At 34.0% G+C, this 70,983-nt stretch overlaps 4 protein-coding genes across 4 annotated transcripts in view; all 4 read right to left on the bottom strand.

Moving 5' to 3' along the window:
- LOC114189743 (uncharacterized) overlaps nt 1–263 on the bottom strand; it is a gene marked incomplete at its 5' end in the record, with an annotated part of 1,671 nt that extends 1,408 nt beyond the window's left edge. Inside the window, one exon of the mRNA XM_028078417.2 lies at nt 1–263. This exon is cut by the window's left edge and continues 5 nt beyond it. Within this exon, the coding sequence (XP_027934218.1) occupies nt 1–263 (263 nt within the window).
- An 11,627-nt stretch (nt 264–11,890) lies between these two features.
- Nucleotides 11,891–13,198, bottom strand: LOC114189736 (uncharacterized). Its single transcript, XM_028078406.1, has 2 exons — nt 13,078–13,198; nt 11,891–12,978 (listed from the first exon to the last, which is right to left on the bottom strand). Exons 1-2 carry the CDS (start codon nt 13,196–13,198, stop codon nt 11,891–11,893), a joined length of 1,209 nt encoding a protein of 402 aa, XP_027934207.1.
- A 12,217-nt stretch (nt 13,199–25,415) lies between these two features.
- On the bottom strand, nt 25,416–26,818 carry LOC114195949 (plant viral-response family protein (DUF716)). Its single transcript, XM_028086405.2, has one exon. The coding sequence runs from the start codon at nt 26,672–26,674 to the stop codon at nt 25,706–25,708; it is 969 nt and encodes a 322-aa protein (XP_027942206.1). The 5' UTR covers nt 26,675–26,818; the 3' UTR covers nt 25,416–25,705.
- A 10,740-nt stretch (nt 26,819–37,558) lies between these two features.
- Nucleotides 37,559–38,599, bottom strand: LOC146888825 (uncharacterized). The gene has a single exon (XM_085666408.1). It carries the CDS (start codon nt 38,597–38,599, stop codon nt 37,559–37,561), a length of 1,041 nt encoding a protein of 346 aa, XP_085522534.1.
- Nucleotides 38,600–70,983: the final 32,384 nt, after the last annotated feature.

Genomic DNA, 70,983 nt, shown 5'->3' with positions numbered 1-70,983 from the left:
TTTAAAGGGTGCTGAGATGGGTCCTGTGTCTCAATCAAGGTAGAAGTGGGTATTTGGCCATATGTAGAAGGGGTGCTATCATCTGCAGTATTGATTGGATGTTGAACAAAGGGGAATGAAGAAGGTTCTTCCTCCCCTTGTTGGCTAGGGAAGTTGAAACCTTCCCTATTCTCCCTTGATGCATGATCAGAAGGGAGAGGCCTCTTTCCATGCCTTCGATCCACCTTGTTCAATTCTATGAAAGGTTCTTCTGTAGAAGTCTTTTACCTATCAACACACTGAATTGATTAACCTCTTTTCTTGCTCTTGGTGAGAACCTTGCTGCTATATATGCCTTCTTATAAAGCAGATCTAGAATTTCTTATAGAGAAGAGTGATGGAATATGAATGAAACCAATATCAAAAGAAGGATACTCTTGCCCCCATCATCTTTTAAATAAGAAAGACGAGTTAAAAAAAAAAACGAATATTTACTAGAAGGGAAAAAGCAAAAGATAACCTTGCTTGTTTGTTACTTTGAGATAGGGTTCAATTCTCCATGGGAAATGAGAGAGAGAAAAAGAGCTAGTGAGTTTTGTTAGTCCATAGAAGGAAGAGCAATTAGGTTCCTTTGTTTTTTTTTTCTAACCTAGTCCAGGGAAATTTGTTTATGTCGGTTAAAAAAGATTTTCTATATCGATTCCAGATTCAGTATAAATATAGGCGATAAAGAATGTTCATTTTCTATACCAGTTTTGAAATTAGTATAAAAAATCCATTAGGAAAAGAAAAATTATGTAATAAAAGTGACTTTTTATATCACTTTAGGTCATAATCGGTATATAAAAGTGTCTTTTTTTATATCGGTTAAGGCCATAATCAATATAGAAAATGTCCATTGTGGCCTTAACTGATATAAAAAAAGGCACTTTTTATACTGGTTGAGGCCTTAACACTACAAATAGAATACAAAAATGTCACTATTATTATCATTTTAGACAATTTACTAGACCATCCTAAATTATGTTAATTTATAAAGGTTTTTTATAAGCTTATGCTAATTTGTGGGGTTTTTTATAACCTCCGCAAAATAACAACCACTAGATATCATTTTTTTTAGTGTAACCAATATAAAAAGTGACTTTTTTTAAAATAACAAATTCGTTTGTGCTCCTTACCATATACATAACCTGCATATAATTATCCCGAACAACTACAAATGTATATTTTCTTTCAAAGTTGTAATGTAATCCTAACCTAATATTTACATGAAATTCAATCTAATATTTACATCAAATATATAATCCTAACCTAATGATTATACATATAATATTTACATTAAAACTAACAAAATACCTAACATCGTCTTCCTTTAAGACTTTTACGCGTTATTGAAAATTTACACAATAAACAGTTTGAGTCAACAATCTTTGAATACTAAATACTTAATACTTAATCTTTGAGTCAACAATGTTTGCAAATATAATTCTATGCATGTGCCTGACCACATAATATTCACACTCATAGCTTCCCGGTTGACCTGAATACTACAAGTTAAATTCATAGAACATCATAAATTTGATAATTGTATTTCAATAGTATAAAGATCAACTATTTACAATTGGCACATAGAACTACAACTTCTTTTTATAAGCGATTTTTTATCCTACAACCTCGAATATTTACAATTTCAATTTAATCCATATTTACAATTAGATATTTGTGTTAAGTTGAAGTTAATTTATAACTAAAAATGCAATTATATATATATATATATATATATATATATATTAAATTTTACTCATTCGTTCTTATGTTTTCTATTTTTTTAAGAAAATATAATAAAAGTTTTTAATTAAAAAGAAAATAACCAAAGAAGAGAAATCACTTACAAGAATGTTGAAGAATAGCATCGAAAAAAAGCGGATGCAAAAAGCAATAAGTGGACACCAGTTGAAGCCTAGTGTTGATTTAGAGTTTTAGGGGAGACTAAATCCATGGCCTTCTAAAGTTAGGGAACCAAACATAATCAAATTTTCAAGCAGGGACCAATTCTAATTTTATGTTATAGTTTAGGGAGACAGTTATCATGTATGAATTAAATATAGTTCTTGGGAAAAACAAGCCATTTTTACTTTAAATCACAAAATGAGAAGTAGAGAAGTAAGAAAATTGAAAACTGATGTGTTTGTGATATTTTTGCGGATATTTTCAAAGGTATTAAGGCATATAACGCCGAGCCCCAAAGCTGATGTTGAACACTGAAAGCGGTTGAGTAAAGATTCAAATGTGAGCCTTGCGGCTGAGCAACAATGTTAACACTAAGCCTCAATGAAGAAACCTTCATTGTAAAGAAATCTCAAGCACTAGAAATGGTAGTTAAGCTTCATAGGAAAGCCTCCAAGGAAGGAAAGCTCCATTGTTGACCATAAGACCTGAGGCTCAAGCTTGGAGAAAACCCACCTATGGAGGAAACATCAAGATTTGACCAACACTTTTGGAGCTAGAGTTATGTGTTAATTTCTATAAAAACAATATTTCTCTGTTATTTTTATGTTGTTTTTCTAGTTCAATTTTGGATAGTTTAAACACTTTTGTACTAGAGTTTAGGAGAACCATGGGAGGAGGACAACAACTCTATATGTTTGTGATGAAGGATTATCTTGTTCCTTTTTAAGATTGTTGAATATGGTCTGAGTTGATTAAGAAAGCTAAGTGAAATCCCCACTGGACATTAAGATAGCATGCTATCTAGATGTGAAGGTTCCTTTCACAAAGCTCAAGAGAAGAAGATGATGGATGATTCAAAACAAAAAGGAAATGGAAGGCACATAAACCATAGAAAACCAAAAACAATTAAAGGAAGAAGAAAACATAAAATGGATAGGAAAGAAATGGTAAAAATGTGAGAAGCACGCCACTAAAAGGCTAGGCTAGAAGTCATGGCAACCTTGAAGATGAGTGAATGTGTGCTGCCACTTGCTATGCAAGATAAGGCTTAAAAGTATTCACTCCCAAGAGAGGAAACTCTCACAAATGGTTGAGACACAAAAGTGTTTTTACTTCAAAATGTTCAACCCTTTTACATGTCTAGGAGCCCCCTTATATAGAAGAGTTTAAGGGCCTCTAAGCAAATAAAAGATGCCTAAGGATGTCTATACAAAAACATAACCCTAGCTTCTAGAAACTAGGTCAAATAAGGTTACAAAAATGAGAGACAAAAGAGCTAACTATGGTGTATGCAAGGCTAATTTCGTTCTAGCACAAAAGGAGACCAAGAATGTGTCTCATATGTCTCCAAAAAGTGGCCAAAGTGTGCTAAAAACAAAGGAGACCAAAGGTACATAGGTACACTTGCTTTATGCATTTTTCTTTATGCTTTATGCCTTTGCTTTACTCTCTCCTCCACATCATTTATGCTCCCCAATCACCATGCGCCACCTAGCATTGCTTTCTTACTCCTAATTAACCTACAAAGCAAATAAACATAGATTAACATGTTGGCTTAAGTAAAGTCAACTATAGTCAACAAGTCAAACCTAGTCAAAGGTCAACAAGTCAACTAAAGTTGATTCAACTAAGTCAACTTAGGGAATAAAAAATAACAAACACAAATGAAAGGGATGAAGGATTAATGAACTTTCTTTCTAAACATGCTTAGTCTTCTTAAGCATGTGCCTCTATCCTTCGTATAACCAAATTTGTATGCACCCACAAGATAAAGAAAAAACAACATTCATCACAAAGGACTCCAATTATTACTACAAGGTAATGTCATTTGGTCTCAAGAATGCTAGGGTGACATATCAAAGGCTAGTGTATAAAATTTTTCACAACCTTATTGGTTGAAACATAGAGATTTATCTTAACGACATGGTAGTCAAATCTAATTCATGTCGACAAGATGCATTAGATTTGAAAAAGGACATTTTAGTACTTTGAGCTTACAATACGAGGTTAAACCCAGAGAAATGTATTTTCAATGTTGATGGAGGAAAGTTCTTAGGATTTGTGCTCAAACACAAGAGAACAAAGGTGAACTTAGATAAATTTCAGGCCATAATCGACATATGAAGCACAAAAAGTTTAAAAGAGCTTAACAATTGGTGGGCATATTAACATTTTTATCTTGATTCATGCCCAAATTACCCGAACAGACTAAACTAATTATTTGATTGATGAAGAAGTTGACAAATTTCAGTTGGAAGCCTACTTATTAAAGTGTATTCTCAAAACTAGAACAATTCCTTGTATTACCTTTGGTTTTATAGAAACTAGGGGCAGACAAGCCATTGGTGCTATATCTAGTTTTGTTTGAAGATATTGTCAATATTACATTAGAGCAAGAATTTGAAAAGAAATGCAAGTCTATATATTTCGTTAGTAGAATTCTCCAAGAACCGAAACTAGATATCGAACTATAGAAAAAGTGACCATAGCACTTGTAACAATCATAAGAAGGCTATGATCGTACTTATGGAGTCATGAAATCTTGGTTCGAACAAACCATCTTATTCACAAGATACTTAAGATGCTTGAACTGGTAGTGAGAATGAAAAGATGGTCAATAAAGATATTTGATTTCCATATGATGTGTGAACCAATAGGCCTATCAAAGCTCAATGCTTAGTATACTTCACTAATGAATTGCAAACCATGACCAAAGCGGATGACGATCAAATGTGAACCCTTTACGTGGATGGATCATTTAACATCAATGGATGTAGAGTGAGAGTAGTTCTCGAGGGATCAGGGAAACTTGATAGAATAATCTTTACAGATTAATTTTAAGGTGTTAAATATTCAGAACGAGTATGTGGCATTGATAGCTAGACTGATGTTAAGATGAGATATAGGGGCAATCAGAATCATATGTTGAACTAACACATAACTAGTAACCCTGGTAACAAATTTTGAAGAAGCATAGTTAGAGCATATTAGATGGTCTAATAATGTTAAGGTTGACACATTTTCTAAACATGAAAGGTTGTAACGAATTGTTATTATAATGAGTTTTGCTAAACCTAACCATAAACATGCACGAGTGTATGGCCTTTGATGTCTTGTAAAATACTTGGATGGCACCACTCCTTCGATTTAGAAAAATTGGCGAGGCACCGGAAAAAGACAAAAAAAAAAACAAGAGAAAATAGGCTTTGAGATCCATGGTCATTTGGAACTAAATTGTTCAAAAGAAGGTACTCAACAACATTGTTGAAATGCATTGGGTCACATCAAATAAATATGTGTTTGAAGAGTTACACAAGGTAATATGTGAGCTTCAATCAATGGTAGTAGAAATGCCAAGAGAATGATACTATTGGCCCCCCTTAAAAGTACATTGCGTTGATTACGTAAGAAAAAATTGTGTTTGCATTGTCAACAACATGGCAAATTAGTTCACTTTAAGCTGGAAGAACTTCACAACATTATATCTCCTTCACCTTTTGGTGTGTGGGGAACAAACATTGTTAGACCCTTCACACTTTGAAAGGTACAACTCTAATTCCTTTCATAGCAATTGATTATTTCACTAAGTAGATTAAGACCAATAATTTATGGAAAAAATTATTAACTGATGTGGGATACCCACACAATGATAACAAACAATGAAAGAAATTTATTGCCAAAGGGCTAGCTAAGTTCTACAAGGGTCTCAATATTCACCACATGACTAGTTTGATTGAGCATCCTCAAACAAATGGTTAAGAAGAGGTCGTTACAAGGTGATCCTCTTTGAATAAAAAAAAGAGGTTGGGAATAGTAAAAGGAAGGTGGACGTGATGATACCCATGAAAACCCACTATAACCTAGCTTTTTAGGGTAGACGTGATGATCCCAATACTAATCAGAGAACCATCCCTCCAGCGCTAGTTGTATGATCTTAAAATTAGTGAAGACTACATTATGAGCAACCTATATCTATTAGTGAATTGTGAGACAAAGAACACATTTGAGAAGAAGCATGTAAGAAAAGAGCAACCAAAAGGTATAACTCTAAGGATAAACTGCGGTCATTTCACTAAGGTTATCTCATTTGACGCTTGGTTAGTGAAGGCAAGAAGAATGAAGGAAAGTTTTCAGCTAATTGGCAATGCCCCTTTTGAATTAAGGAGGAGGTTAGCAAAGGAGCATATCTTTCAAGAAAATCAGTTCCTAATACATGGAACACGATGCACTTAATGTTTTATTTAAGTTAAATCATGTAAATGTTCATTTACTCTTTCCTACCACTATATATTTTTTTCAAATGAGGGTTTTAGCTTAGAAAGTGTTCTTGCGGAGAACAAATAAGATATGTCAAACACAAGCATTACCTTACCTCAATCCGCAATCTCCTAAGTAGGCTTCATCCCGGCTGCCATATGCCATCTGTGGGTATCTCGGTTTGGACCGGTTTAGACCCGATAGGGGTTACCTGCGGAAGAGACTCCGACGCTCAAGTCAGCAAAAAACTCTCAGAAAGTCAAATCTCGTAATTAAGGGAGTAATGAATGCGTACCTTTAATTGTTGGGGTCCATGCATATTTATAGATTATTAATTATGTTTGGCTATGTCATGGGCCAGGCCTCTGTTTGGGCCGTAGGTGGGCCTGGGCCTTAGTCCATGTCACTTAGTTCGATTATCGCGGACCTTAGGGGTTTTGCTGGTAATGCTAAGAATTTGCTAAGTTCTCGTTAGTTTCTTTGAGATACCGGCTTAGGCCGGTTACTTTTTTAGTGGCTTAGACCGGTTGCTCTTATAGCGGTTTAGGCTGATTGATTTCATTTGCTTGACATACGTATGGTGATTATTTGTGTCATTGGCAGCTATGTGGACGGGTCTTGTGGCTATAGTCGGGCTAGGCCGCCTAGGTGTAGTACACCAATCCCCCCAGCCTTTGTCGGTGTATCTATAGCGGCAAAGGATGAGATGAGAAGTGTTGGTGTGTTTTGTTGAACCGCCTAGGTGTATTTGTTGAGCCGCGATGTAGTACACCAGTCCCCCAACCTTTAAATGTGATAAACAGTGTTAAGGCTTAAAATGTGAAAAGGTTTGTGGCAAGTGAAAGGGTGACAAATGTCAGAGGTCTAATCCAAAGGGGTTTTGCACCGTCATTTTTAAGGTTTGTGACCTTTGGTGTGCATTGTGACGCTTCATATGGGTTGTGACTTTTGGCGGGAAGGAGTTGTGTCGTTTGGAATCATCGTTTCTAAATGAAGGTTGCGTGGAGAGTTTGTTTTTGTTGGCTCATTTGTAAGAATTATGAAATCAGAGATCTGCGTGCGTTAGAGCTGTCCGATTAGTCCCTTGTACCTGGCAACATCTTTCTTTCTCGAAAGGTATGTGTAATACTAGTGATAGTGTGTCGTTGTCATCATCGAGTGAGGAGAATTCCTATGGAAACGATAACTGAAGTGAGGGAAGACCCTCCGGCGAAGGCCGATTATGATTGGGTTGCGATTGATGTTCGAAACCAGTCATCGTTGTTTCGATGGTCCAGGCTGCTGAACTCATGGCCGAATTGTACTCCTATCATAGCGAGGGATGTGAACCGTGATATAGTATCATTGGAGCAGGTGAGCACTGTTGAGCGTGTTTGCCATAGGCAAGAAGGAGTTGCCGACACGTTCTTCTACATGTACATGTGTCATTTTTTGCAACTGCATGTGAGGTTGCCGTTAGACGGCTTCGTTATGGGGGTGCTCCACCTATTAAATGTAGCGCCTACCCAATTGCATCCGAACAACTTGGCGTATTTGTAGGCCTTCCGTGTCCTTTGTCAGTCGTTGTATCTACAACCTTCTCCCCTTGCATTTTTATACTTCTATGACACAAGGCCACGACAACCGACAACATGGCTATCCTTGGTGAGCAGGCCGAGTTTAAGTAGGCTGGATGCGTTTACTCAACCGTTCAAACACTTCAAGGATGGGTTTTTCAAAGTGGTGGTGAAGGAGGGAGGGAGGTCGTATTTCTTCAACGCAGATGGGAGTACTAAATTTCCTTTTAGTTGGACGGGTAACCCCTGGCGATATAAGGACATGAATACTGATGAGTTGTCGATGGCGAATAGGGAGGTGGTGGAAGTGCTGATGAAGTTTACATATAGACTTTCCACTAAGGGCTTAGTTAGGGTTTATAATTCGATTCATCCGATTATTGATATTGAAGGTATCTGTTTGTGATTTCAAATGTTTCAATGTGTCTAAGTTAACTAATCAACATTTGGTGTGTACAATGCAGGTCATATGGCTCAAGTTGGGAAGAAAAAATTGACCCTTTTCCGAGCACTACAGAAGGAGAAGGCGGTTAAGGCGGAAGCTGTCGGGAACACTGAAGTTCCAAATTTACAAGAGTCATTGGTGGAGGTACATGTACATGGCAGCACAAAGAGGAAAGCCGAGTTGCCGGCTAGGCCTGGCAGAGACAAAGATGTTAAGAAAGTGAGGGTCGCTTTGCTAGGGTAGGGGACGTCTAGTGGTGTGAAAGGGCCGGAAGCTAGTTTGATTGAGTTACCAGAGACGATTGTTCGGAAGAATATTGAGATCACCATGCTAGAGACGCTAATCAATTCAATTGATAGCATGGAGCCGGACCATCTGGTGTGGACTATGGTGGAGTTTAGCAGCAAGGCGCTAATATTGGGGCGTCGAGTTGGGTCGTTGTACCGAAGAGAGCTGAAGGAAGGAAACCGTGACAAGTTGGAGGAACTGCAGGGTAAGGTTGATAAGTTTGCGAAAGAAAAGGCGGCGTGGGAGAAGGAAATGAAGGAGTGGAAGGAGGAGAAAAAGAGGTTGGGGACTTGGAAGGTTCGCTGCTTGGACTCAGAGGAGAAATTTAAAGGGAAGATTGTCGACCTTAAGGCGGATTATAATGAGCTGAAGGAAAAACATTAAGGGCTAGAAGTCGAGCTCGAGGACCTAAAAAGTCGCATCATCCAAGAGCATATCAATGGGTTTCAAAAAGGGGTGAGGCAAACGACCTTTTTATGTAAGGATGTGGATGTGACGAATCCGAGGTTTGATGTGAACAAAGATGTGCTAGACGACCAACTCATCAATGAAGCCGAGAGCAGCCTTGAGGAGGAGGTAGAGAAGACCACGGCGGATGAGGACATGAACGCAGGAGTGGCCGTGGGGGGTGATGACAAAAAAGCGGCTTAGGATGTAGTTTTTATGATGTTCTATTTATAATGAATCCTAAGTCTGTAATAACCCTTACAATATTTTTCATTGCTTTTAATGTGATATATATTGTGGATATATTTGTTTTATGGTTGTTGGCGATAACATACGTGATAAGAGCGCGCTTGTTGGATAATGTTGTTATGTATGCTATATTTTACGTTTTATGCCTATTTACCTGGATGAATATTATTGACGTTTGTTGGTTAATGAGAGTACTCGACACGGGCCGCTTACTTGTGGTAAGGGTGGGGAACTTAATCGATTTAAAATGAAGTTAAGGGTATTCGACCCAGGCCGCTTACTTGTGGTAAGGGTGGAGAACTTAATCGATTTAAAATGAAGTTAAGGGTGTTTGACCCAGACCGCTTACTTGTGGTAAGAGTGGGGAACTTAGTCGATTTAAAATGAAGTTAAGGGTGTTCGACCCAGGCCGCTTACTTGTGATAAGGGTTAGAAACTTAATCGATTTAAAATTAAGTTAAGGGTATTCGACCCAAACCGCTTACTTGTGGTAAGGGTGAGAAACCTAATTGATTTAAAATTGAAGTACAAGGAGTGGACTTGAGGTTAATAACCCTTTGTTTTATTCATGAACTTCGGGGTGCCTCGTTAAAAACTCCCTGGCCAAAACCCTCCTTAGGGAAAAAAGACCAGGTGAAGAAAAAGAGTACACCCAAGGTTACAAGTATTCGGTACAATAGATGTTTTAACTGAAATAAAACTTAAGGTGGGACACATTCCATATATTGGGTATCTCTTCACCTAATAAATTTTCAAGCTTATACGCTCCTCCTCCGGCATCTTCGCGTTATACTTTCTGGCTGCTCTTTGTTTTACTGCTAATTTGCGTATCTGGGCCTTTTCTCTTAATTTAGATAGGAGGTCGAGGTGGGTGCTCATATTTTGGTGATTTTGAACTGGGTCGTACAGTTCTCGGCGTAGGGATGGTTTGCCAATTTCGACTGGTATCATGGCGTCTGCTGTATACTAGGCTGAATGGGGATTCGTTTGTTGCTGATTGAGGGGTACACCTGTAGGCCCACAACACTTCCACTAATTCCTCTGGCCATCGGCCCTTAGTGTTATCCAGCCGTTGCGCAGTTCTACTAGTATGACTTTGTTTGCTGCTTCGGCTTGTCCATTGGTCTGTGGGTGTTCAACGAAGCTGGTTACATGTTTGATGCCTAGGCCGTATAGAATTTAACGAGTTCTTTGTCTATGAATTGTCGGCCATTGTTGGTGACGATCGTATGTGGGACGTCATATCGGCATACAATATCTTTTCAAACGAATTGTTGGACTTGTTGGGCTGTAATGGTGGCTAATGGTTTGACCTCTATCCACTTGGTGAAGTAGTCGATGGCTACTATAAGGAATTTTACTTAGCCTTTCCTTGGGGAAAAAGGGTCGAGAATGTCCATTCTCCACTTTGCGAATGGCCACGGGGATAATATAGAATGAAGTTGTTCTTGTTTTTAATGGATGAGGTTACCATGTTTCTGGCAGGGTATATATTTTTTGACAAAAGTGTGGCAATCGGCCTCCATGGTCGGCCAGAAGTAGCCGTCGCGGAGGATTCTAGTAGTCATGGTGCGTGCGCCGAAATGATAGCCGCATATTCCTTCGTGTAATTCTTTAATGATGTACTGGGCTTGTTCGGCCGTGACACATTTGAGAAGCGACTGGTCATATCCTCGCTTGTACAAGTCATCATCTATCATTGTGTACTTGGCGGCTTTAGCAAGCCAACTCTTGTTGGCGTCAGGCAGGGGATTACCGGTTCAGAGGTACTGGATGTAGGGGGTTGTCCAATTGTCGGCTTGGTGTTGGGTTAGGGTATGACAAGTGTTTGTTGTGGAAGGGGCGAATAGTGTTTGCTATAAGAGGGATCGATGTCGGGTTTTTAGCTTAGTGTTGACCAGTTTGGATAATATGTCGGCTTTGACGTTTTCAGATTGGGGGATGTGCTAGATAGAGACTCGTTCAAAAGCAGATTGTATAACATTTTAGACCAAGTGAAAGTATTGTAGGAGGGTAGGGTCTTTGATCTGGAATTCGTCATTTAAATGTCCCATTGTGAGTTTGGAATCGATTTTGCACGTCAGCATTTTGACGCCGACTTCGCGGGCGAGGGATAGACCGGCGATGATGGCTTCGTACTCAACTTGGTTGTTGGATGTTTTGAAGGCGAAGTGAAGAGATTTTTCGATGAGGATGTCGTTGGGGCCTTCTAAGACGATACTAGCACCTGCTCCTTTTGGGTTTGAGGAACCATCAATGTACAATGTCCATTGGTCCTCTTCAAGGGTTTATTACAGATCGTTGACGAAGTCTAGGAGACATTGAGCTTTGATGGGGTCGCGGGGTTCGTAATGGATGTTAAACTCGAATAATTCTACGACCCAAGACGACATGCGGCCGACAAGGTCTAGCTTTTGAAGTATCTTCTGGATGGGGTAATCAGTTTTGACGATTATGTTATGGTTTTGAAAATAGGGACGTAGGCATCGCGCTGTGTGTACTAGGGACAAGGCTAATTTCTCCACCATATGGTATCGGATTTCAGCTGACAAGGTACACAGGGTGTTGAATGCCATCGACTTCATGAACTAGTGCGGTGCTTACGGTGTAATCTGTGGCAGTGATGTAGACGAGTATGGGTTGATGAGTGTCCGACTTATGGAGGATGGGTGGTGAGATTAGGATGTTTTTGAGTTTTTGGAAAACGTGTTCACATTTGTCATTCCACGAGAACTTGACCGATTTCTTGAGCGGTTGAATAATGGGTTGGGTTTGTTCGGCCAATTTGGGGAGGAAGCGGGAGATGGCGGTTAGTCGGCCAATGAGGCGTTGCTCCTGCATTTGTGAGATCGAATGGCATAAATTTGTAGAAGTAGTTGGCATCGTCTGTAACAAAGGCGATTTTGGTCATGTCGGATGCGACCATTGGAATATGGTTGTAACCAGAGTATGCATCCAGAAAACTGATAACTTTGTTACCGGCTGCACCGTCAACTAGCCGGTCGATGTTGGGTAAGGGGTAGGCGTCCCTAGCACAGGCCTTATTGAGATCCGTGTAATCGACGCACATTCGCCATTTGCCGTTAGCTTTCTTGACCAATACTACGTTGGAAAGCCAGGTGGTGTAATGGGCTTCTTCGATGAACCCTACGTTGAGTAACTTGTCGGCTTCAGTCTTGGCTGCTAGTCGGCGTTCGTCACCAAGCTTTCGTTTCTTCTGGGAGACATACCTGGCATCCTTGTAAATTGAGAGTTTGTGGGATGCGACTTGAGGGTCAACGCCGGGCAAGTCAGCAGCGGACCAGGAAAAGAGGTCAGTGTTGCTGATGAGGGTAGGCGTAAGGATTTCGCGCTGCTCGGGTTGTAAGCCCGTGCCCAATTTGATGGTGCGTCCATTAGGGAGTTCCAGTGGTGTAGTTTCATCGACCGGCTCGAGGCGGGCATCCCGACCTACTTTGGGGTCCAAATCATCTCCAAATAGGGCTATGTCAAAGCCGGGTGGACGCTCAATATGATTGGTTTGAAGAATGGGAAGTTGTGGGCGTAAGTTGGCCATGTAGCATTCGCGCGCAAGCCATTGGTCATCGTGGATGGTGAGGATATCGCCAGATGGGGATGGACATTTCATGGCCAGATAAGGTGTAGATACCACTTCACCGAGAGTGTTGAGGGATGGTCGGTCAAGAAGGACATTATATGATGTAGGCGCGTCGACGATAAGGAAGCGGATGAGGATTGTCTTGGTTTGAGCGCTATCACGAAAGACAGTATGGAGGTCGATGTAGCCGTAGGTGGAGACTTTTTCCCCTGAGAAACCATATATGGGTTCATTGTATGGAACCATAGCGGTAGTGGGGAACTGTAGTTTCTAGTATGTTGCCCAATAGAGGATGTCAACTGACCTACCTTGGTCGATGAGGACCTTCTTGATGGCATAATTTTCCAACTCCACCGTGATGACCATGGGGTCATCCTGTTGGTGATCGAGGCCATGAAAATCGTCATATGTGAAGGTTATGGGGGGCATGCGGCGTCTGTGATGGGAGTGGGTGATATGGTTGATGAATTATAGATGGTGGAGATGTCTCTTTCTAGCTGATGTGGTGGATCCCCCACTAGCAAAGCCACTAGAGATAGTGTTAATGGTGTCGCGTAGTGGGGGGTCGGTCAGGACGATATCAGTGCGAGCAAGTTAGGGTCGCGGTTGGTGGGTTGCCTAGGAAATTTGTCGTGACGAGAATCGCAAGGAGGGCGTCGGTGGTCAGAACGTGGAGGGTGATCGGATCTTAAAGGGTGGTCGTCTCGGCGGATGAAGCGACGGAAGTGGCCAACACGAACCAATTCTTCAATCTTGTCTTGGAGTGCTTTGCATTCCTCTATGGTGTGGCCGTTGTTTCGGTGATAGCGACAATATTTAGTCATGTCTGCGTTTGGGGGAGTGGTCGTCTTGCGTGGCGGTAGGATGAGGTCGGCCTGTAGGGCTCCGTCAAGGAGACGGGATCGAGGAACATTTAGGGGTGCGTATTTGGTGAAGTGAGGTTGGCAAGGTTCTCTAGGTCTAGGGTCAGGCCGGGAAGGTTGTGTAGGGGGGTTGTTGCAGAGGGTGTATAGTTATTGCAGAATTTTATATGGAGAGTTTGCATCTCTTCCATGCAGATGTAGTATGCGACGCGGAGCTTCAATTCATGCATGGAGACGGGTGGGTGGAGGTAGACGTTGTTGGCGAAGGGGCCGAGTTTGAGAGTGAGTGCCATGCACTGAAGTATCATTTCCCGATTAAGGTGTGGTGTGCGAAGGGCAGCCTTACTGAAGCGGTCGATGAAAGCCCGAAGCGTCTCGTCTTGTTCCTGTCTGACGCCAAGAAGGGATATGGTTATAGTTTGATGTGGGCGGTTGCCGGCGAAGTGAGTTGTGAACATGTGGGAGAGGGTGTCAAAGCAGTCGATGGAGTATGGCGGAAGGGTGGTAAACCATTCGAGGGCGGGGCCTTTAAGAGTGGTAGGTAAGGCCTTGCAGAAAACGGCATCGTGAGAAGTGTAGAGGGCGACATGGGTGATATAGACCTTGAGGTGCTCGTCTGGATCGATCTCACTTGTATAGCGTTCTAGTGTGAAAGGTTCCCATTGGGCAGGGAGGGGGTGTTGGCGATGAAATCAGTAAAAGGATGACGGCGTCTGGGTTGTGTGGATGGGAGAGAGTGAGGGGGGATGGAATGGTGGACGAGGGTGGGAAAGGTTGATGTAAAGTTGTGAGGGGGATATGGATGGTAGGGAGGGTGGGAGGTATGTTGTAGGGTGGGATGTGGGTGGTGGGTAGGGTGGAAGGGATGTTGTAAGGTGGAATGTGGGTGGTGGGGAGGGTGACAATGGGGGTAGGAGCCGCAGTGTTCCCTGGAGGGTGGGATGGAAGTGTGTATGATGGGTTTAGAGGATGGAAGTTTGTTGAGTGATGGTGAAGGTGTGCGGGGTAGGATTGTACTCGTTTTCTTCTTCGGTAGGCTGGAAAGCTGGGGACCTTGCGGCATCAGATGTTTCCTTAGCCTTTCCCTTTTGAGTGGGATCGGCTTCGATCTTTCGCCTTAGCCGTGAGTTTCCCTGTCGTAGTGCCTCCATCTCATCAACACTGCGTTTCTTCAAATCAGCCAGTTCCTGTTACATCTTGGCTTGACCGTTTAGGATAGCGGTCAAGTCTGGGGTGGTAGTAGCAGGTGCTGCAGGACCTGCTTCAGCTTGCTTGTTAACTCCTGCTTTGTTGCGGGTAGAAACCATCTTCGAGAGAATGCGGGTTGGTCCGTAAAGTATTATCTCGTGCCCCACGGTGGGCGCCAATTGTTCCTGCGAAGAACAAATAAGATATGTCAGACATAAGCGTTACCTTACCTCAATCCGCAATCTCCTCAGTAGGCTTCCTCCCGGCTGCCATATGCCATATGTGGGTATCTCGGTTTGGACCGGTTTGGACCCTAGAGGGGTTACCTGCGGAAGAGACTCCGATGCTCAAGTCAGCAAAAAACTCTCAGAAAGTCAAATCTCATAATTAAGGGAGTAATGAATGCGTACCTTTAATTGCTGGGGTCCATGCATATTTATAGATTATTAATTATGTCTGGCCACATCATGGGTCAGGCCTCTGTTTGGGTCGTAGGTGGGCTTGGGCCTTAGTCCAAGTTACTTAGTTCGATTATCGCAGGCCTTAGGGGTTTTGCTTGTAATGCTAAGAATTTGCTAAGTTCTCGTTTAGTTTCTTTGAGATACCGGCTTAGACCGGTTACTTCTTTAGTGGCTTAGACCAGTTGCTCTTATAGCGGTTTAGGCTGGTTACTTTCATTTGCTTGGCATACGTATGGTGATTATTTGCGTACTTGGCAGCTATGTGGACGAGTCTTGTGGCTATAGTCGGGCTAGGCCGCCTAGGTGTAGTACAGAAAGTAATAAGGCACTAATACTACATGTAACACCTTGTCTAGGATTTCACTAACTCTTATGAAAAATACTTAAGCCAGACAAAATTTAACTTTGATACCACCATGTTTAAACGAAAACTTAAAATCCTTTATTTCTTTAAAAAAATCATTTTCGCAATATATAACCATCAAATAAACCCAATATGTATAAGTATGATCCATAAAACATTATTCGTCAATGCTTTTAATAAAATTCTCCTCACAAACTCTCCATTACATCTCCTCACAATTGTGCATCTTCGGTTGCATCTACAATAAATTTTGTTCCTATATGAAATATGATCATCATGAGCACACCCAATAACACAAGGGTGAGCTAACAAAAATAGCAAACATCATAATTGTAAGTATACATTAATAGTAACATATAACAACTCACTCAAACCTTACATAACCATAATGTCTCACAACACCATTCAACCTACCAATTGTCTTACAAAACCTATTGTCTTGCACAACAATTTAAAACATTTTATCATTGCAAATAATATAACCACCAATGGTCTCAGCGTCAGGAATCATGTTTCCACTGTAAATATCACACGTAACTTACCCAATGATTGCTCACCACTAGGCCAACCACCTTTCCTGCTTTGCACAAGTCTTACAGACAAGGTCCACTTCCCAATGCTCTCCAAGAGTCTTGTGAGTGAAGTTCATTCCCACTGCTCCTGTAGAGAATTTTTGCGGCAGAGTACATAGATGACACTTTCCACCACTCTTCCTAAGAGCTTTACCAATGAAGTTCACCTCCAGAACAGTTACTTGGAATTATCCTTCCCACTCTTCTTTTAGAGAAACTTACGGGTAAAGACCACTCCTCGTTGCTTTCTCAAAGAGTCTTATGGACGGAGTTAATACTCAAGCTCACCACTAGAAATTGACAGAGTGCACCACTTTTAATTGTGATGAGTCTATTATAGACCTAACTCTAGGCCCACATGCATTTCAAGGCCCAAGCCCACTCAAAGGTCCAATAAAAAGAGGCATGCTTAGAAAGATTCAAATGGGCTTTTCTCAAGAGGAGAAAAATCGTCATGGGCTTCATATGCTATTCTCATAAGCTAAAGAAGATATCAAAATCTGAGGCATGCATGTTGGAGAATTATAGTAGAATTATTTTGAGCCAAATGTTAGGCCATGCTTTGTAGAATAAAATGTTAAAGTACATTGTTGTTTAGCCTTCAAATTGGGCTAATTCAAGCCCAATTAGAAACTTGGTCGAGACTAGCTTGGAAGGCAAGGTTTGGAGCGCACATCTCATGCTTGTGCAAAGCTTGGAACGCACATTTTACTCATGGTGCAAGGCATGGAGAGTGTGAGTGACACATGGCTATTGATCCTTCACTTCATTGCATCACACGAGCACATATCAAGCTTCCTCTCCAAGCTACATTTCCATTTCATTTGATGTTGCATTTTGTAAGACCCGAGGAATTTAAATAATTAAAGAAATAATTATTCAATAAATGCAGGTAGTGGGATCTTTTATGACATTTAATGGTGCCTTTTATGATGTGGAATAGTACTGGCTCAAGTGGTTGAGAGTACTTAGTCGTATTGAAAGGACTTGGGTTCGAGTCCTAATGATGCCAATTATTTGTTAAATTAATTGTTTGTTTTGTGTATGTGCTTTGAGGGTAAGTACTATGAAGAAAAAGGCCTCAAGAGGGGAGATCAACTTTGAAGCAAAGAGGAATGTATGTCAGAAGACCAAAGTTTAGAATTATCCTCAACAGTTTGCGTAGCCATAAATACTCTTTTTTATTCATTTAGTTGACTTTGTATACCATTCCGCTGTAAATATAAGGATCTTATCCTATAGATCTATTGTGATCTGGAAACTTTAGAATTAAAATAATGGAAACAACAACTCTAATTGCCATCTCTATATCTGGTTTACTTGTAAGTTTTACTGGGTATGCCTTATATACTGCCTTTGGGCAACCCTAATGCCTACCTAAATTGATAAATGGAGTTTTGGGTTTTCTATTGATGCAAGAAAATTTTGAAAAAACCAGATTTTGTATGCACCGCCTAGTGGTGCATGAACTGCCACCAGGCGACACATCAAGTGTAGGCGGACACGTTGATTTTGTTTTGCGTTGGATTTCTAAGTGTGGTTATCTAGAAATTTTGTACACATTAGGGGTTAAAATTGAACAGAGAGTGTGTGGAAATGGAAAGTATGTATGAAAGATAATTAATAAAAAAAGTGTAATTATGAGTATGCGATATTTGGGATTGCAAGAGAGTCAAAGTGGTATGTTTACATTGACTGTTGTGGTATAATGTTTGTTTGAAGAACTGTCATGTTTTGCAAATTGAGATGATGGCTTTAAAATCAATGTGGTATGTGCAAGTGGTAAAAGAACAATTGCATGATAATTTTCATCATTATTTGGTAAATGTAGGACCTGAAATTGTGAAATAGTTGGTAAGTGAATGTGTTGAGTGTGGTTCAGTCATAAGATTATGACTGGCAATGAAGTTTGACTTATGTATTGTGTATTGCGTGCTTAGGGTTCCTTGGAACTAGTCCTAACATGTCAAAAAAAACCAATAGTAGTGACATTACTGGTGAGGCGCTTGGCGGCACGGGATGAGTCGTCAGGCAACAAGAGAAAAGATAGGGATGCACTAGGCTATAACGCCTGGCAGAAGAGGTTGTCCCGCCAGGCAGAAGAAAACTAGCAGAGGTCCTGAAAGGCGCGTAGCGCCTGGTGGTGTGAGGTGCCCGCCAAGCGGCCTAAAGCACAAGTTCGCCTAGTGACAGAGTAAGTGGCGCTAGACGATTCCAGGTGCAGAGTTGGACTACGTGGAGGGTTCTACACAGCTTTGGATGGAGGTTATGATGCGATGATTTGTTGGAGTCCCAATTACGAGTATAACTTCTATTGGGGTAACATGTGACCGCTCGAGGTTGTAGCCTGGTGGTTTTGGAAGTCTAGTGGAGTGTGCAAAATCGTGGCTGGTACGGAATGGCTTCGGAAGATTGCCCTACTCGGTGTTATACGATGACTTTGGTAGTCTTGGGACAAATATGGATTGTGGTTCGTATTGGGGAACTCCACTTGATGTTACAGATTGTGGCCATGACAAATTTATTCCCGCGTGTAGACTATTAGGTGGTGGCCTATAGTCGTACGGGCGAGTAGACACTCGTGGCAGCAAAGATCGATCAGTGTAATCATCAAAGGGTGTAGAATCAAAAGGCGTCTAGAGGAAGATGTGAATGTTGGGTTGACAGTTGGGTTTTACGTTAGAGTAATGGGTTTAAAATCAGTACTTTATTGTATATTGCATTCCTTTTTATTTGAGCTCACCCTATCTGTATGTGTTTGGCGGTGATCATGTAAATCGTTACAAGGGAGCAGATGTTGATGCAGGTGAGCCCGTGGATACTTAGAGTCGAAGAATGGCCAGCTTGGGAATTTTGCATGGATTTTATTTTCTACAATTATTTTTATGAAGTTGTAATCTGGATATTTCATTTGGTTTTAGATTTAGTTATGTATGCACGAATTAAATTGATGTTTTAAACATTTTGGCGCATATAATAAAGTTTATATTTCTCGTGTCTTGGGAAATGTGTTGAATAAATGTTATCTCTTTAATTAGTTATTATTAAATTATCTTAAATAAGTAATATTCGGTTAGGATGTTACACATTTCATTCCATTAAGGCCAACCATCCTCCTACAAAAGAGGCCTCCTTACACTTGTATTTGGTTACTTTCGAATGGTAATAGGCTTGATGTTGATATCACTCCACACTATTGCCTCAAGAGTCATTTGCTATACTAGTTTTCCACCAAAACTCTTCTAGCCCCTTCCCTAGGATAGACTTCTTTCCTAGACTTCATCTCCACCACATCTCCATAGCTACAAGAGTCTTCAAACTTCTCTCCACTCCTTCATTCTAGCTGCATTTCTGCTACATCCATGGATCCCCTCTTCTCCATTTTGATGCCTGGAGGTTCATCAAATTGAGGGACCACACATATCCACAATTCCAAACAAGCATGTATATATTCATTTCATCCCATTATAACAATTAACATAACTCAACATTTTCTACTCATAAGATAATTCCCTAAACAAAACAATGTTCAGGTGACACTCGATGCCCCTAAACCTACACTAAATACAACCACAACAACATGAATAACAAATAAAGAACACTAGTTAGGTTACACCCAACGCCACTCTATCGGCACAAAGCGCCCCAAAGATAAAGAGTATGTTGTCTAGTGATCAGCACCATGCGCCCAATGGTTCTAAAACAGTGACTACATTGTTTCAGTAGCGCTCAATGTTAGCCAACACAAAAGCTCATTATAACAGTGACATCCAGCGATTCACAAACGAGCCTAACACTAATACGATAAACAAAAACCCAAAATACCTACAATTTATATGAATACTCCAAATTAATCACTTATTCTTAAACTTCCCCAAAACAAAACAAAAATAACATAATTTTCAACATCACAAAACAAAACATAGTCAAATAAAAACAATACCTGTTTACCTCCCCTTAAACTAAACCATAAAGAATCAAAAGAAATCACATTAATTCCTCAATAAAATAATTTCCTTTTGACATGACAAACAACACATACTAAAAAAAAGAACATGACCTACTTAACTCCCATTTCTCCAAAATGAAAAATAATATAATTTTGAAAATCACAAAACAAAACATAGTCAAATAAAAACAACACCTAGTAACCTCCCTTATACTAAACCATAAAGAATCAAAAGCAATCACATTACTTCCTCAATAAAATAATTTTCTTTTGACATGACAAACAAAACATACTCAAAAAAGAACAAGACCTGTTTAACTCTCATTACCCCTTTTCAATGATCACCTTTTTCATTCTTCCTTTGATTCACTCTATTTCTTCCAAATTCAATGTTGGATATGCTATAGTCATTTTCGTTTTCTGGTTCTACCAAAAAGATAGGGTAATGCTTAAACTATAAACTCTAAAAAAAATCCAAACAATTAAATCAAAAGGTACTCATCATACCAATAATACGTCCAATGCTCGAGACTCTACACTAGCAATAAACCTCCACCTCTAAGTGTTTTTCTCTACTCACTCGAACCAAAAAAAAAAATTGTTGACCAGTTTCAAACATTTTCTCTAAAACACATAGCTGCCAAAAATGTGTGGACGTAATCTAATAAAGTTGCAATTTGAACCCTATTTTATGATGCTTTCTAGTGCGCCTATAATTATCCCTTAATTTAAAAATTAAAATCAGTATAAAAATAATTAAATTCTGACTCAATCTGATTAACATCTCTTAATCACATTACTAGAATTTTCCATATTTTATAGAGATTTTCTTGCATATTCTTTACAAAAATTTGCAGAAAAAAATGTTCACTATTATTTTTTTCTACAAATTTTGATCGTTGTGTGTAAGCCCTAAAAACTTATAAGTGTATGGGCCTGGCCTTTTCATAGGCCCTAGGCCAGCCCACTAAGGGACCCCAATACTTTGTCCAGTCCCTCACACTCTCACTTGTCTCATTTTCAGAAAACTATTCCTCTCTCTTCCCACTCTACTGTTGCAGAAGCTCTGCTAGGGCACAGAGAAATCCTCAAGTCTTCAAGCTAGATAAGTCCATCCCAACCCCAACTCACTACTCTAGTTCTTGGAGCTGTGGAGCGCTTTAGTTGCGGACTTGTTTCGTTTGCTAACGTCTAAAAAGGTAAAGGAAGCATATATTTTTAAGTTTTAAAGCTATTTTTGCATGTTTGCGGTTTGTTCTATGTTTTGGATGCTTGAATGGTATTTTTAATCGTGTGCAAATGTTTGGCTTGTATTCTGGATGCTACTATGTGTTGTTTTTCTGCCCTACATGCGTGAACAGTGGAGAGAACTGATATTCTCGCCCAAGCAAGCTCGTCTCGCCTAGAAGAGAATAACAGAAGCTCGCCCTGGTTCTGCTCGAGCATCTCGCTCATGCGACCAACTCTTGTTTTGAGCGACGCATCTTCTCGCTCAGATGAGAATGGCTCGCCCAAGCGAGCAATCGAGGAAAATCAATAGTGTTCTCTACTCGCGCCTGGTTCAGACGAGGGACTTTAATTTTGGGCGAGTGGTGATCTCGCCCATGCGAGATGGTATTGCCCAAGCGAGAGCTTGCATAATATCACTGTTACAAGTCTCGCTCAGGCGAGAATGCCTAGCTTAAGCGAGACAGTTATTGTCGCTTGGACGAAGGCTTTTAGCCTAAGCGAGAACTGTGTAGGATTTCATTTTATTTCCCTTTTTAAGTGGTGGCTGGTTGTTATCTTCAAAATGCATGAATTATTTGATTTATTCGATTTATATGAACTGAAATTGGCATGTTTGGTATGAAACTGATTATGGATTTGTTGGTTGGTGGTGGTTTGGCATGAGAATTGGATGTTTGAGATAAAAGCGGTGGTTATGGTATTGAGAAACATGAATTTGGTGTGAGATAGGCATAATTCCATAAGTCTCGTGGGGAGATCTCATGTTGGTGTGTAGTGTATATAATTAAGATAATGATTCAAGCAAGGATGGTATCTCGAAACTCTAAAGGATCAGTTAGTCTCATGTAAAGCAAACTAATCCAAGTGGTGAGAGTAGCGGGAGGCTCTAGTCTTTGGCAGGATAATGGCCTTAGATGCTTGAAGACTAACCTTGTGTGTGGTAGGGTGAAACCCATTGGCAATGGCTCTGTAGAACAGTAGAGACCACCACAAGTGCAAGCGTCTAGTGAATCCGATCTTATTATATGTATCTGGATAATTAAGTCATAGTGTCCTACTTGTTTGCTATAACATGAATTTGTGCCTACTTTGTTGCATGCTTGAGAACTGTTTTAAGTATCTGTGTGCTATAATATGTAAAAATTTATTTTACACTAGCTTACCCTTTCATTTTTGTGTATGTTCTTGCCTTGCTTTCTCTTTTGCGATGATCACCTTATTGGTGGGAGCAAATGAGGGAAATGTTGGAGGTAGACCTGATGGTGGCAGCGGTGCAGTTTAGATGGCCTATTGTATGTGGCCCTTAGGAGCAGTTTTAAGGCCCTGGTGCCTTTGTAATTCCTTGCTCTAGGAGCAACCTTTTGTAAACTGTTAAACCTCCTTGGGATTATGTTCTGCTCATGGCATCTTTGGTGTGCCTTAGCATTTGTTTTTTAGCACTTTTTTGGATAACTGTACTAGTGGATCCTCATGCATACTGCTCATTTGATTGCTCTTTTATTATTATAATTATGCGATGTTTTTATTTAATAGATTTAATCTATTTAAATGAGATGTCACATTGTGGATAATTAGTTATCGTAGAATTTAAAGTTCATATGAAATTTCTTATATAAAATATTTGCAACAAATTTTCTTAAGAAAAAAAAATTGCAATAATTTATTCTAAAAAAATCAATTTAAAAAATAGCATGTACTTTTTCTTGCAAATTTAGATTTCGCAAGTAATTTTACTGTGTATGTTGAATTTGCAAATAATTTCTTGCAAAAAAAAAAGACCGTAAGTAATTTTTTATGCGAAAATGAATTTGTAAGTATATTTTTTTCTACTAATAATTTTACAAGAAATTTTGCAAAAACAAATATATAATAAATTTTAAAAGAATATAATTTTTAGTTTTATATTATTTTTTAATGATAAAGTAACTTGTAAAGAATTTATTTATTTTACTATTATTGATACTTGAAAATAAATTATGAAATTAGTACTTGAAATAAATAAATACAAAAATAAATATTTATTTAATTATTTGAGTATAATTTTATACATATCACAAGATTATTACGTACTAAGTTGTTAATAATGACCAAAACCAAAATTTAATCATTTCAAATGCAAATTACTAAAGATTATAAAATCATATTCATTCCGGAAAACTTCAACACCTTATTCATTGCTACAATTCAGTGTTACAAAAACTTATGATTGTTTCTTCCCTACTCTCCCTTCACTTGTAAACATACATTCATGCTCACTAGCTCATCCACTAGATGGTAGAGATAACTATGTTCTACATAATTTGACAGTTTCATGATTAATGAGAAGCCATTCAGCAGCTAGAATCATTTGCTACCCAAAGTTGAGTTTGTTGTTGTAATGTAGTTGTACCAAAAAAATGTGAAGCGCGGATCAAGGCAACGGATCCAAATTATAATTACTTTAAGGCTTTTCTTGGTATTTTCTGTCTATGTATATGCTGGAGCTAAACTCGTAGGGGCGGGTAAAACATCATTGTCAGATGTTTCTCGTGATTTCTCCTAAAAGTTTTACCACTTTGTCAAAATTGTTATCCTTTGTCGATTATTCTTGATTCACTGACTTACTAGGTCAAATATGTCATAGAGACATGTCCTTGTGTTGTCTTATCATATAGTATTCATGATTTTGATTTCTGATTATTTTAGATATATTTTGAACTAATATGGCAGCTATTGGGATCTTCTCTCCCAATCTAGCTCCTAGTCCCTGATTCAACCAAAGCGAAAAATGCTATTGCATCTATAGTAACAATTATTGACACCAGAAGACGTGAGGAGAGAAGTTGAGGTTCATCGTGTCAATTTCAAGTACCCCACCATACTGATGTTAAAATATTTTGCTTGGCCACTAGTTAGTGCAAGGTTGTTTCTTTCAAATAGAAAACGGCAAATGCTCCCATGTTCATTAGAAGTATGCGGCAGGTAAATTTCAAAGTGAATAAGCTCAATCTCTCTTTAAAAATACCACTCTCTAATGCAATTAGTTAATATCGTAATTTTGTAAATAACAAGGGTAGGTGAGTCTTAATTCTCGAAAGAAAATGTGTAGAGTTGTCAAACTTTTTGTAGGAGAACTTGGATTAAATTATCTGGCGGACAAAAGCAACATGTAGCAAGCAACTACTAGAGCAATGGTGAAAATTCCAGAAATAATACTACTAGATGAAACCAAGAGTACCCTGGATGCCGAGTTTGAAAAATGAGTTCAGGAAGCTCTGGATCAAGTTATGGTAAACAGAACCACAATTATAGTAGCACATAGCTTATCCACTACTAAGGGTGCAGGTTTAATTGCTAGTTAAGAATGGAATGGTTGAAACGAGAGGAAATCATGAAACATTAATAAACAGGGGTAGTGACTAAACTTCCATAGAAGAATAGTGCATAACTTCTACTTTGTGCTCATTATTGGTTTCACCTGGAATAAACCAGAATTTTTTTCTTGGAGTTGTATCATGGGACAATCCAGTATGAAATATTGAGTGAAGTATTTAAGAGTAGCATGGTTCTCTGTCCTAAACAGCTAACTTGTAAGGGAAGGTTCTCCTAGTGCTTGGATACGTAAAAATGTATTGCATCATATTCGTTTCATATCAATCTCATTACAGAGAAGAGGCAATAAATGACTGTTGAACTAAAACCTTGACAAGAGAATCCGCTTTCACGTTCATGGAGGCAATTAGACGCAAAGATAAACAAAAGAAGATAATTGCAATCAACCAAACCACCCAAAACAATAATCAGCAGAGAAATTCCATGGCTGCTATATCCAATAAGGAAAAGAGCAAACAGAAAAATGGCGGGTCTCCCTCATTGAACTTCATTATAATCTCTCCAAGTATAGAATTCTAAACAAATTAAAATAAAAATAAAAACATCCAGACTTTAAAGAAATTTGCATCACAGCTACTCTGAATCGCATAATTCAATCTGAAGTACTAATTAAGAGCTCGTTGCACTGGTATTATTAGCCAAACATATGAAACGTAAAACAGCAACAAATCAAATCAATATAAACCAACCAACTCCTTTATACAAAGAATTGTTCTCCTAACATAGAAGAAAACAAGAGAAGACAGCAAAATACACTATACGAAGAAATAGACACTCTCAGGCAGACTCTTTTCAGTACAAGCTCTCAGGGTTGAAATTTATTCAAAATGCAAAATTTCTATGTCACATGTCATATCAAGTAATATGTATCTTTATCATGGCTTCATAGTTTCTAATGTGTAATAACTTTCAGAAGAGAGCGTGTTCCTAACATGATTCACTGAGTGGTGAGAGGCATTACCCCATTACCGTTGACAGCATGTTCCACAGCAACTCCTTTCTTGTTACCCACATTGTGGCCCTCTTGTATGGCATTATCATCATCATCATCTTCATCAGAGTCCAAAGTGAATTTTGTCGACTCCTGCATATTCTGCAATTCAGCACCGAGTGGCGCGTACCGCGTGGAAACGGAGTCAAGGTGGGTTCCTCCTCCGTTTCTGGCGCAAACAAGGGAGAAGAAGCCAACAAGAAGCACCACCAAGAGCGCGAGGTGGCAATTGAACTGAAGCGTGGCTATGGCCCTGGCCCTATGATACTCCGGGTGCCCCTTGCACCTCAGCGTGTAGTTCCCTCTGCTCACTCGGTGCATAGAGCACCCCTGGGCCACCCAGCCCGAGAAGAGGGAAAGGCCCATTTGGAGAAGCCATGTTCCGTGGAGAATGAGGCCGACGCCGCGGCCCAGTTTGGGAACACTGGAGCGCGGAGATCCCACATCGAGAAGCGTGCAGAGAAGGCAGATTGCGATGGGAACCAGCAAGAGATCATAGTAACGGTTCTCGACGCCGCTGGGGTCCTTGCGCTGAAGGTAGAAGAGGAGAAACTCTTGGGCGAAAGCGAAGAGGCCAACGAGGCCGTGCAAAGGCGAAGGGAGAGAGAAGAGAGGAAGAAGGGAGTAGAAGAGGAAGATGAAGCCGATGGGGAGGACCTGGAGCTGAAGCGCGGTGCCGACGGCGTCGTTTGAGTTGTGTGCGCTGAGAAGGGACAGTGTGGAGTTGAGGATGAAAAATGAGGAGAGAATTGCGAGGGAGATCGGAAATAAGAGTTTGTTGGTTCGGGAATTGGGCGGAGAAGATGAAGCGGAAGAGATTGGGGATTGTTTGGATGGGGAAACGTGAAGAAGCGCTTCGTGTGCTCCCACGAGAATGAACCCAACGCCTCCCAACGCAAAGGAGAATAGTTCCATTGATTGAATCGCTTCTCTGCCGCGTCTGCGCCCAAAATTCGATCCCAGAATGATTTTGATTTGGGTTTGGGTCAAAGGTCAAATGTGGATGCTGCCAGCTTCCGAAACTTTCCCCGGAAGCTTCCACCAAACGCTGCCGGAATTATATATCTCATATTAAAAGAAAAATAAGAATCAAAATGTATTTTCAGATAATTTTGTTTTCATCAAACTAAAGGATAATTATCCTGGTACGGTAATTGTTTTATAGGATACTTTTATCCTACGATTTATTATATCTATTATATTATTATTGTAGTGTGATTTTCTTAAAACTATGGAAAGAGTTGAATTAGAAAGTAACTCCAACTCTCACAACTTATCTCCATGTCAACATCAACTTATAAAATAGTCTAGACAAATCTATTACTAACTAAAATTTTAGGTTAAATTACTTTTTTTCCCTTCATTATTAAATAGTTTTGTTTATCAAGTTTTTCGTTGTCTTAATTTGGTTCTCACTTACTTAAAAATGATTTAATTTGGTCCTTGCCATTAATTTTGACTAGACTGTGCTAAAATCAACTACACGTGTCAATTTTTGTTTTTTATTTTTTATTTTTTTTATTTTTTTATTTTTTACACTGTCACTTCACAGTTGTGCTACACGTCAAAATGACTCAATTTGATCTCAATATTTGTTTTTAGTTTCAATTTAGTCCTAATTTTTTTAAAAAATGAAGTAATATTGTCCTCCTTAAATTGACACTCAATTTAATTTTTTTATAAATCTTATGATGATATTCTTAATACAATTGACATTTTTATTAAATATTTGTGAAAATATTTTCAAACAAGTTGTTTTTTAGCTTTATTATTAAACAAAGTTAGACCCCAAACTTAATTTTAAAAATTAACAATTTTGTCATCATATATAAAGGCATCAAGTGTATCATATTATACAAACTTACTTAAGATTAAAAATTAAATAACTTGTCACTTAGGAACTAAATTTCAAGTTCAAAACAAAATCAAAGTCTAATGTTTTGTATATAATTTAAAGTTAATTTAAAATATTTATAGAAATATTTAATAAAAACGTTAATTTTAATAAGAATATCACCATAAGATTTATAAAAAAGTAAATTGAGTGTCAATTTAAGGAGGGACAATATTACTTCATTCTTACAAAAATTATGACTAAATTGGAACTAAAAACAAATATAGGGACCAAATTGAGTCATTTTGACACGTGACACGACTGTGAAGTGACATGTATACAAAATAAATAAAAAAATCGAAATTGATAGGTGACGTTGACTTTAACAATGTTTGATCAAACTAACGTTGAGGACCAAATTGAGACAACTAAAAACTTGAGTACCAAACTGATATTACTTGACAAATTGAAAGACCAAAAGAGTAATTTAACTAATATAATAATGATAAATATAATTTAATATTTGATCAGTTACGATACTAATTTATATTGGTTATTATTGTCAAATATTTTCATTAAGTTACTCATATATAACTTATAAATATATAAGACTGTACGATATAAAATAAAATATTAAAAATTCCAAACATTTAATTAAGGTTAAATCAATGATAAGCAACAATAATTAATATATATATATATATATATATATATATATATATATATATATTAAAATACGTAAGTAGAATTGAGCTAAATATTTAAATAGAGTCTAATGAACTTAATTGTTTTATTTTTTATATAGAGTTTAATCCGTTCATAATGGTTATATAATAATTGATATAGAATCAAATACAAGTATTTGTAAAGTATAATAATAGAAAATAAAATATATGATAATATTTGTAATATACGTGTCGTCTAGTTTCTGCCTTTATTTAATTAAAGCTAAAAACATTAAATGTGATATTTTATGAAAAGATGCATCACTTTGGTGTTAATTCCGAAGAATTGGAAAGAGAAATATAAGAAGAAGACGAAGAAGAAGGTGAAGAAGAATAAGAAGATCAGGATGACGAAGAATATGACGATGGCTAGTATGATGACGATGACAAATTTGAGGAGAAGGGTGATGAGAATGATTGAATTATGTGGTTGTTGATATATGTTATTGTTGTTTGTAATCATTAAATTTAGGGTTAAATATGTTTTTGGTCCTTCAAGTTTCAGTGAATTTTGGAATTAGTCTCTCTTTAAAATTTTATACCAATTTAGTCTTTTATCTTTAGAAATGCGTGGATTTAGTTCTTCTAACAAAATTTCATTAAGTTTATTTGACATTTTAAATGCATTTTATGATAATATTTGAGTTAACATTGAAGTGAAAATGTGTCAAACGGTATAAAGAATTCAAATATTATCATGAAATACACTTGAAACGTCAGATAAACTTAACAAAATTTGGTTAAAAGGACTAAATCCACGTATTTCTAAAGAGAAAGACTAAATTGGTCAAAATTTTTGAAGAGGGATTAATTCCAAAATTTACTAAAACTTGAGGGACCAAAAACATATTTAACCCTTAAATTTATGTAGAAGATTTTGTGTTTTGACAGACTTTATTAAATGTATTAAATCATTAAAGGAGAATTGTATTAAATTATCATTTGAAATTGTAAAATAACTATCTAGATAACTTTTAAATGATACAAGTAAGAATGATAAAAAAATTTCGTACTTATGGATATTCATGAATAAGATTTGCAACGGGTATTAAATGGGTATTATAAATGGATATCCACAGGTAACGGGTACACATATTTTTTAAACCTGCATATTACCGGGACGGGTAGGGGTATCATAAGTATCATAGTATTAGTACTCGTACTCGTCGATACCCCGTACTCACTATACTCTAATGTAAATTCAAAAAAAAAAAACGTGATTAAAACATTAAAACATTAACACATTAATTTCAAATGGTTATTTTTTATCAATTGGTTTTAGAAAATCTTCATTTCTTTGTAAAGTTATTCAACATTATTTAAATGGGTTATTTGCAGTATGTATGAAATTTATGAATGTTATGCATTTTATTTTTATTTGGATTCATGGTTTAAATATGTTGTTAAATATTATTTTTTTTGTTTTTTAAATAGTCGCGGGTACCCATGGATATCCGTGAAAATTAAAAAAATATGTGAGTACCTGCATAGTAGATACCCGTACGGATACGGGTACGAGGCAAATATTTATCCAACGGGTAAGGTACGGGGGAGCTACTACGCGTACCTTACCTGCCTCGTTGACATCCCTAGATACAAGAAAAGTAAAAATCAAGTCACAATTCAAAATTACTAAGAAAATCAAAATATGGTTACTAAGAACCAAAGGTAAAATCTGCTTAATACTTTATATTGATTGTTGCAATGTCATCTACTTGATACTTGATATTGAATTATGTGATTTTATATGATTTGATTGTTGCAATGTCATTTATGATTTGAGGGTTCATCCAGAAATACCATCCACATCTACCCGGACTCCATCCAATATTGGGTCAGCACATAGTGCACCCATTCAGGCACCAACCCCTACTCTTGTACTGACACAATCACGATCCACACTCATACCTGCTTTGGTATCCACACCACACCCTAGTGTGGTACCCATACCACACCCTACTATGGTACACACACCACACCTTATTGTGGTTCTCACACCATCTGCATGCATACTATAACCTTCCCATATAGGTCCATCCCCTGTTGTGGTACACATTACTTGTAGATCCTCCTCATCCTAAGTACCCTCTCTTGATATTCGAAAATACATCAGATACTCCTGATTCAATTATTGATGAAGTTGACCCCTCCTCTCCATGATCAACCGATGATTGAACCTTTTAATCGAGGGTAATACCCGATCATCTTAAAAACTAATTTGTATTAGATTACTTGTTTTACCTTGGCTTCTTTTTTATGACTTTTTTGCATTCATATTTAGGTTTATTTCTTCTAGAGTTGCTTCTCAGGCCATCACAAGATCTATTAAGCAACAATTTCTAAAACCTTGGCCATCATGGGGAGCAATACCTCGGGAAGACAAAGATCCTTTCTGGTAACGATTTAAGGTAAAACGTCATGAAACTTATTCTCATTGCCTATTCTTGTATTTGAGTAAAATTAAAAATAGATGTCAACTGCTATTATACTTTAAATACCATGCATATTGTGTCGTCATGATAATTTTGTACTTGATTTATTGTTACAAATGAAGGTTTAGGGGAGACTTGAGCATGAAGCTCAAATCTAGTATCAAATATATCTATAAGAAAATGTTAGTTTAATAAAATTACTAAACATTATACTTCATTGACATGTGTCTTAAATGAAGGGCATTTTTGTCAATTTGTTGTGGTAGTGTTTTGGCAGTGAAGGGTCTTTAATGGTTTGATAGATGTTTGCTGACAGATTTGAAAATCCTTCTTCTCCAAGGCAATTTGTTCAGTAACATCTTCTCCAAACAATATGTTTTAAACGTTTGCTTTAAAAGTCAGTTTTTGCTTTTTTTCTTCCTTTTTTTTCTTCTTCTTCATTGTGAATCCTTCTACTTTCTTCTTCTTCATACGAAGTTAAATTTTATTTTCTTCATATTTATTGTTCTTCATGTAAAACAGAATGTTTGCTTTGTCAAGGTTGATTTTTGTTATGCTTCTTCCTTTTTTCTTCTTTTTCTTCTTCTTCTTCGTGGATCCTTCGTTCTTCTTCTTCATACGAAGTTATTTTTTTTTATTTCCTATGTTTATTGTTCTTCATGAAAGGTTTAATTTTTTTCATGTTTTTTGTGTTAAAGATGGTTTGTCGTGGGATAGTATGTTTTTTCTTCTTCTTTCTACTCTCCTGCCAGAACAAATTGTCATTTTTATCCAACCTTTTTTCAGTATTGGGTTTCATTTTTTTCCAGGGGTTGAAGGTTATTTTGTCTTTTTCCTTATCCTTTTCAAATGTAGAGGTGATAGTTCTTGGCGTGAGCACTTTAATGCTTTAGTTTGAAATATAGGTTTTTAATGGTTCTTTGGTTTGGTAATATGTTGTTTTCCTTCTTCTAATTTCCTAAAGTTTCATTCTTTAATATTTTTCTTCTTTGGTTTGATTTCGTATTGTGTTGTTATTAAAGGGCAACATTTACGCATGTGTTTTTCTTGGTAAGTTTGTTTCTTCCTTTTAATATGTTATGTTGTTGTTATACTATGTTGTTGATATACGGTAAGTTTAGGATTTGTTTATTCTATAAAGTTAATTTTATATAAGAAGTTGTTCTTAACATTTTAGGTTTTTCTTACTTTTCTTTTTGCTTCTTTTTCCCCTACACTTTCAAGAGATAAGCTTTTGGGATTTTGGTTTCATCTGTCTGGTATTGTTCTGGTATTGTTCGTTTTCTTCTACTTTTTATTGTTTATGTTTTTCATAAGTTTTTTTTTTCATCTATTTTTGTTTTCTTTTTTGTATTTCTCCATTTTTTTTCTTCTTATCGTTGATGAATGATTGTTAGTACCATTTTGTTGTTAAAAGATAAGTTTACTACTTATTTTTGTTTGGTGGATATGATTTATTTTAATTTGTTATTTTGTACCTTTCAGGCCCTTTTGGTCTACATCTTCTTTCATTCCTCTATTAGAAGGTAATATTTAGTGTTTTATTATTTTTTTTTTGTTGTATAGAGTTCATTTATTTTAAGTTGTTATCTTTTACCTTTCAGGTTCATTTTTAATTTTGATTTGCATCTTCTTTCATTCCTCTCTTTTAAGTAAGATTATATGTTTATGTGAGTTAATTTATTTTTTACTTTTTATTCTTCTCATTTTAAATTTTTTATGCATGTTGGAAATAGAACATTTTTACCCACATGTTGTATGTGTTTGATCAAGGTCCTAGTGGCCAGATTAGATTCTACTGGGGTGTTGTAAATGATGGTTGGTAGTTCTGTTAAATCATTCACACCATTTCCAATTGGTATGTAAATGTGGTTTATATTTACCTTCACAAGATCTGATATTTCAATTTAGCATTTGGAAAAGTTATAATTTAGGAAAGATTCTCTAATGTCAGAAAGTTGATTCTAAACCACCATTGAGATTACATTATTTTTTGTGAAAGTAATACAATTATAATGCATAACTTTGGATGGAATTTCATGGTGTATGTTCCATAGCGAACATGGTCTGATAAACTTTAAACATCCAATGAGGAAGATTTTAGTTTCATAACAAACCGTCTGCAATGTTGAACATGACTATGATGAATTCTTTCTAATATGAATAACATGAGATTTTAGATTTTACTATATGTGTATTTGTTGTCATTGTACATTGTTAATGTTTCTTCACAAAATGAAGTGAAGCTTTAGAAACATAGTTTGTGTACAAGTGCATATTTACTAACATGAATGTTCACAGTTAGTCTGATTATGCTGTAATTTCAAAACCAATTGATTATTTATCTCCATTCTTTATTGGAATAATGTTCACAATTTGTTTATATTTTTTTGTATATGTATTAGGAGATGTATTCTTATATGTATTAGCATGTCTTTACATTTTGATATGTATCAGGAGATGTATACAGATAGGTATAAGTAGAAATTACCTGTCATGTTTTTGGATTTTTAATCTGTTTTCTTTGGAGCCAAAAGAAATTTACAAGGCAACATGAATTTGATGTTCAGGGGGCATAAGATTTAAAGTTTTGGATGTTTCTATCATACTCATTAGTGATATACCATTAGTTTTTTTTTTTGCAATTGTGGTGATGATTGTAAGTTGACCGCAACTAAATTAGTGAGGTTAAGACCAATAATATTATAAGGTTAACTAATTACTGATACTCTATTTTTTCTGTACAATGATAAACACTAAGGTTTCCTTATTACTAATACACTAAGAATTTATTGATTATTTTCTCTATTGTGAGAATATCCTATCAACATATTTGAGAGTAATTCATAGATATTTTGATTGAAATGAAAGCTTACTGCAGGAGAATTCCTTTTAGTGCAATATTCAAACAATGCAATATTTGAATATGATTAAGTATAAAAAGTTCCCAAATGATTATTTTGTATTTTAGTTTTTAATAAATATTCAAATAGTGTAAATTTCATTATTATTATTATTATTATATCAATTTTCTTATTACAAATTAAAAATAAATAAATTCAGTTATTGAAAAAAACTAAAATCACTCTCTTATATAACTACAAATATATACAATAAAATTAATACAACAAAGTAAAACAAAATGTCTGTTATTATTGTACATAATGAAATCTTATTTAACTTGATTCTTGTGGATAGAGGTGTTGTATGACATTGCGTAAGGGTTGAAAAGTTACGAGAGCCATGAACACGAAAGAGAAGAAAACGAAACTGAATTTTGTAATGTGAGTAAGTAAACGTTTTATTGTTACAACTGATGATAAGAAAATGAAAAGTATATGAAATATATACTGGTACTGAAGAAAGAAAAAGAAACTATTATGCAATAACCGTTTTGACTTGGTCTTGACTGTTAAGAATCGAGCGACTGTCACCATTGGATAGGCAATTTAATTGATTACTTGGACAACCCCCCTCAAGTTGGGCGTAAATGTTGAGGAGCCCAAGCTTGGTCATAAGATTGTGGAAAACAGCAGGGGAGAGAGCTTAGTCAGAATGTCTGCTTGTTGGTGATGAGTATTGATATGGAGGAGCTTGATGACCCCTTGCTTGATTTTTTCTCTTATCAAATGGCAATCTATCTCTATATGCTTTGTCCTCTCATGGAATACTTGGTTGGAAGCAATTTGTATTGTTGATAAATTGTCACAGTAAAGAATGGAAAGTCGTTGGTGATCAATTTTTAAGTCTTGCACAAGGTGATGGAGCCATTGAATCTCACATGTGGCTGAAGCGATAGCGTGGTACTCTGCCTCGGAAGAACTTCTAGAGACAGTTTGTTGCTTTTTGGATTTCCAGCAAATGGGATAGTTGCTAATGTATATGATGTAGCCAGTTATAGATCTTCTTATTGTAGGGCAGCCAGCCCAATCGGAGTCGCAGAAGGCTTTCAATTGAAGATTACTGATGGAATCAAAGAAGATCCCTTGTCCTGGATGATGCTTTAAGTAACGCAGAATCCTCATGGATGCTTGATGATGTAAGGTGGTAGGGGTTGTGATGAATTGACTTAAGTGGTGAACAACAAAGGTGATATCTGGTCTAGTGTGCGTGAGGTATATAAGACGGCCAAGAAGCCTACGAAAAGGGGTAGGATCGGCGAGAGGTTCTCCTATGTTTGTGCTCTTGTGTCTGGAAAAATTCATAGGTGTTGGCATGGGAGCAGATCCAAGCATTCCAGCCTCTTTTAGAATGTCTAGGGTGTATTTCTGCTAACATAAATGAATGCCCTTGTTGTTCCTTGCAATCTCAAAACTAAGAAAATATGTTAAGTTTCCTAGATTTTTAATTCTAAAGGTGCAGTTGAGTAAATCAGTAATGGCATTGATCTCATCTATATCATCTCCTACTAAGATAACATCATCAACGTAAATAAGCAAGGCAATGATGCGGGATTCATTAAATTTAAGATACAGAGATGATCAGCAAATGATTGATTATAACCATGGGAACATAAGAACTCTGAAAGCTTAGAGTACCATTGCCTACTAGCCTGTTTAAGGCCATATAAAGACTTATGAAGGTGACAGACAAGGTTTTTATCATGTTCATTAAAACCTGGAGGCAAATGCATGTAAACTTCTTCATCTAAGTCACCATGTAAAAAAACATTATTAACATCTAAATCTTCTAAGTGTCAATTATGTATGGAAGCTAGGGAAAGAATTAACCTGATGGTTATGATCTTGGCTACGGATGAGAAGGTGTGTAAGTAATCTAGACCCTCTTTTTGTGTGTACCCTTTTGCCACCAAGCGCGCTTTATAGCGTTCTATGCTACCATCTGCTCTATATTTAACCTTGTATACCCATTTGCATCCAATAGCATGTTTCCCTTTGGGCAAAGAAGTCATTGTCCAAGTTTTGTTTTGTTGAAGGGCTATCAATTCTTCACTCATGGCTTTTTGCCGATGCTTGTGTTGAGAAGCAACTTCATATGAATCAGGCTCCTCATGAGAATCAATGGAGCAGATAACCTGTCTAAAGGAAGGAGATAGCCTTGCTAGGGAAACATAAGCATCAATGGGATATCTAGAATTACTATCAGACTTAGTTATAAAAGAAGTGTGAAAATCTTTTAAATAGGCAGGAACAGTTTTATGCCTAATCGATCTCCTTAGAAAATTATCTTCAATACCAGAATCAATAGTTTGTTCAAGCTGAGTTGCGTCAGATTCATTGGAAACAGTATGATCAATATCATTTTGATTATGAACAACATCATTTTCAGTATCACAGTCATTATTGGGTATACTGGCTTGAGGAAGATCTAAATCATAAGTATTTATTTGTGCAGGAATAGAAACAGTAGTGTCATTTTTAGGAAAGTTCGCATGAATTTGAGTTTTAAAAGGAAACTGGCTTTCATAAAAAACTACATTTCTGGAAACATGAATTTCATGTGATTTTAAATCATACACAATATATCCTTTTACATTCTGTTTGAGTCCGAGAAACAAGCCTGATCTTACCCTGGAATTAAGCTTAGTCCGATTGGCAGATATAGTAGAAACATAACACAAGCATCCAAAAACATGCAGCTGATTCATATTGAAAGAATGGTCATGCAAAATCTCAAAAGGACTAGAATTTTTAAGAAAAGGAATGGGCAAACAGTTTATTAAAGTTACAACATATTAGACAACATAATTCCAGAAATTTTGAGGTAAATTTGATTGAAACAATAAGGTACGAGTGACGTTTAAAATATGTTGGTGTTTTCTTTCAACTAACCCATTTTGCTCGGGAGTCTCAATGCAACTTGTTTGATGAATGATGCCCTCAGTGTTAAAGAATTGCAACATGTTAAATTCCAAACCATTATCTGTTCTGATAATTTTAACCTTTTTCTGAAATTGAGTTTTAACCATGGAAATAAAGTTGATTAAGTGGACACGAGTTTCAGCCTTATTTTGCATGATATACGACCAAGTGAAACGAGAATGATCATCTACAATAGTAAAAAAGTATCTATCACCGTTCATGGAAGGCATAGCACATGGGCCCCAAATGTCTACATGCACAAGATCAAAAATAAAGGAAGCATATAAAGTACTAACGGGAAAAGTCAATTTACGTTGTTTAGCTAGGTGACAAACATCAAAACTTGTAGTGTTAGGAAGAATTATATATCAGAACCTTTTATTGAGAATAGGCATTCTTTGACAAGAAGGATGTCCAAGCCGCATATGCCAAATATTCTGACTCACAGTACTGTTGCAAACCCGTGAAGAGAGATTGCATCCAACTTCTTTATCACCTTTTAGTATGTATAATCCTGATTGAAGATCAGCTATACCAATCTTCTTGATTGACATCTTGTCCTGGATAACACAAGTGTTAGTGCTAAAAATAACAAAGTATTTGGAATGAGAAACAAGTTTGGAGATAGATATCAAGTTATATGAAAAAGCAGGGATGAAAAGAACATCTCTTATGTACAGGCTTTCAGAAATCTTAGCAACACCTAAATGTGTAGCCTGAACTTTTGTTCCATCAGGTAGACTAACATTTATAGGTGATATCTATTTTGAAGAAATCAGATTCGAAAGGGAACAACTTATATGATCTTTGACACCAAAATCTATAATCCAATTATTATGATTGTTCAAACCAATCAAAGAGAAACAATTATTTTTACCTTGGTTCATGCTGCAGGAAACAATAGGACCAACCTGATTAATAGATACATTATTAGTGCCATTACCACGGTTTTGCTTCAGTAGACTCATGAGAGCTTGATATTGTTGTTATGACAATTTAAAATCTTGGTCTTCTGCACCAGATTCATTCTTAGCTTCCTGAATAGTGTCCATACTATTCACAACGTTGTTCTTATTGCTTGCTTTATATCCAGGTGAAAAGCTATGCTTCTTGTAACAATTTTCTATTGTATGCCCATTGCGATCACAAAAGGAGCAAACCTTTTTAGCATACCTTGTGTTTTTGTTATCAGTATTGTTGCTGCCAGGGAACCCATGCTTCCTATAGCAGACAGACTCGGTGTGACCAGCTTTCTTGCAATAGCTACAAGTGACAGTGGTGCTATTAATCTTGGCTTCAACTCCATTAAAGAAATTGTGTCCTCCGATTTGCCTTTCTTGCTGAACAACATAGGAGAAGATCTTTAAAATATATGGGATTGGATCCATCATTAAAACATGAGAGGTGACGTTATTGTATTGTTCATCCAAGCCTCTCAAAAACTGCATAGCGTGGTCCTCCGTCTTCCTTTGATGAGAAATTCCAGCAAGATCACAAGAACACTTAGCTGAATAATTGCAAATCAAATCTGGGCGAAAATTATCTAGTTCATCCCAAAAAACTCGCATCTTGGTAAAATATTCAATCACAAAGGCATTTCCTTGTTTAAGGGAAGAAGCTTCCGATTGCAATTCAGATATACGAAGGAGGTTTCCTTGAAAGAACCTGGATTTAAGATCTCTCCATATATCCACATATTTATCCATCCATAGTATACTCTGTTTGGTAGAAGGTGAAACGGAATGGGTTAACCAAGACACAACCATATTGTTGCATCTCTTCCAGGCTTGGTGTGAAGGATCTATTTTGGCAGGTTCAGGAGCGATGCCGTCAATGAACTCGACCTTATTTTTCGTATTGAGGGCAGTGGCAAATGACTTGCTCCATGAATGATAGTTGTGAGATTCCAGGACAGATAAAACCAAAGAAATCATTGGATTCTCGCTGGGATGGAGGTGGAGAAAACTGTGTGGAGCATTAAAATCACCAGTTCCAACAACAATCTTGGAATCATCTTGCGACGCCATGGTGAAGAAAGGGAGAAAGAGAAAACGAAAAATACAGAGTAAACCAGAAAGAAAAAAGAAGAAGGAGAGGGTGAAAGATCAGAGTGATGCGCAACAGAGCTCTTCAAGAGAAGAGCTCTGATACCATATTATTTAACCTGATTCTTGTGGATAGAGGTGTTGTTTGACATTGCGTAAGGGTTGAAAAGTTACGAGATCCATGAACACGAAAGAGTAGAAAACGAAACTGAATTTTGTAATGTGAGTAAGTAAACATTTTATTGTTACAGCTGATGATAAGAAAAGGAAAAGTATATGAAATATATACTGGTACAAAAGAAAGAAAAAGAAACTATTCTACAGTAACCGTTTTGACTTGGTCTTGACCGTTAAGCATCGAGCGGCTATCACCATTGGATGGACAATTTAATTGATTACTTTGACATGGAATGACAACAAGATTTCAAAAAACATGAAAAAAACTTATCATTCGTTGCTTACCGGATCATATTGCACAAAATATATACATTTAACTCTAACAATAACAAAAAAAATATAAAATTCATTTTAATATATTATAGAATTTTATAGTACAATTCATATATTATGATTCATAATAATTGTGTTATTAGTTATATAGTACATTTTTCTTATTAATCAACTTTTCTATAAGTAATATTATAAAAGATAAATGACTAGTTATTTTAAATAATAATTAAAAATATTCTTTTCAAATCCTTTAATTAATTGATATTTCTATAATAAGTAATATTATATATTTTATAATTATAGCTAATAATAATTTTAATAACTGTATAATATATTTATTTTATTAATGAATTTTTCTATAATATTAATCTTATACAAGGTAAATTATTGTTTTTATAATTATATTAAATCGATCATAATATCGTAGAAAAACAATTTAACTATTGAAAGTAAAAGGTTAAAATACCTTTTTCGTCCCAATTTTCGTCAAGTTTTTTCAAATAAGTCCTAATTTTGGTTTGTGTTCAAATAGGTCCCAATTTTCGTCAATTTTGTTCAATTGGGTCTTTTTTGCTAACATCGTTTAAATCATTAATGGCCATGAACAGTGACTGCCACGTGTCATTTCGTGGTTTTTCTTTATTTTTTTATTTTTTTTTAATTTATTTTTATTTTTTAAATTTTTTATAAATGTCCACGTGTCAACCCAATAGCATGCCACATGTCACTTCATGATTTTTTTGAATTTTTTTGAATATTTTTTAAATGTCCACGTGTCAACCCAATAGCGTGTCACTTGTCAAAGTCAATATTCTATATTCAATTTGATCCCTATATTTGTTATTTTTGTTCAATTTAGTCCCAATTTTGTCCTTATCAAAGATGTGACCAAATTTAATTTTTATATCAAAGTTATAATGATGTGAATTTTAATATATTATATAAAAATATTTAATAAAAAATGTGAATTTTAATATAAAAATTAAATTTGGTTTCAATTTAGAGAGGGACCAAATTGGTTAATATTAACAAAACTTGGATTAAATTGAACAAAAATAACAAATATAGGGACCAAATTGAATATAAAACATTGACTTTGACACGTGGTACGTAGAGATGGCAAATAAACCCATCTCCGTGGGTATTGCCCGAACCCGTCCATGTTTTGACGGGGAATCCCCACATTGACTGGGTATGGGTATGGGTATGGGGAATCCCCGATTTTTTCAATTGGGTATAGGGATGGTTATGGGGATGTACATATACCCGCCATATCTTCGTCATCATTTAAATTATTAAAATATTCACAATTAGTTAAGTAACCATATATATATATATATATATATATATATATATATATATATATATATATATATATATATATATATTCAATTTTTTATTTAATCTAATTATTTGATTTGTTATGAAACTCATTCGCATCTCCAATATATTTTTCATCTTAGCATAACATTTATGTAATTATGTTAAAATGATGTATGTCAATTAAAATTTTATGTCTCATATTTGAGTTTCTATTATTTTTTAATATTTTTTTTATTATATATTTTTCTTTCACATGAGTATGTTTAATACTCTCAATTTAAGTGTTTAATAGCATAAACATTTCATTTACTAGGTAATATAAAAAAATTACTTTTTTTTATTAATTTTTGTTTCATTTAAATAACTCTTTTGTTTCGCTAAAACAATTATTTCTCATTGAGTATATATGTTAATATTTGAGAAGTGTTCTTAGATCTCTAAGGTATTTTTCATCTTATCATACCTTTAATTATACATTTGTTTTCCTTTGTACGATTTCTTTCAATAGTTTCTCAAATTTTTTCTAAGACACACATTTGTTAATTTTTTAATTTTTTTATTTAATGTTTATTTTCATCATGTAGAATACTATTTCAGTATATTTTATCTAATTATTTTTTATTTTCTAACTCATTATATCAAAAATCATAATGTAATTTTTTCACTATAATTGTATAAATAACTTCTATTTACTACAACATCAATATTTAATGTAATTGTCATGAATATTTGTTTATCACCATCCAACATATATTGGAGTTCAAAAGATACAATATCTATGTCAAAATTTTATTTTTATGTTTATTATTTGTTATTTGCATCATTTTGATTAAGTGATGTACTATCATTTTTATTAGTGTATAAAAAAAGAGATTCATTAGAATTTAAAAAATTGAAGTAAATAAACATTTAAAATATATTTTAATTTGAATATTTGTTTTTCATTAAATTTTTAAAAAAATATTTCTAAATTTTATCAACTAGGTTTCATTAATGATTGTAGTTTGCAAATTTAATAAATATTTTGGTTCTCGTGAAATTTTATTTGGTATTCTAATCTAAAATGTAAACAATTATAATTTATTTCAAATATTTGATATTGAATAAACAATCATTCTCCTAATTTTGAATATTTGATAATATTATGTTTCCTTTACCGTAATTTTTTATTATTTTATAAAATAATTAAAATTTATATTGAAGTAGTAAGGAAACATGTACGGGTATGGGTACGAGATTATACGCGTTAGCTGGTGGGGATGAGGATGGGATAAAAGTTTGATACCCGTTGGGTTTGGGCATGGGGATAGGGATGAATTTTTTTTACGGGAATGAGTATAGGATAGCGAAACTCGTCCCCGTCCTACCCTGTTACCATCCCTAGTGGTACGCTACTGGGTTGACACATGGACATTTAAAAAAAATTCAAAAAATTCAAAAAAAATCACGAAGTGACACGCTATTGGGTTGACACGTGTACATTTAAAAAAAATTTAAAAAAAATAATAATTCAAAAAAACATGAAGTGACATGTGGCAGTCATTGTTCATGGTCGTTCATGATTTAATCGGTGTTAGCAAAAAAAGACCCAATTGAACAAAATTGACAAAAATTGGGACCTATTTGAACACAAAACCAAAATTAAGACTTATTTGAAAAAAATTGATGAAAATTGGGACCAAAAAGGTATTTTAACCAAAGTAAAATAAGCTTATTATAGTTAATCATAGTCACACTTGACTATAAATAACGTCAAATTTGAAAAGAAGGGTTTATAATTGATTTGACCATACTTTATCATGAGAAGAACTATTTATAATTAATTTCACGATACTTTATAATGGGAAAAGAAAAACTTCAATGGAATAACCTACCTGCAGTCAACTAATTAACACAAAATATTAGACTATCACATAACCAAATTAATAGACATACTGAGTATAATACTAGAAAACCGATTCACCAAATCTAAAGGTTCTCCACAAAATCAAACTGCAGAGGTATTGAAAAGACACATAATAACTATTGCTTAGTGCCAAAACTAGACCTTTCATATTGAGTCTGAAAATGTAATGATTTGACCGTTGAAAATGTAATGATTTGACTTGCGAAGTAAGTTTACTTCATAAAGCTTATATAAGCACGATGAAATATGAATTATATTAATAAATAATCAGCATAATTAATAATTAAGTGTTGTCAAACATTAAAAAATAATAAGCAATTATACAATACAAAATAATTAACAATTATATATCATTTCATGTTCATTATACAAAATATATTTTTTCTAATATAAACTAATTATTTTCAATTAACACAAATCTATATTTAAATATGAAAAATAACTAACAAAAATATGAAATTTCATGTTAATTATACAAAATATATTTTTCCTAATATAAATCGATTATTTTCAATAAACTCAAATCTATATTTAAATATAAAAAATAACTAACAAAAATATATTATAATGTCATATTTAAATATTAGTTACTTAATCATGTTATTATTATTAAATAATTTAGCTAAGATAAGTTTATTATTGTCAATAACCCAAATGAATATTTAAATAATATATTTATCACTCTACATAAGGAAATCAATAAATACACAAGTTAAATTATTATTCCCATAACTGTCTGATAGATTTTTTAGTTTTATTGAATTTCATAAATATTCAATACATTTACAATATATCGATCATAATATTGCATAAAACAATTTATGCATTTAAAATAACAATAACTTTATTATAGTTCAATTTTCGTTACACTTAACTTTATATAACGTCAATTTTTAAAATAGGTGTTTATAATTAGTCTACCATACTATATCAATAAGTACAAAGGTAACTTGATGTACATACTAAATATATTATCAGAAAACTGAAAAATGATAAAAATAAATACCAGCATGTATATAAACATGATTCGTGTGTATGCATTTGATTGTAATATAATATACATGTGTTTGTATCCTCATGTGTTTCTATTTAAAAATGTTAAAATCAATTTCATGTTATATTTTTTTAATACAAGACCATATTACATAATATACTTACATTTTACTTCAGTAACAATCCGTGCAAACGCATTTCATTTTAATATAATTAACATATATTAATATGTACATAAATTTCTATTTAAAAATTTTAACACCAATTTCATGTTATATTATTTTATACGGGAAAATATTACACAACATGCCTACATTTTACCCTAAGAGGAATGTGGATACACATTTTATTTTAATATAATAAACATGTGTTTATATCTATACATTTTTCTATTTAAAAACTTTCACATCAATTTCATGTTATATATATTTTGTACGGGACCATATTACACAATATGCCTACATTTTACTTTAATAACAACCCGTGCATACACATTTCATTTTAATATAACATTCAAGTGTTTATATGTACATGTATTTTTATTTAAAAATTTTAACATCAATTCCATGTTGTATTTATTTTATATGAGAGCATATTAAAGAGTATGTCAACATTTTAGTTTAACAATAACCCTTGCATATGCATTTCATTTTAATGAAATATACAAGTATATGTATCTACATGTGTTTTTATTTAAACATTTTAACAATTTAACATTAATTTCATGTTGTATTTATTTTTTATGAGACCATATTACACAGTATATCTGCATTTTACTTTAACAACAATTCATGCATATGCATTTCATTTTAATATGTTAACATCAATTTCATGTTATATTTATTTTGTACGAGACCATATTACATAGTATGTCTACATTTTACTTTAATAATGACCTTGCATACGCATTTCATTTTAATAAAATATACATGTGTTTTGTTTAAAAATTTTAACATCAATTTCATATTGTATTTATTTTCTATCGGACCATATTACACTCTATGTCTACATTTTACTTTAACAACAACTCATGCATATGCATTTCATTTTAATGTAATATACATGTGTTTGTATTTAAATATGTTAACATCAATTTCATGTTATATTTATTTTGTACAATACCATATTATACAATATGTCTACATTTTACTTTAATAACTGCATACGCATTTCATTTTAATATGACATTCAAGTGTTTATATGTACATGTATTTCTATGTAAACAATTTAATATCAATTTTATGTTGTATTTAATTTATACGGGACCATATTAAACCATATGTTTACATTTTATTGTAACAACAACCTGTGGATACACATTTTATTCTAATATAATATACACGTGTTTATATCTACATGTGTTTCTATTTAAAAAATTTAACATCAATTACATGTTGTATATATTTTGTACGGGGACTATATTACATCATATGCCTACATTTTACTTTAATAATGATCTGTACATATGTATTTCATTTTAATATAACATATAAGTGTTTAGTGTTTGTATTTACTTGTGTTTCTATTTAGAAATTTAAAATGTTAACATCAATTTCATATTGTATTTAATTTATATGGAACCATATTTACATTTTACTTGAACAATGCATACATATTTTATTTTAATATAATAATAATTATTATTATTACTAATATTAATATTAATATTAAAATTATTAGTATAATCTATTATTATTATTATTACAAATTATTATAGTTAATTAAACCAATAATGTATTTAAATAATAACATTACTATTATATATAATTAAATCAATAATAATTGTAATCATTTAAATTATTAATTTATGTATAATAATAATATAATATGTTTTAAAAGTAACAAAAAAAAACATGACCCGTGCGTATGCATAGGTCCTCTACTAGTTAAAAAAAAATTCCACAACAAAGCATTTTATAGGCTATCTAAGATGTTTAGAGATGCTAGGATTGTAGGAGAATACCCTTATTGGATTGGGGAGCATATAAAGAATAAATTGTTAAAACATTGGAATTCTCCCAACTATCGCAATAAATGTGCTACAACCCAAAGAAATAGAGCTTTAGAAAAGGTTGAGACCTTACACACACACGTGGTTCCATTACCACTCATGAGCATGTTATTCGTATGGTATAAACCTTAGTTCCCTTTATTTTCATATTATGTTATAACTTATGTCTTTTAAAATTTATGTACATATATAACCCCATATTTTGTTAGAGACATATGAGCTCAGACATGATGTGTTTATTGATAAGGTATTTCAACAAACTCATCTTCACAAGGGATCTAGTAGGCTTGTTAATGAAAGGTCTTGGAGAACACATATATAAGAAAAGAATTTTAGTATTATTTCTTTTAAACTTAAAATTATATCATATTTAACTATTTTCTCATTCTTTTCCCTTAACAGGAAGAATTTTCAAGTAGACTCTCATAGGTCATATGCGAACTAGGGCCATGTCCTGATGCATCAGAAGAGCATAATGATAATGCTAAAAAGGAAGGCATCATTGGGACACAATGTTGGGTTGATATTATCGGTGGAAAAAAGTAAAGGAAGATTATATGGCACAAGACAACTTGGTACAAATTATACTACTAGAAGAGGTATTCTTAAGGACCAACCATCTTTGTCTACTAGTGCTGAGGAGGCCATGAACCTACTCACGGAACAACTAGAAGCACTTGAACAAGCTTATGAATATTTGAGCTACTAATTTCAAAGCTTCCAAAATGTAGTCATGGAATTCCTTCCTCTTGATGCCCAAAGTCGTCTTCAATAACATCAGTCCAGCCAAACACCGTCCCAGCATGATGACTTCTCCTTTGCTCCATTGTAGGTTGCACATAAGAAGATGATTCCATTGAAGGTTGAAGGATGCGAAAGCTACGAAGAATGAAGGCTGGGAGTGTTTGGTTATGTGGAGATGAAGATATCTTAAGAAAGGTGAGGCCAACTCTTAAGGAATGAAGCTATAGTAGACTAGTAAGGAAACTACTCTAAAGTGAGCTCAAGTAAGAGGAATGTGCACACATTTTGGTAGCAAATCAGTACTAAAATTCAAGCTAACATTAGCTGAGGTAAGCCCCTATATTTATAGGGGAAAATGGAGCTAGGTGTCTCCAAAAAGAGGAGGGAAAAAAGGTGCTAGAAAGTTGAAAATTTGAGCCAAAAAGGAGCATGTGGGAGGTGTGACTTGCCACCTAAGCAAGTCATACTTTCCTTGCATGGAGGCATTACATTCAAGCTTAGTGAGCAAGCTCGGTGCATGAAGGAGCTAGAATACTCTAGCATTATGCGCTTCACCATAGGCCCAAAGTTAGGCCCAACTCCCTTTTTGGTCCCAAATATATACTTTTAAGCCCAAATTCCTCCAAGGCTTAATACATGGTCCAAAGAAAATCCTATTCTATTGGGTCCAAAATACAAAGCCCAAAATATTATTCTAAATATTTACAAAGAATCCTAGACTAGGCCTTCATAACTTCTTTAGCCCATGTAAACATCATTTTTGGCATATTTAACTTAGTTGAAGCCTAATCCTCTTGGATCCTTCTTGCCATGACTCTTGTGGTTGGTCCCTTGACTAGGGATTTGCCATCACAACAGCAACCCACTCTAGTCTAGCCACAGCCCCAGCCATAATAGCAACAACACGCTCAAGAAGAAGAAAATAATTCTTATGATTATATAGATTATTAGAACTTCTTTTTACATACTTATGATGTGTTTTTTTTAATCTAGTTTGGATACATTACTTGCAAATATATTGTTATTGATATTTTTTTGGATTGCCTTTACTTATATACACATATTGCAATTGATGTTTGTATGGTATAGTAAGATGTTTGTTTGGAATGCCTAGCTGAAATTAGCAAACATATGTGAGGTTGTTTTTATTTTAATGCAGTTTTATTGGCATGTTTGATTGATTAAAGAATTGAATGCAGAATAAAGCCCATTGCACGTGAAAATGGCATTTCATTTATCAACGAATTTATCGATCGATAATGTCCCATACATGATGTCATGTCCTTGGAAGGTCATGTCCATTTTTACCTACGAATTCTTGCATGTTGGTAATTCGTCAGAAAAATACAATTACCGATAGATTTTGCAATTATCAATGTATATTGATTGTTTGTAATACCTGTTTTCTTTTTATTTGTAGTGTTTATCCAAGTAACTCTAAACAGCATTTTCAAAATATTACACTATTAAAAATACTAGGAAAATAGTAAGAGAAAAATGTTTAAGGAGTGGTCATATTCAACAAGCCACGTATATTCAAAATTTGAGGCATTATAAAAGATAACATACATTATTTTATTTTCTATGCAAAGCTTATTCTTTCTTCTTTCTATCAACTTTATAAGTGGGTATGTAATAACTTTCTAATTTTCAACACGTGAAATAATTCATATATAAAGAAATTATATTATGTATCCTTTTTACATTAAATTTCTTATGCATTTATTAGAAGGAGGATGAATCTATTAATTTGAAATGTGTTTGAAGAAGTAAAAATTCAAGGTTAAAGAAAGCTTGTGCCAGGTTTTGAAAACCAAACAAGAAATGGAAAGAGAAAATGAATTCAAACTATTAAATGAAAATAACACCTTACCTTCGAATTAAAGTTCAAAAGGATATGTGCAATGAGGATTTTGTAATGAATCTCTTCAAGAATATCTTAAGACACTGAAATTCTTCTCAAAAAAGCAAATTTGTGTTCAATATTCAATTATAAGTTTATGACAGAGTTTAGCCTTATTTATAGACACAAAATTTCAACTAAGACTTCATAAAACGAGTACTAAGTAATGTGAAAATAAAAGAATCCTAAGTTTGAATATAAAAGTAATGATTATATCTAGTGTGAACATGAGTCTAATGATGATACTTGAACAAATTACTACACTTAATTAACCTATGATTAACTTCCTAATCTTTGTTTATCATATGGATGGCCCTTGAAAGATGAAGTGTCACATGAAAATAGCACACAAGACATTCCTTAATTCAAGACAAAAACATGTGAAGTGGTTACAACCTTCACATGACTTGAAAGTAATATGTTGAAGTTAGAAACTCTTCACGTATCTTTAGCTTTTCTTCAACTCCTAAGACAGTTAAAAGTCATGTGAAATAGTTAAAATCATTATAGAATTGAAAGTGACATGTGAAAATATTTACAGTCACATGTGCTTGAAAGTAACGAGTAAAGGTAGTTACAATCATCATCTTTAAGTATGGGTGACAAAGTGGACTGACCCTGACGAGCTAGCCCGCCAAAACAAGGCAAGTCGGGTTGGAATTTTTAACCCGCTAGTCCGTTTTGGTCCGACTCGCCTAGCCCGTCCCTGGCTTGCCTAGCCCGATTTTTGTTTTTATTTTTTAAAATTAAAAATAATTAAAAAGATTAAATTATCTATATCATATTTTTGTAAAGATATAAATATGCACTATTATTATAATTTAAATCATTAACACTTATAAATTAAATTATAATCATTAGTTATAATAGAGTAATTTAACATATAAATGTAATAATTATTTTAATTCATCCAATTAAAAATATTAATTAATCAATTAAAAGCTTAGAAAATATTTATATGATTATATATGTTTTAAATATTCATTTACAAGTATATAGACAAACAAATTTTATAAATAAAGTTTTTTTTTTAAAGTGATGGGCCATCCTACCAGTCTGTGGACCTGCCTTGTGGCGAGATAAATGATTTGCAATTCTTGATCTGTTTCTCAGTGGCGGGCTAGCCTAACCTGATCTATTTTTGGCGAGTCAAGGACAAACTGAATCAAAATGGGTCGAGCGGACCGTTTTTTCACTCCTATGTTTAAGGAAGTTACTCTTACACATGTCTTCCTTCATGTCTCTAACTATCCACTCTTGTAACTATAGGGTATTATAGAACATTCTTTGATGATCTTAAAATATTTTATAATTTCTAAAATTTAATGACTTATGAGATAGAGAATTTTGAATTTTTATTGAGAATGAATATTTTGTATGATATTTTGTTGTCAATTATTTAAGTAAGATCATGCAATCTATATATATATATATATATATATATATATATATATATATATATATATATATATATATTCATATATGATTTTATAGATCGTTTAATAGGTCTTACAACTTATTTAAAATGTTCTACGAAAAATGTTTTTGTATTTATAGTACAATTCACCAAAGAAATGGATGCTGAAACGGATATAGAGTCAAGTTGAAAAAAAAAATTATAAGGTTCACTAAAAGAAGAAAAACGTTTTATGAGATAACTAATTTAGCTTAAGCTTCTTTTTGCGTCTATTTCTTTTAGGGGAAGATGGATTAAATATTATTGTATCAATTTCGAAAATATTTTTGAGTTTGATAATCATATTAACATTTATGATATTAATTTGTGTTACTGGATTTAAAAGTATCAAATATTAGTATATTTAAATTCTGTTTTTTATGTTCTTTTTTTATTGTGCTCTTTTGTTATTTCCTTTTAGTTCAAAATTATTTGTTAGTATGATATTACATTTGTTTCCTTTTATCAATTTATTTGAAAGAAAATGAGAATATTTAAGGTCAAAGCAAAACTAAATATCATTTTTTAAAGCCTTTACATGGCTTATGCTATAGGTATGCAACTTGCACTTTTAAAAAGATTTTTAGATGTTAATGTGTACTTGGTTAAGTGATTTTACTTTATTCTCAACGCTTGTTTGGCTAGTTAACCAATCACAATTTCATAATTTTAATTGCAGTTGAGAAAGTCACTCTTTTATAAATTAGGATATAAGTAAAAACTATTGTATAACCTGCTACTAAATATGAAGGGTAGGAATTATCAAATCAAAGTCGTAACTCCTTGTCCTTAATGTTGGTCGTTTAATATTGTTCATTAAGGTATAGGGTGCACATTTATGTAATTTATGGTTTTTTCTCATTGAAAAATCAAATCCTAACACCCATCAATTTATAAATGTATATTAACATGATATTTATTTATCTTAATTTCTTTTTTAAATTCCTAAGACAGTTACATACTCCACTTAACGTGATAACAATGCATAAAATGATCGTGTTACTGTTTTGAAGCCATTTTAACCACAACACAATTATAGTTATCTTACTAAATGACTTATTTTTGTTTTTTAATTAATATAAAAATCCGTGTTTATAAAAGTTTTTGAAGATGAAAATGAGAAGGGTTTTATAAGGAAAAATACATTTCTACATCATCGTGGGTGGATCCTAAATGTTCATTTTACAACAAAAACTATATAGAATCTTATTCTTTAATAAAAAATCATATTTCTAAATAACTAAGAACTAATAGATTACAAATCTAAAACTTATATTCATGAAACATTACGATTTGACTTTATGTGAAGATTAGTGAATTGTATTTTCTGAAGATAAATTATTTTACACGAAAAATAAATAATTAAGTAATATTATAACGAAAAAATATTCAGTAAAATATGGGAGGAAAACGTGTTCACGTAAATTGTGTATTATTAAATAAAGTTAAATGTGAGAAATGTTATAAAGCACTTATGGTAGCATTAAAATATAATGAAGGGTTATACGTTATAATAGCAACTAAAAACTGTAAACATCCCTGTTTTTTTGAGAAATATTTCATAAATATACGTCTAATAAGCAATCCAAAATGTGTGAACATGTTACTAAAAAATAAAATAAAAACCTAAAATTATAACATTCATTATTAAAGAAAAATTATTTCACAAATATATCACATTGTAGATTGAAAAATATTATCACAAGAATGATTTAGAATCACCTTTTTAAATAAAATTTAAAAAGGATGTGCTATTTTCTTATCACTAAAATTAAAACAAAAAATACAACTTTAATAACAATAAGTTTTCAGTTACAATTCATGACCCTCTAAAAGACGTTCATAAAAAATCTAACTCCTTACTTTGATACGTTAATAGTGTGAAAGATACAAGCACCTACAAAGTTATAACGACAAAGCAAACATGCGCTAAGTTACTGAATTGAGCCTATATAAATTACTAGTTTTTCTCAAGTTAAATTCATCTATTTTCATCCATTCAAACAAATGGCAATCTCTCTTATGGCTTCATCTACATCAATTCTTACCGTTGTTCTTTATGCATTATTCATAAACAATGCAATAGCCGCAAACTTTCCTCGAAGTGTAAGAGAGACACTAATTGGTCTAGAACCAATTCATCACAACTACTTACAATCAAGTGATGGTTATCATATAAAGCTAGAACTTCCATCAGGTCTAAATCCACTCCATAACAACTTCATACAATCCGATAATGGTTATGATATCAAACGAGAAGTCCCAACAGGTTCAAATCCACTCCACAACAAACTCGTCCCACCAGGTTCAAATCCAGCCCGCAACAACTTCATACAATCCAATAATGGTTATGATATCAAACGAGAAGTCCCAACAAGTTCAAATCCACTCCACAACAAACTCATCCCACCAGGTTCAAATCCAGCCCGCAACAACTTCATACAATCCAATAATGGTTATGATATCAAACGAGAAGTCCCAACAGGTTCAAATCCACTCCACAACAAACTCGTCCCACCAGGTTCAAATCCAGCCCGCAACAACTTCATACAATCCAATAATGGTTATGATATCAAACGAGAAGTCCCAACAGGTTCAAATCCACTCCACAACAAACTCGTCCCACCAGGTTCAAATCCAGCCCGCAACAATCTCATACAATCTAGTAATGGTTATGATATCAAACGAGAAGTCCCAACAGGTTCAAATCCACTCCACAACAAACTCGTCCCACCAGGTTCAAATCCAGCCCGCAACAACTTCATACAATCCAGTAATGGTTATGATATCAAACGAGAAGTCCCACCAACTCCACCTTTGGAATCACAATTAGGATTTTAGTGTTTAATATTCAATATATTGCAAAAACTATAATTGTGTAAGGCAAATTCAATTAATGGATTTGCTAACTCTATCTATATATACATGAATGAAGATATTAATGAATAAATAAATATGTTGTAATAAATTTTAAAACCTAATTATCAAAATATTTTTTTTCTTCAAATTGTGTATATTATTAGCCAGGAGAATCATTAATAAAGAAAAAAACTTAGAAGAGAAATAAAAAAATTTTAAACTCATGACGAGCAAGGTATCACGAAAATTCATTTGGTCAATTTTATTAGTTGGATACGCAACTTAATCACTTAGCTTTGGCTTAATATATTTCAACTTTTTTGGGAATAATTAGTTTATTAAAGGGATTTGTAGCATGAAATCAACAAGAAAAACAAAGATAAAGCTAACAAAGAGAAGTTTTTAGTGTCTCTAGATTACCCAACTTTGAACAATTTGCGCACCAAAATTTGATGTGAAATGAAAACCTAATAAGGGATGTGTAGTTGGTTAGTGCTTAATACTAGGGTCTAAAAGAGGTCCTTAACCATCATTATGAAATCATCATACTTTTCCTACCATTTCCCCCAACAAAATTTATTTATATTTTACTTAGTTCCAACTTTATATTTATAAGACAATAGGATGAATATCCTCGTGACGAAATAGTAAATAATATATTATGTGACAATTATATTACTATGAAAAATTAGTAAACGAATCTCATATGTGGAAATTACTAGATGCATTAGTCTAACATAGGAAAATCTACCTTTAAATGAAGTTGAATCACATTTCGCAATTGGTTTTGAGAAAGCATACCAACCATTTGAGTTTGTATGCTTAACACATTGTTCTTAGAAACATAGAAGAAAATGCAAAGTAAAAGTTACTTTTCATTATGCACGTTGAGTGTAATAGTAAAAGTTGTCACGGAAAAGTCAAGTATGTTAAAAAAAAAGTGTTGACACAAAAGATATGGAAAAGCAAGCAACCTATAATGCTTATTTTTAATACATTTATAAATGGAAGAGAAGTCATGTAAATGAACATAGTGAAATATACAATAGTTATATAAGACTTGCATGCAAAATATTCTCAAAGCTTATAAGTGTTTATTGTGAAAGTTTATCTACTAGGCGACTTTTAGGTGAGAGTTTTCTTTGTAATCCTTCACTTATATGAAGTTAAGATCTAGTGCAAGGTGTATTCAATTCATATATTCTCTCTTTAATATTTTTCCTTACAAACACCAAATAAATTTTGTTGCATTGCTAAAAGTGACACTAGGAACTCGGTCAAGAGTGACACAATGTTGTTGTTCTTTATTTTAGGGGTTGATAAAGGGATAACAATAATTGTTTTTCTTTATTCATTTGTAAGAAAAAAATGCTAATGTATTTATCTGTATTTAGAAACATATAACACTTGTAATCATATTTGATTAGTGAAACCATTTGTAGTTGGTAAAGGAAAATTGAATGTAATTGTAGTTGGGATGAACTAATGTAAACTAAAATGTTCAATGTTATTTCTATTACTCATGCACAAGTGCTAAATGGTTCTAAAAAAGAAATTTGTGAATGTATTTCAAACTTATTAGATAACCCTCTACCAATATCTAATTGATATCATGATTCAAAAAAGGTTTTCCAAAGCATTTGTTAAGCTTTATTCAACTTCATTTTTGGAGCTAATAGTTTACTTCTAACAACATTCATTAGAATATTATTGACGACTCTTTAACAAGCCTACCAATTTGTTGTAAGAATTAAATGAACATAAGTTTAAGTATAAAATCCGAAGAGACTTGTTGTATAATTACTTAATAAAAAAACTAATTAAATGGTTTGTATCAAGAGAACAAGAATAAATGCACTATTTTATATAATAAAAGAACAAAGAGCCAAATAAAAATTTTAGGTTTTTGCTATAAAATATCAAATATTAATCAAATGACTAAAATTAAGAATAGTAATAAAGATAGACAAATGTGAAATGATAAAAGAAGAGTAGGGTGTTGATTTTACTAGCTTTCCCATGAAATTCACTCTTCCCTTGACTAATAAGTTTAATTATGAAACTAATTTGATGATCAAAAAGTGATTTTAACCCAATTCATCATTAAGAACATACTTAGATTACTTAAGGAATATTAAATTGATTTCATGGTGAAATTTGTTGAAAAAGAATTATTGTAACACCCAATTTATGGTGTCACATTACCTATATTACACACGTAGATAAACATCTACCAAACGTAATTCAACATATTGTCTAGAGCATATTAATGAGGTGGATCATTTGATGCAACACACACATACACACACAAAGATGTTTACATTCTTTATGAAGAAATACATATACACAAATTCCCTAAGACTAAGGCAACATCTCCATCCTTTACCTTTGTTCATCATCATCTACATTATCCTCTACTCATCTGCCACCCACACAACCATAGCAAAAACCATACAAATCCAAAACAAAGGGTAAGCATACATGTCATCAAACAATCACACAGTTCATCATGTACACATACCAATCACCAACATGCATTTTTACATTATAATATGTTCTATGTCCTGAAGATTAAGGTATTGAATCAAACTTCAAATATTTTGCACCTATCATACGACTTCCTAGTAGATTTTTGGGTTACACCTTCCCTACGGGTTCTACCCACCCATGGGACTAAGTCTTCACATACAACAAGGTAAGTTTCTATTATCCATCTAAAGATATGGTCCATATTTCATATATACCTCCTCTCTGGATTATAAGAACCAACTTCAATTGTCACTACTTAGTTATTTTCCTACATGAGTCTAATAGCTAATAGAGTCATGACAATCTCATTGAGACCCATATTCAATATCCTTTCTAATAACATATGTATATATACATACGTATATATATACATATGTATATATGTATATATACATATATATGTATATATGTGTGTGTGAGAGAGAGAGAGAAAGAGGTATGATTGGATGTTTGTTGTATATGATTTTTTATATGTGTATATATGTACATATATGTATATATATGTATGTATATACATATATGTATATGTATATACATACATATATATATATATATATATATATATATGTATATATATATATATATATGTATATATATATATATATATGTATATGTATATGTATGTGTATGTGTGTGTATGCATATATGTATACATACACATATATGTTGGTGCAAGATGGCTCTAAAAAGGGGATTAATAGAGTTTGTCGATATTTTAAATATTTTGCACAAATATATAATAATAAAATAAAAGTGTAAAAAAAAGCACACAAAGAATTTGTAATGGTTCACCCTTAACACAAGGGTTATATCCAATTTCTTAAGTTGGGTTACATCCAATTTCTTAAGCACCAAGCTTAAGAAGTTACACTAATCAAATATCTCAAGTTGATTATAGCATGAATATCAACCTCTTCAGGCATCTCGAGTGTCTACCTTTCTAGGTAACAAGAATAAACATATTTAAGTATAACCTTCTTAATCAAGAACTCTCAAATGGAATAATGAAAATCACTCTCAAAGTAAGAGAGTGAAAATGAAGTTCACTTGTGTATACTTAAAAAAAGTGAATGATTTTGTAATGGCTAATGACACACTTACTACTTTTCACAACTATTTAATTTGACTATATAAGCTCAATATATCTTTCTTTGTATTTTTATTATTTATTGTGTATTTTACTTTTTGTTCGTGCTTATTCTTTCATGTCTTTTCTTCACCTTAGTCTTTGTATTTATAGACATGTGGAAGAACATAATCGTTGAGTTTCTTTAATTCTGAATCTTAAAAATCTCGTTTTCACATCAACCTCTTTGATTATTTTTGTTTCTTCTTCGAAATCTTCTTGATTGAATAAATTTATGTTGCTTCCAAATTCATATATTTATTTCTTCTTTGGAATTTATCTTTCTTAAAATATGTTGTATATGATATTTTTTCTTTTGATTGCTTTCTTGTTGTAGCTTTTCTACTTGAATCTTCTTCATTTGAATTCTTCAAATGATATGATCGTTGAGAACATAATATTTGATTTTCTATTAACATACATCACAATCTTCATATAAAAGGAATGTTGTAGTATTATTTCCAAATAATTTTCTTTGGACTTCTTCATTTGTTAGGATATTCTATGTTGAAGCTAAAATTTATTCTTTAAAGCTTTAAGCCATTATTTCTATCTTCAGAGAGAACTTCATTATTTTTTATTGACTTGTTTTGCTGTCAGAGAATGTTTGATATATAAAGTATTAATATTATCTTCTCTCCAACATATAGATTTTTCCTACTTAAGGAAACTTTTTCAAACATATTATGCATATACCATAATCAGATATAATTTGATTTAATCAAGATAAATCAAATACATAATCAGGATGAATCAAATATGTAATCATGATAAATCAAATATATGATCAAAATATTTCTATACATAGATAAAATGATTGTTTGATATTTAACAAAGATTTCAATTTCAAGATATAATTTATTTTGATGAAATCTTTTAATTCAAATTTAACTATTTATAAATACTTAAAAAGTTGTAGCTTCTCAATTTTATTTAAACTTATTAAATTATGGAAATAATAAATTATAAGAGCAATAAAAACAATTAAGAATAGTTAAAGTAGAATGCACCAAACGAGGTCCTATAGATGCAAGACTTAATAATGTCTAGTCAGTTCTTTTCTTTGTAATGTTTAATGCTTGTAACTTGTAGCATTTGATGCTTGTAGCTTGTAGCCTGTAACATATGATGCTTCATGACAATATTCTTTTAGCCATTTTGTTCTCACACAATTTAACAACTTGAGAGCTTTCATATGCAACACTAAACATGTTATATGAATAACCACTTATATCTTTATTTTCATATAGTGTTTGTTATCTTCGAAACTAATAAGACCTTTCATCATACTGTATAGTGTTTGTTATAATAAAAACTACTTAGACCTTTTGTCTAAATGGTTATCCTATATTTTCTGGTCTTAACAATCTCCCCCTTTTTAATGATGACAAAAACTATAAGTATGAAATACAAGTCACTTAAAACATTTTCAAAATATCATTATCAGAGTATAATTTAATATATAATCAAAGCATCTTAATTTTGTATATATGATCACAAATAATGCATGATAGTGGAATAAAAATGTTTAATGTTTCTTCTTGAAATCTCCTTTTTATTTAACCTTGATTTCTTCCCTTTTTTGTCAACAACAAAAATGTGTCAATGTTGTTTTGAAACAAAGTATGAGAGAAACAAAACCAGAGGTGTTAAACATTGAAAGTATACAATTATCAAGTTATAACTTGACAAATTTAAGATACCAAATTAGCACAACGATTGATAACACAATATCAGAGTTTAACAATATTTAATGATATGAGTGTATAACATATTAAAGCAAATGATATTTGACTAGGATTTTTTTAAAAGAAAAAACATTATCAAAGCATATTGCATATCAAAGCTTTCAAACTTATTAACATTATAATAACTCAATAATATCAAAACAACAATTTCATAGCAATACATTCACAACAAATTGAAATATAAAGAAGATTTAGATACAAATACAAAAAATCAACATTAAGTAATACAAAGAAAATGCAAACAAAGAGCATTACTTTCTTTTATATGTTTAATGTATGCTTTTTCTCTATATGTATATTTCTATATGCTTATTTCCTATACGTTTTACTGTTATCATATTTAGAGTGCATCATTGTTTTACCGAGTTGAGAAAATGTTGAGAGATTAAAGATGTAATTTAAGTTTGCATCAACCAGATAAAGGAACATTTTATATTTATGGGAATTTTTTATTTAAAGAGATTTGCCAATAAAATTCAAGTTTAGAAAATAATTTTGTGCATAATTTTTTTTCTCCAAAATAATAGATTATATGTAAAGAAAAATATAATTTGTTTTAAAAAAATTGATTAAATAATAATAAGTTTGTATAAAAACAATAATAAGATGCACATAATTTTCAAAATTATATAGACTAATATCTGCGCACAACAATTATAATGTGTGATCTAATGCATATAAAACACATAACATATGATGCATGTATCCTATGTGAGTTTAGTACATGTATCTACCCATTGTAATTTGTATCACATATATTAAATATGTTTACCTACTCTGTATGAAAGTAACGTGGAAATTTTCAAAACACGATTGTATATGATGATGCAAAGAATATGATAATATTTAGATCATGCATATACTATAACACATAATTTACACTATCTTATACCATATTGTGTAATCATGTTGCTTAGCATGCATAAAAATATTGTTTAATATGATCATCCAACATACCATCTAACAAATGCAACTTTTAGATCATCTAATGCAAATGACATGTATAGTCTAATGTGGTTGATCTATTGTCAGGATACAACTGTCTGCAGCAAAACTCTAGTATAAAATCAATTTGTGAAATCAGTTTTAGTAGAGAGAAAAAAATTGAATTACTGAAAAACGAATTGAGAGACTTCTTGTTTGAGATCCATAGAGTTCTTGTGCTTTCTTGGGAGATCATTCAATTGGAGATTCAAGAAGATTGACGATGGATTCAACCTTGATGGGTCAAGCTTGGATCTAGAATCAAGTGATAAATCTGCACATCCACTAGGTGTATTCGTTCCTTGTTTCTTTTCTTATTGTATTTCTGTTTAAAGTTGATTCATTGTGTGAAGTGAAGGTCTAGGTGCAATTGTGTATATGCATTGCATCTAAGGGGTGTTCTTGATTTGTAGATCAAGCTCCTTAGTCTTTAGGATCTTGAATTATATAGATGCTCTTGTAATTCTTGTAACTCTATTGATTTAGTGGAATCCTCCTAAGTGGGTTGCTTAGGAGAAGACTGGGCGTAGATTCATCTTGAATCGAACTAGTATAAATTGTTGTGTTCTTTGTTTCTCTCATCATTTATGCCTTTCTCAATTGCTTTAATCCGTCCATTAACACAGAACTGTAAAACTGGTTATTTGGAGTATAAAGATTAAAGAAACCTTCAAGATTCATTTAAAATCAGTAAAAGATTCAATAACCAATTCACCCCCTCTTGGTTGGGTTATATTAGACAAATCTAATTTAACAGCAAGTGTACTGGTACGTAGTAGTGTTAATAAGTTTCGTATCCACAGGGATTTAGCAAGTATATTGGTAGTTTGATTTTTGGGTTTTTTGATTGATAAAGAATGCAAGCAAATAAAATAGTAGTAATTAGATATATTGAGTGGAGTAGGGGCTATGAATTGATTTCATCTTATCTTCTACTACACAACTACCATCTTGTTTACTTACTTTGCATATCATTCAATGTCCTAGGAGTACTCTTTCTATGTAGATCTAGTTTCCTCCCTGATACACTAGTTTCAAAGAGGGTTTCCTCACGGGGCTTAGTGTAAGATCCGCGAAATTTAATTAATTAAATAATTAATTAATTAATAAATGCAGGTAGTGGGAGTCTTTGTGACATTAAATATTGGTCATTGTGATGTAGAATAGTACTAGCTCAAATTGTTGAGAGTACTTGATTATGTGAAAGGACTTAAATGTGTTATTTTAATTGTGCATTATTTTAACAATATAATTGAACGTGGGGAGTGATAATATAATCTTATATTTATAGGAATTATCACAAAACATGAATGGATTGAATGGTTGTGCATTGACTTGACATTGGTGTGGTAATGGGTTCAAACGTTGGTAGACCCAAATTAAACTTTCTTTCTGCTAATTTCTTTTGGCATGAATGTGAAAAGGCACAGAAAACCCTACTCGTGAAGGGGGCAACCAAGAGGTGCTGGAAGACCACCGTAATGGTTCTTGAATGAGCATTGTTTTTTATTAATTTCATGAAATAAATGGCTACAAACTTGAGAATAGAAGGTTTTCTGAAAAAAAAAATTGGCATAGAAACTAAGAGTGAGTGGTAAGGCTGAGTTGAGTGTGTGTAAAGAGAGATAAGTGAGAGTGGAGAAAGAGTCTTGAAGGAGGAATCACGAGCTAAAGTGAATCGAGATCAAGGGCTCAAGAATTGTGCATATTTGAGTAAGGAATTCAGGTTAGAAGAGCTGGAACCGTACATGTTATTTCGTATTGTTTAATTGCATGAACTATATGATTAATTGAATGCATGTATTGTGCTATGGCTGTGTGTATCTCGTATTTTCTAGAATTTTTCAAAAATCACCTAGCGGGTCATGAATTGCCGCTAGGAGACTCATCCTTATTTACATGATTCTAGGTTCCTGAAGAGGAATCGATTGGCGGTACAATCCTTACCGCCAAGCGACACATGCCTAATTCGCCCAATTTTTGGGTTTTGTTTGAATTGTCTGGCGGTGATGAACTACTGCCATGCGACGCGAACCAAATTTGACTCATTTTGGCTGTTTTGGGTTTTCTTGGTGGATTTTGGAAGGGGAATAAGGGAGCTTCATTTGATGTATGAGTATTAGATGCCTATGATTATTGAATTATAATGCGAGTGGAAATGAATTGGGGAAAATATGAACAATTCATGTTAAGGTTGGAAATTGGGGATTTTGATGTTTAGAGAGTAACTGTAATTTGATTACACTATCAAATGTTACTGGATATAGTTGAGCTAAGTAATCGTACAAATGTGATCATGGTGAACTGCATCATTGCGGAAATAGACCAAATAAAGGATTGGGAAAATGAGAGAGACTTGGCAGGTGCTGGAAATTCTGGAATTTTTCCCAGAACTAATGCACCGCTTGGTGGAGGGAAGCTTGCCGCCAGGCAACAGCGGTGGATGTAGTTGTTGTTTTGCGTTCAGAGTGTTGGGGACGCGGGTTTGAATTGCATTGGATGGCTAAAAGGAAATACGGTTGTAAAGATAATGCAGAAATATGCTATTATGAATACCTTGGAGGTTAGAAAGGTAAGTGTGAGTAAAAGAAGTAGGATTGGGATTACATGTTTTAGTGTATTGATGGGCAGTTGAGATTAGGATTGTTATTAGAAGGTGTAGGGTCATCCCGCCAGGCGATACCTGTAGAAGCAAAGGGATCAAAGGCACTTGGCGCCTGGCGGCACGTATCCCCCGCCAGGCGATCTAGAAGCGAATTTCGCCTGGTAGCTTAGGAGTAGCGTCAAGCAATAATGCAGAGGCCAGACTTGTGTTTTGATTGTTTTAGATGTGCGTGGTCTACAAGGCTTGGGTGATATCTCAAAGGTCAACTTGTTGGTGTTCCTTGAGTTATGGCTCGGAACGTATCCCTTGAGTTGTGGCTCGAGATAGGGGTTAAGCACGTGGCATTCCTTGAGTTGTGGCTCGGAATGGCATCTCTTGAGTTGTGGCTCGGGATGGCCGATGAACACGAGGAACTCTTGAGTTGTGGCTCGGGTTGGTGAGTGTTGCTGGTGTGAGTGTGCGAGTTGTGGATCGTACAAGATCCAAATAGATTGCCCTTTTTGGTATGAAACTATCGAATTTGGTAGTCTTGGGATGTTACGAATGTTATTCGTATTGGGAACTCCACCCGACGTTACGGAGTATGGTCCATAGCATGGTTTCTGTAAGACTCGTGAAATTTAATTAATTAAATAAATAAATAATTAATAAATGCGGGTCGTGGAAGCCTTTATGGAATTTAATAGTGGTTGATGTCACATGGAAAAGTACTAGTTTAAGTCGTTGAGAGTACTTAAATGTGTGAGAGGACTTAAGTTCAAGTCCTATGTATGCCAATTATGTGTTATTTAATTATTATTGTTTTAATAATATGAATGTGCGTGTTAAGTAAGAATATAGTATTTGAATTATGTTAGTTAGCAAGAAACATGAATTGGCTTAATGGTTTAGCATTGACTTAATATTTGCATGGTTAGGGGTACAAACCTTGGTGAGACCTAAATTAAGTTTTCTTTTTGCTAAACGATTTTTTGGCAAAGAAGAGAAGAGGTAGAGAATCCAGCAGCCACGTTAAGGTAGCCAAAAGGGATGAAAAACAACCCATAATGGTCTTGAATGACACTTATCAAAAGCAATAAAACCAATTTTCGTTTTTGGCTAATTAACCTTCATTAAGACGTAATTAAAAGGCAAATTGAAGGGAGAAAGAGGGTTTTCTTGGCCTGGATTGGTATTGCACTTTTGGGAGAGAAAAACCAGAGAGAAAACGTGAGATAGAGAGTCATCCAGGAGCTGAATTGAGAAGAATCAAGAAGGCTATTGGCGATCAAGGAGGAAATAGAGAACTTGTCAAATTAAGCAAGGCATTCAGGTTAGGGGAGTTCTTATTGCTTATTTTTATTTTGCTATCGTTTGAATATATGATCTAAATCATAATGAAAGAGTAGAACATGTCTATTCTTGATTTTCTTCGCGTTTCTGGATTCTCCAGAAACTGCCTGGCGGTCGTTCATGCGCTGCCAGGCGGCACATATATGTAAGCCCTATTTTTCTGGGTTCCCTTGAACCGCCTGGTGGCTGTGCGTGGCCCGCCAGGCGACGCTTCCTGCTTTGGCCAATTTCTAGTTCGTGGTGAATTTTGTGCTATTTGTGATGTTGAAAATAATCATGTATGAGTGCAAAAATGCGTTGAAGGAAGAAAATCTGCTTGTGAATTGAATGGTGTGTGAAATTGGTATGAATTGGGTTTCCATGTGGGGTTGAGGTCTATGGGGCGTGAGATGATGAAATGTTGTGTCGAGATTGATTTGTTGGATTGCTTATATGGTAATGGCATTGACATAAACTGACTTAGACTCGTGTAATGGAATCACTCATATTTTGATTAAAAACGCAGATTGGAATCGGTAGTACAATTAGGGTGTGGAAGACATGGCAGGTGCAAACAGACCTGAGGAGAACCCAGTTTTCACGCACCGCTTGGCGGCGCTGAGGTTGCCGCCAGGCGCCCCATCAGACTAGCAAAAAAGTTGTTGTTGGGTGTTTGCATGATGGGAATGGTTGAGCAGGGAATTAAATGCGTTGTGGTATATGGTAGACTGGAATTAGTAAGCATGGTAAGGTTAACAGGTTGAATTGTAATGGGGAATGTGAAGTAGAAGGGTGTTCACAATTAATTCAATTGTATGTTAAAAACTGAGAAAAAGATAGGTGTCAAAAGATACGAAATGAGTTGGGTATGAGTATGTGTTAATGGGGAGATATGCATTAAACTAAATAAGGATTGTAGGTAGAAACATAATAAGGACTATATTTATATGGGAACCAGTAATTAGGACATAATATGATGTAATTGGATGATTATGGATGAGTCAAATAGTAAAATGATGAACATGGAATAAAATGTGTAATTTGATTATTGTAAATATGATTGTATGAAGAAGATTGATATTTGGAAAGCGGGCGATATTGCATGCTTCACTGTTTGGGTGTGTAAGGGATATGTGCTATAACGAAAATTATTAGTTTCATGAATAAATTGTGTGGATGATAAAGTAGTAATAGAACCTTACTTGGAGTGCCATAATTCTCCTATAAATTGGTGTGTTGTATGATTGAAATCCTTTGGGGATCTGTTTAAGTGCCTATAAACCAGCAGTAATGCGCTACTGGTATGGCACCTAGCGGCGTGTGCGAGCTGCCATGCAGACGGGACACAAACCTGTGATAGTGGTCACAGTGTGAGCAGGGCGTCTGGCGGTAGGGAGGGTTCCGCTAAGCGGAATGGTGCAGCAAAGACCCTGATGGTGCGGTGGCGCTTGGCGACGCGGGGCAGGTGCGCCAGGCGGTGGCGGTGAGTGGTGCCTAGCGGCATGGTGGAGCCCGCCTGACGGTGACGGTGCAGTGATGATGCTACAAGCGCGTGGCGCTTGGCGGTGTGTGATGCCGCCAGGTGGTCTGGACCCAGTGTTTGCCTGGCGACGTGAGATGTGCGCCAAGCGGTTTTGGTTCAGTGATGGTGCGCGAGGAAAGGTTTCTACACAACTTTAGGTGATGTTCATGATGTGAGGCTTTGGCTGGGGGTCTAGTTACGAGTGTAACCCGTATTGGATTAACACGTGACGACTCTAGGTTGTAGCCTGGTGGTTTAGGAAGTCCAGTGGAGTGTGCGAGTTGTGGCTCGTACGGCGAGGTTCAGGTGATTGCCCTCTTCAGAGTATTCTGATAGAGTTTTGGGAAAAGGCAGTATAATAAATGTTTAATGATTATTTCTATTTTATTTTATTTAAATCCGTAATATTCGGACGGGATGTTACACTCAGCTCCATTTCTTGTGCTTAGCCATAAAGTCCAAATATGTTGTCTTGTCTTTTCTACTTCCACGACTCAACTTCATTTCTTGTACTGAGCCAGAAAGTCCAAATATGTTGTCTTGTCTTTTCTACTTCCACGGCTCAACTTCATTTCTTGTACTCAGCCAGAAAGTCTAAATATGTTGTCTTGTCTTTCCTACTTCCATGGCTCAGCTCTAGTACTTTGGCTCATTTGATACATGATAACTGTCAATTTCAAATGGAAAATTTACTTATTCTCGACACTTATCACCACACCCCACTTTAGTTCTTTGCTTGTCCTCAAGCAAAGCCGAACAAGACAGAATGGTAAAATGATGAGTTTCATAGGTTGTTAAAGAACTAGTTTCAACATGTTGAATGCAAGAGAGGGAACAATAAAAGAATCCATCCATTCTTGAACCATTACTAATGCATAAAAAATCATAGTTTTTGAACCATCATAGATTTTCACTCATGTTTTTCAATCTGGTTTAAACTGAATGCACTCCCCATCTTAAGTATCTTTATGCTCCAAGCAACCTTGCAAGCTTTCACTTGACTTTGTATCTCATTTCCAAGCACCGTCTACACATAATAAGCATAGATCATTAAGGTCTTTCTAGAGCTTGTAACTTGGCTAGGCTCTAAAGGAACTTTGTTTTACATGACAAGCAAGACTCACTAATAAAAAAAGTTAAAAAAAACATGTACATATCATGAGCCATTTAACCTTGATTCAACTTAGCTCTATCTTACTTCCCTTTTTTTTATGCATTTCAATTCTGATGCAACTATTTAACCTTTTTGCTTCTTTTCATTTGTTGCGCTTTGCACCAGATTCAGTCTTTTGGACTTCATTTTTCATTTCCCTAGGTAACTCCTTCAATTAGCCTTCACCCTTGCCTTTTATTCTAACACACATGTTGTTTTTATCCTCCTTATCAATGAGAAAAGATGGGATATCTATTTTTCTAAGCTAAGGTGTGCATTATGAGACTAAGGTTCAAAAACAATATATTAAAATTCAATTTGAGGTAGCCAATTTGGCTCTAGGTGTTGCAACCGAGATTGTGCCAAGACAACGAAAATAATTTTAAAAAAAATACAAAGGAGTCATCACTGTAGTTTATTGTGGAAAACTATAGAAAAACCTTAAAAAAAGAATTGTCTTTGAAACCAAATTTGGGTTCAGGAGTCGGTTACGTGTAAGGAAGGTATTAGCACCCCACAATGTTTGTCCTAAGACGGTTCCCTCTAATTAAGTATGCAAGATAAAAGTAGATTTTTAAAATATTTGTTGTTCCCAAAAAATCAAACAAAATAAATACATATACAAAATAATAAAGATAAAAAAAATTATTTATTTTTTGGTCCGACGAGGATTGTACCTCGCTTCTACGTATTTTCATTTGGAAAATCAGGGATAACGTAGTTCTTTGAAAATATATTTGTTGTTTGATTTTTTTTTTTAATTTTAGATTTTAATATTTTTATTAAGAAGAGAATATGAGATTCAACATGATTAAATTATCAAGCAAATCCAAGAAGTGACATGATATCAAAAAATGATAAAAAAAGAAGTATAATTTATAATTTTTATATTTTATATTTTAATATTTTTTATTATCAAGAGAATATGAGATTCAACCTGATAAAAGAGAATTAAAAGCCTACGAAAGATATTTCTAATTACCAAGACAAAATAATGGCATCCCACTTCTAATTTTTGGTGGTTTCAATCTTCCTATACATCAGATTTTCTCTTTGGCTCTTACACCAAACCACTTTGTCAAAGAACTCATCATATTTAAATTCACAGTATCAATACCCTTTTCTATTATGGTTTTAGTTCTTTGACTACTTGGCCAACTTCAATATTGGCAAGCTGATACTAGCAAAATGAGGGAATTGATAGCCAACTTCAATACTGGCAATTTATGCTTATGGTTCAAATCCTTGATTTGTTTGGCCAACTTCAGTACTTGCTAGTTATGTCTTTAAAGTGCTAGTCAAGGATTCAAAGTCCTTTAGTTCAATTCCCTTTGTTATGCAACATCCATAGGTGAGCTCAATAATTTTCATGATCTTTGCCTAAAATAAATGAGAAGAACAAGGTTAAGAAATACAAGTTTACTTTGTACTCCACTTGCTACAAGTGAAATGACAAATCTAGAAAAAGTTTTGGGTCTTAGGTGTATGGCAAAATCTCCTTAAAACACAAGACCCCTCCAAACAAAACCTCAAATGATGATTCTACCATCTCCTCTATCTGTTTGATCAATCATCTCACTTGTTGAAGAAGAGTTTTCATTTAATCTTTCTTAACCTTGTACTTGCTTATGTTTTTTAAAGTGTTCAAAGATTAAATTTGTTGCAAAACAATTCACAAAAAAGTAGAAGTTCAAAATTTCTTGCAAATTTTATACTTTGCACTAAGATTAGGGCTAATATGCTCTTGTCTTTGTTGATTGCAACAATTGTTATGATTCTCTCCAATTTTCATTCAATCTTTTCCTTTAATTTCAATACTCAAAGTTGGACTAAAAACCACAGCACCTGACTTCACGAGCTAAAATTTTTGAAGCACACTTAAAATAAAAAAACAGAATTAGCATTTTTGCAACCTGGCTGGTTTTTTCAAAACTGCACCTTCCGCAATACTCCAAAAAATATGTTCTAGAATTCAAATTAAAGATATTTTAATCAGGAATGTAATGCAAAATGAATCAACCCAATTGGATAAATGTGGAGGAAGTTATGCATCATACAAGCAGCAAAGGTCAAGATGTCCTCTACAGTTCGCCTGGAAACTTTGAAAAACAATTGCATCTTCACAGACCTCCAAAAATTATGTTTTTACATTAGAATTAAAGATAATTGAGTCAATAATGCATAGAAAAAAGAAGCAGCTCAATTCGATCACTATGGAGAAAGTTATGCATCAAACAAGCAACAAAGGTCAAAGTTGTCCTCTACAACTCGTCTGGCAATTTTGAAAACATACTACACTTTGCACAAACCTCCAAAATTTATGTTCTTACATTCAAATTAAAGATAATTGAATGAAGGACGCATAGAAAAAATAATCAGTTTAATTGGATGCTAGTGGTGGAAGTTATGCATCAGACAAACAAAGTTGTCAAAGTTGCCAAATTTCATATTAGCACAAAGTAGCAGATTTTATGCAGAAAAAGTTTTCCTTCATTCAACAGTTGTCATAGTATAATTATTCTTCATAATTTCAGAGGATTCATGGATCTATTGTCTCCTATGTGAGATCTCATTCCAATTACACAAAATACAGATTTCTAAATAAGAAAGTGCAAATATGCATCATTTAAACTTACCTCTTGTTTGAGATCTACGTGAAAGCAAATAAAAAAAATGATAATTAAGACTTTACAAAATGCAAAATTCAAACCATACAATCTGGTTGTTACAAAGTATGCACATATTCACAAAAAGAATGGTTAGATCTACCAAATATTTGAACTAAATTCCCGGCAACGGCGTCAAAAACTTGATGACTGTTTCACAACAACCATTTCCCAGCAAGTGTATTGGTACGTAGTAGTATAAACAAGTGTCGTATCAACAGGGATTTAGCAAGTATAGTGGTAGTTTGATTTTGGGATTTTTTTGAATGATAAAGAGTGCAAATAAAAATAGTAGTAATTAGATAGATTGAGTGGAGTAGGGGCTATGAATTGATTTCATCTCATATTCTTCCACTACACCACTACCATATTGTTAACTTACTTTGAAAATCATTCAATGTCCTGAGAGTACTCTTTCTATGTAGATCTAGTTTCATCCCTAATACACTAAAACCTAAGGACTCCAAACCCCAATGTGATTCCTTAACTCCTGGTAAAATGAGTAATTGTTTTAATGTGCAAGACTCTCTCCTCCAACATCCACTCTGGTATTCCATGGAACATCCAGTACATGTATGATGATTGATTGGACCTTAGTTTGATATCAGTCTTTCAACTCAATCCCAACCAGTGAAATAGGATGAGTCGTCAATTCATCCCCACAAGTTAAGACCAATCTTCCAACTCAAATCAAATCCATGAAATAAGATGAATGATCAAGTAATCATTAAGCATAAATAAAAACACAAACAACTGAATGAAAGCAAAGATAAATACCCAATAAGAATGGATTACATCAAACCTGAACATGAGGAAGCTCAACTACTCATAGAATATTACAGTGCAATTATAGCAACATCTACACATAAGATCTACACTAAGAGCACCTCCCTCATGCCTCACAGACCATATTCTATCCTACTATTACATTGTGGAGCCTCCACTCAATGTCTGAAATAAGGACCCAAACTCTTTATTTATAGGAATTTTTAGGCGATACTCAGCCCAACTTTTGGTGCTCAGCCACAGAGGTTACTTCACAAGTGGGTTTCCTTCTTAGCTCAGCCCCTTGTCCAGTTGCTCAACACGTGACCTTTCCTTCTTGGAAGGGTTTTCCCGGCTACTCAACCTCTTGGATTTGGGCTACAAGTTTCCTTGCAAGAGGGTTTCCTCACGAGGCTCAACTTCATTTCTTATGCTCAACCAGAAAGTTCAAATATGTTGTCCTGTCTTTTCTACTTCCATGGCTCAACTTAGGGATGAAAAAAATACCCATACCTGTGGGTATCCGCGGATAAAATTTGTGACGGATAGTTGTTACCTGTGGGTAGCGGGTAGTGGGTATTAAAATACCCGCTTATAAACGGGTCGTGTGCGAGTATCATACTATCCATACCCGCGGGTACCTGTTATCCGTAAAAAATTAAAAATAAAAATAAAAATATGTTTTATTAAGTTAAATTTAATTAAAATTTAATTTTAATTTATATTTTATTAGATTAAATTAAATTAAATTAAATTTATATTTTCTTCATTTTTTTGTTATTTTATTTAAATTTAATTTTAAATATTTATAAAATATATTTTTTAGATATTTGAGGGTATATGCGGGTTTTAAAATATCCGTGAGTATTTTTTAAATGGGTACCTACGCGGGTAGCGGACGCATTTTTTTTTGTTGTAGGTCGGGTTGCGGATAGGCACTATTTGCGCCCGATCCGACCCGTTGTCATCCCTAGCTCAGTTCTAGTAGTGTAACTCAGTTGCATACTTAATATTTTATTTTATTTTGACTGCAAAACAGTATAATATCATTATAATTTATAAAATTCTAATTGTAAATACCTCATTCTGTATCATAAGCTAATGAGGTTAGTTTTATACATAAATAACACCATTTGATTCATGATAAATGTCAATTTCAAATGAAAAATTTTCTTATTCTTAATACTTATCAGTACTGTACTATGGAAGAGGGAGTTATATTTAAGAAGGAATGATAAATACTAAATGTAAAGAAAGAAAAATTTAAGACAAAATTTGTGGCAAAAAGGTTTTTACTTGAGGATTTTATAGCCAACCAGTACAATTTGGTTTTAAAACAATTAAACATTTAAATAAACTTTTTTTATGTAAACATTTAAATTCAATTGTATTCTATTTTCTATTTTAGTTGTTTTTATTTTGTACAATAACAACAAAATTCGATGATTATCAGGATATATTTTACTGACATTTTGTACAAGTGAGTAAATGTTTACATGTTTTATGATATATGGATCACATATTGTGAAGTAAACTAAGTTCGTACTTTTTTTTTTTTCTGGATATCTAGGCAACGAATGTTGATTTTCTTCTGATTTATTTCACTACTGCATCCTTAAGAATAACATGAACCTGTCACAATTTGTTTTTCTTAGAAGAGAAATAAAAATAGTGAGTATTAAATTTAAATGCATACCACCATGGCCTTAATTCTTAAGTTCTTTCTTTATCTTTTTGTTGCTTTGTTCTACCAGTTTTTATTTTTATCTCTTTTTTCTTAATAAAAATTTAACTCCCATCAAATTTAATATCCTATATTGTACCAAAAAGTATTTGATTTTTAATTGATAAGAAAATTTGTTAAATTGTACAAATTTGAGCAATAAAGGATGAGTAAGATGTATGGGTTAAACAAGTAAGGAAAGAGATTATTGTGTTTGAATATTTGAAAATGAATAATGACTATTTAAAAGAGATAAGTTATACAAAATATAAAGAAGTTTATAGTAGAAAGAAAATGAATAATAATATTGTACTCTTATAATTAAGACTATCTCCTAAGAATTGAATTGAGATTCTTTATGAATCATGCACCAATCTGTTTGAATGAACAATAATACTTTAACTCTCTGATCAAAGTTTCATCAACAGTTATTATTTTATTAAATAAATTGTATGTCAGTCTCGGTCCAATCAAATTGGTGCTGGCACAGATAACAATATAATTAGATTTACTAAAGAAAAAAAAATGAAAGAGAGATTCCTTTCTCAACAAAAATTATTACCTAAGATCATATCAAGTGAGTTTTTAC

Source organism: Vigna unguiculata, chromosome 1, assembly GCF_037176805.1.
Source record: "Vigna unguiculata cultivar grain cowpea cultivar isolate G323 ecotype 2 chromosome 1, ASM3717680v1, whole genome shotgun sequence".
In the NCBI taxonomy this organism is placed as follows: Eukaryota; Viridiplantae; Streptophyta; class Magnoliopsida; order Fabales; family Fabaceae; genus Vigna; species Vigna unguiculata.
Note: the sequence above shows the minus strand (reverse complement) of the source record. Positions and strands in the feature narration are given on the sequence as shown.

Coding starts and splice junctions, on each gene's coding strand:
- LOC114189736 (XM_028078406.1), bottom strand. CDS start 13,198: ATGCCCCCCATAACCTTCACATATGACGATTTTCATGGCCTCGATCAC. Junction 12,979..13,077: donor GAAGGTCCTCATCGACCAAG/GTAGGTCAGTTG, acceptor ATGGTTTCTCAG/GGGAAAAAGTCTCCACCTAC.
- LOC114195949 (XM_028086405.2), bottom strand. CDS start 26,674: ATGGAACTATTCTCCTTTGCGTTGGGAGGCGTTGGGTTCATTCTCGTG.
- LOC146888825 (XM_085666408.1), bottom strand. CDS start 38,599: ATGGCGTCGCAAGATGATTCCAAGATTGTTGTTGGAACTGGTGATTTT.